Here is a 63,026-nt window from a genome sequence, read left to right as displayed (position 1 = left end):
GGGGAGAAGCTGAGGTTCCCCCTGAGGAGCAAAGGGAGTCCCACAACCCACCGCATGTGCTCCAGCCTGCTGGCTGCTCCTCCCAGGGGCTCTAGAGTCCCTCATGCAGGCCCACTCTCAATTTTTGTGGGTCCCAGCCCCCCTTCTCGATTTTCCCTTTCCGTGGGAACAGTGCAGCTCACACACCCAAGTGCTGTCCATGGCCCTGCTGTGAACCTTGGGGAGAGGTGGGTGCCTCCCTAGAAGCCATCTCAGGGCCCCAACAAAGACAAGGTCTAGAGAAAGGGCTTCAAGCTGCAGGTCAGTGTGTCTCCTCAGCCCCATGCACCCCTCACCGAACAGGAGAACTACAGGGAGGGGAGGACAGGGTATCTTCCCTGAGAGAGGGGCCCAGAGGAGGGAGTCCTTTCCATGAACTATTCTGAGCGGCAATGGCCACTTGCCTTCTTACCTTCCTCCGGCCTCCCATCTCTTCTCCTTTCAGGAGACCAGAGCCAGCTCAGGCTGCTGGAACCCTGCATGAGCCTTAATCACAGCAAATGAGCAAACTACCCGCCTCCATCAACACCCACAGACTGCCATCTGCTGCCCTGGCGACTCCAGCTAACCAGACCTCTGGGGTCTGGCTCAGCCTCGAGGCAGACCACCCTTTGTCATTTTTCTCTTCTTTATTTTGGCTCTTCCCTCACCCGGACTCAGAATCATCAAAGGCAAGGCAACTGACTCATTCCTATTCTAATCATGTAACACGAGTAGGAACAGAGAACCTCCCGCTAGCCGGGTGCAGTGTTGGGCAGTGAGGATGCAAAGGTGAGTAAGTCACACCTGGTTCTGCCCTCAGAGAGCTTCCTGTCCAGGGGTAGACACATATTTACCAAGTAAACAAAGTGAAAGTGTTAGTCGCTCAGTCATGACCGACTCTTTGTGACCCCATGGACTGTAAACCCGCTAGGCTTCTCTGCCCATGGAATTCTCCAAGCAAGAATACTGGAGTGGGTTGCCATTCCCTTCTGCAGGGGATCTTACTGACCCAGGGATCAAACCCAGGTCTCCCACATTGCAGACAGATTCTTTGCCATCTGAGCCACCAGAGAGCCCAAGTAAACATATCAAGAGAGAAAATAATCACAGATAATGATACCAACAATTAAAGGGATGAAGTGATGGTTGGGTTTGAGGGACAGAGAAAGGAACCACTTTAAATGTAGCAGCTGGGACCTACTTCTCAGAGGAGAAAGGATTGAACATTAAGACATAAGTAATAACAAAGAATCACCTGTATTGATGTTTTTGATATCATGTGGTATTGGAGAAGACTCTTGAGAGTCCCTTGGACTGCAAGGAGATCAAACCAGTCAATCCTAAAGTAAATCAACCTTGAATATTCATTGGAAGGACTGATGCTGACTCTGAAGCTCCAATACTTTGGCCACCTGATGCAAAGAGCCGACTCATTAGAAAAGAAGACCCTGATACTGGGAAAGATTGAGGGCAGGAGGAGAAAGGAGTGACAGAGGATGAGATGGTTGGATGGCATCACTGACTCAACGGACATGAGTTTGAGCAAATTCCTGGAGATAGTGAAGGACAGGGAAGCCTGGTGTGCTGCAGTTCATGGGGTTGTAAAGAGTTGGACATGACTGAGCAACTGAACAACAACCCATATCTCAGGTGAAGGAGATTCAGCACCCAGGACAGATGAGGGCAACCTGAGACAACATGGGAAAGAGCAGGGGTGACCTGGAAAGCCTTGGCTGGCCAGTATGATTGGTGCTCTGTGAGTGAGGGCAGAGTGCGGGGTGGTCAGCAAGGCAGGAACAGGAACCCATAGGCCACGGTAAGGTGTCTGGGTCTGATTCCAAGTGTCTTTCTTGTGGGAGAGCCCCACATTCAAACTCTGAGGTTCCACCTCTTATCCACACTGGTTAAGAGGTGGAACCATCTGGGTTCCCAATATGACTGGGACCAGGTCAGGTTGGGGGGTGATAGCATCCAAGCACAGTCCCAGAACAGCCCGCCCTCCCTCTTCTCAGTGTTGAGTTTCTCTTAGAGGATTTGGTGTCCCTTCCCACAAAGTGACTTAGAACCATGTGACAAGTGTATCTATTACACTTGTTATCAATATAATTTTTGTTGTTGCTCAGCCACTAAGTGGTGTCTGACTCTTTGCAAGTCTATAGACTGTAGCCCTGTCAGGCTCCTCTGTCCATGGGATTTCCCAGGCAAGAATCCTGGAGTAGGTTGCCATTTCCTTCTCCAGGAGATCTTCCTGGATCAGGGATTGGACCCATGTCTCCTGCATTGGCAGGCAAATTCTTTACCACTGAGCCACCAGGGAAGCCCCAATTTAACTGTAGATTTACATGATATAATTTTTAACAGTGACTGTGATTAACAACCAGCTCATCAAATTTGTGAAAAATTAACAATTGGCTCCCGTGAACCAATAGGAGCCAACACTAGCACTCCATTTGTTGTGAGTTTCCATCCCATTTCTTCCAGAAGACTCCTGAGACAATTCATACCCTGTTCCCAGGTACCTGCATAAGAAGGGATTATCCTGAACAGTAATTATCCTCTTCCCTCATGGCAATGGGTTGCTGCCTACCATACATTTTAGGGACTCAGTGAATGGTTGTGTATGTTGTCTACTGCACAAGGCTGCCTGACAGAGGGAATGTTTGGGACCTGAAATCCAGCCCTAGGACTGCAGCTGCCTAGAGAGGGCACCTTCCACTAATATTCACTGAAGTGCCATATGGACCGGTCCTGGAACTGTAAGTTATCTATTTTACCTATGAAAGGCCATTTGTTGAGAGGCCTTGATGAGAGGCCAGCAAGAGACTCCTCCCTGGACAAAATGCTTCTACCAGCTTCTTATTCTTAAAAAGAAAATTTATGCTCTGCCCCTCTTGGCACACCACATAGTCATATAATCAATTCCTATAAATCTAAGGAAGGTGTTTAAAAGTAAAGATTAAGAAGAAAAAGATGAGAATAATGATCCAGAAGATGAGACAGAGCTTTTATCACATACACGGAGAGAGATGCTAAAGCAGAAAGGGATACCCAGGCTGCCCTCAGGAGGGCATCAGCCCAATCAGGACACTGTGTTCCTGTGTCAGTGGTGCAGAGTCTGGCTCCTTCAGCAGCAAAAGAGCGATGCCCAGGACTCCTCCAGGCAGCGAACTATTTCTCAGATCACACTACAGCCAATAAAAATGCCTCAGATAAGCCCCCAGAAGCTAGATAAGCCAAGAAACGACAGTGCTGGGAAATGGTATTCACCTCTCCATACCAATGGTAAGAACTGCCTCACTGAGCTCAGACAGAGTCAAGGCTGCCTGTCTGTGTCACTACAATTTCTTACATGACCAGGACTCACGGTGATGACCAGGATGTTTAAAGAGAGAGAGGGTCAAGAGAGAGGAAAGTGGCTGGGGGATAGGAGGGTTTCAGAGCAAACTTTTTCTTTTGTAAGTTTTAGGTTTACAGAAACGTAAAATTATATTAGTTCCCATATATCATCCTCCCAGTTTTCAAAATATATCATTTATATGGTACATTTGTCACAACTTGTGAACTAAGATGGGCTTCCCTGGTGGCTTGGATGGTAAAGAATCTGCCTGCAGTGTGGGAGACCAGGGTTTGATCCCTGGGTCAGGAAGATGCCCTGGAGAAGAGAATGACAACCCACTCCAGTATTCTTGCCTGGAGAATTCCAGGGACAGAGGAGACTGGTGGGATACAGTCCATGGGGTGGCAGAGTCGGACACAATGTAGTGACTGAACAACAACAACTTTGGGTTATAATTCGAGACTACACTATTCATTTTGTTGCTCAAATTGTTCCAGCTTTGTCTATTGGGAGCTCTTGCAGTTTGCTCCTATGTCCCTTGAACATACCCTCTTGCTTTGCCTCTTGAATATTTCTTTTATCTCTGGCACTATATGATGCCCCATGTTCATTTTGCATATTCCCTTCCCAGCCCTACAACCTGCCATTTCTCCAAGAAATCCTGTTCCTTTTATGGGAGAATGATATTAGAAACCAAAGTCTGGGCACAGGCTGTGCTCATTGCTTCCAGGCCCACTCAGTAGACAGAGTTTGGAAATATAAGTGCATATACTAACCCAGGTATGCACCATATCTCTATATATACATGCATGTAGATAGATAATATAGCTGCATAGGTGTAGATGTAGATATAGACATAGACGTAAATCCACCTGCAACCACATTAAGCTAAACATGAGTTCATACCATATCTTCAGCTTTCATTCAGTACCACATTGCTCATGCTAGGAGGACATTTGACATTTTCTAAAAATAATAAACAGTATTGTGTTTTTAACATTTTTGCTTTCCACAAGTATGTTGTTAACATATAGAAATGGCATTGAGTTTTTTTCTATTTTTGGCCATACCACGCTGCATGCAGAACTTCCCCCACCAGGGGTCAAACCTGTTCCCCCCACAGTGGAACGGCAGAGTCTTAACCACTGGACCACCAGGGACGTCTGATTTTTGACATCTTGAGAACATTGTCAGACAATGACACATAATTAGCATTTTTCCGAATCACTGGTTGCACACCCAGGAAGCCAGCGCTGGACTCACTCTTCTTTTATCAAACTTTCCTTTCTTTGGGAGGGAAGTTCCTAGAAAAAGAAGCCATGGAAGAAGCAAAGAAAACCACACGGTAGCCTGCGTGTGCCACTGTTTGAGTGGATCTCCATTTTGAATGGCAGACTTTGTGCCCAGATCTCAGGAGAAAGGGTAGGCCATGGCAGAGTGGTCCTTGGACCTCCCCTACCAGGTACCCAAGGAATTGTCCTTAGGTTCTGAAGACAATGCTCCAAGGCTCCTTTGTGACTAAACCAGAAGCACTAAACCAGAAGTCTTCTGTTCCTAAGGTAACCAGCTTTCAATGAATTCAAACTGTGTTCAGCTGGGACTTCCCCAATGGTCCAGTGGTTAAGACTCCATGCTTCAAATGCAGGGGACCTGGGTTCAATCCCTGGTTGAGGAACTAAGATCCCACAGACCATGTAGTGTAGCCAAAAAAAAAAAAAATGTGTTCAGCCAATACTGATACAACTCAAAGGAAAGAGAAACAAAGACCAACTTTAGCGTCGGAATCATAAGACAGTGGGTTTTCATGCCAGTCTCTTCCTGTAAATGACTTTTGTTCCCTGATAAATGTAACTTCAGGATTCCTTAGAACAAGGATGTCTCAGGACAAAAGAGGCCTGAAGCATTTTTAGACTCTGGGCTAGAAGGAAAAAAGCACTGGTTTTGAATCATTCCTCACTGTGAGTAATGTGGACCAAGATAATCTGACTCACAAACCAAAATGGACACACTAATTGGCTGAACTCTGAGCCCAACCCACATATTAATTTTTTTTTAACTGCACTGAAAACAAAATCTAAGTTGTTGTTTTTAAAATCCTACTGAACCAGTTCAAATTAGAACCAGTCTTTGGAAATGGTAGACCCAGAAGAAACAGAAAGCAAAATCATTTCCATACAAGTACTTCATTCACTTCAAGTGTCTGGTGCATACAAATATGTACTGTACATGTATTTCTATCAGTAGGAGATCTTTTAATTGAATCTCACTTAACCAATTTGCCACATTAAGTAACATGCCCCATCCTCTCTATAGAGTCTATTGGTGGAGGTCCTGGATGCTCTGAAGGCTGGTAGGGCACTGGGTAGGAAGCCCTCCTTTCCGGTGGATCATGCCTTTTGCAAGAGTGCTCTGTATTTGCTCCCTAACCTGTCTTTACCTCTTGTACTCCCTACTATAACTACATAATGTAATTCATTATCAAAGAAGTCAATTAACCATAAGTTCAAAAAAATTTTTTCTTGTTTCTGTGAAAGTTAAATCAAATACTTTGGAAAGATCAAGGTGCGTTGCATTTAAAATAAAAAGACTGAGCAGCACTGATGCCCACCAGTGGCTCATCTGTGAAGAAAAAGTTCTCAATAAATCAATGTATATTTGAATGCTTTTTATGAACAATAAAATTATGTATGTTTCATTGTAATGATTCTTTGCTTTCTGCTTAAATAAAATGGCCTATTCCCCTTATCCCGTGTGTCAGACAAGAGGGTTTCCACACAGTACGTACTTTTTCTTCCTTCTGAAGCACTGATCTGTCCATGATGATCACACAGGCTTTCCTTTTGGTCAGAGACTTTCAAGGCATCAACACTGCCTTCTCTTTCTCTGGATACCTAACCCCGTGTGCAGTGATTAAGAGCAAGGAGGGGCTGAGGAGAGAGAAAGACCATGGAGGCTCCATTCTCAGGCTGTGCTGCTTTGGGAAGCCACTTGCCCTCCTGAGACTCGGTTTCCTCTTCTATGAAATGGGGGTGATAACAGTTCAGAAGCTTCCCTATTTAAGGACCAGAAGTAGAAGAGCCTCCATAGGCGAGAACAATCCACCTCCAGGACAAACAAGGACAAACAAGACATGTCTTCAGAGGTCACTGATTCAGTGTCATTTTGAGTCTACCAAAAACATCAGCAACAAATTCATTCATGCATATGAGGAGGAGCTAAACCTACCCGGTAGGATCTCGGTGAGGGTTAAATGAGATAAAGTATCAGAAAGCCTTAGCAGAGAGATGGACCCAGCACACGAGCTCCCTATATGCTTGCTGAGTTTTTGTCTAGCCAAGTCACGCCATCCTCTACACTAAATGGCCATGATTTCTGAAATGGAATCACAAAGGAGTCTATTGCATGAGGAAATGAACCTAGGTTACTAATACCAGATGGATTCAGGACTCCCACCTTTCCCCACCTGGACTAACAAGACAGACGGTGGTGGTCTCTCCACCTCCAGTCACGTCCCTCTTCCCGGCTGTCTCATCCCACAGCCAGCACTGCAGTGCTCCTAACCACAGCTCTCCCCCACAATGATCCCAGGTTCCCAGAAGGGTCTGCTACTCTTATACCTCAAGCCTTTATGCTTCCTCTCCAGGGGTGGATGTCCAACTAACATCTCATACTAAAGGCATCCAAAGAAAAATCTTGATTTCTCCCACAAAACCAGTTCCCTTCCTGGTCTTTCCTATCTTGGTAACCACGCCCAACTACCCAGTTGTTCAAGCCAATGTCATCTTTGATTCAATCCATCTCTCAGTCCTCAAGGGCCAGGAATCAGAAGTCCTATTGTGATAGTTCTATTACTCAAAATATCGTCGCTTTTCCATGTTTCCCCACCTCCAAAGCTCTCACTCCAGGTCAGGCCTCCACCCTCTCTAATCTGAATCACTACAATGGCTTCATATCTGTGTTTTCTGCTTCCCTTGTTGCTTCATCTCTGACTCCTTATAGAACTGACCCACTCTCCCCTTCTTCACCAGGCACACTGGCCTTTTTTCTGTTCCTCAAACTTGCCAGGCTTGCTCCTGCCTCAAGACTTCTGTACTTGTAGTTGCCTCCACCTAGAACTCCCCTTCTCCCAGACCATCCTGTGATCCAATCTCAGCATACGTCTCCTCCTCCAGAGGCCTACACCAGCTACCCTGTCAAGTCTCCTTCCCATCACTGCTCTCCAAACACACCCAAATTCTTCCTTCAACCTTATCGCATTTTGTCTTCATAACAGTTGTCACCATCCAAAGTTATCTTATTTGTTTATATATTCATGCCTACCCTCCCCCATTAGAATATAAGTTCCGGGGGGCTGGGACTTTTTCTCTGTTGTTCACCCCTGTGACCCCAGCACCTAGAACAATGCCTGGGACTTGATTGTTGTTGCTCAGTTGCTAAGTCATGTCCAACTCAGCAGCCCCATGGACTGCAGCCCATCAGGCTTCTCTGTCCCTCACCATCTCCTGGAGTTTGCTCTAACTATGTCCACTGAGTCAGTAATGCCATCCAACCATCTCATCCTCTGTTGGCCCCTTCTCCTCCTGCCTTCAATCTTTCCCAGCATCAGGGTTTTTTCCAAGGAGTCAGTTCTTCACATCAGGTGGCCACACTATTGGAGTTTCAGCTTTACCATCAGTCCTTCCAATGAATATTCAGGGTTGATTTCCTTTAGGATTGACCAGTTTGATCTCCTCACAGTCCAAGGAACTCTCAAGAGTCTTCTCCAGCACCACAGTTCAAAAGCATCAATTCTTCAGTGCTCAGCCTTCTTTATGGTCCAACTCTCACATCCATACATGACTACCAGAAAGAAATGAACACCTAGCACAATTTCCTTCTTCCCCTTTTCCAGCCAACTTTATCCTTTGTGTGTATGTGTGTGTTTTAAGAATTTTTTTTATGTGGACCATTTTTTAAGTCTTTATTAAATCTGTTACAATATTGTTTCTGTTGTGTTTTTTTATGTCCTGGTTTTTTGGCTGTGAGGCATGTGGGATCTTCGCTCCCCAACCAGGTACTGAACTTGCATCCCCTGCCTTGGAAGGTTAAATCTTAACCACTGGATCGCCAGGAAAAACCCCCAACTTTATCCTTTGACTTCCACTTTTCCTTTCTGTTGTAGCATCACACTCTTGCCTTGCCTGCCCCACCTTCATGTAGCCAGTCCCCCCCTTCTAAGCTCTCCCTTTTACACAATTCCATCAGAGCCCTCAAAGTATTATTCTTCATCATTCTCTTTGTCCACACCCCCAACTAGACCAGGAGATCCATAAGATGAAGGACCACATCTTCCTCAGCCTTCCAAGCCCAACCCACACAGCAGTTCTCTACATCTCTCACCACCCTGCCGGCCCTGATGACACGGGCTTGCGCGCTAAGCCACTTCAGTCGTGTCTGACTCTTTGGGACCCTGTGGTCTGTAGCTTACCATGCTTCTCTGTCCATGGGATTCTTTAGGCAAGAATAATGGAGTGGGTTGCCATGCCCTCCTCCAGGGGATCTTTCCAACTCAGGGATCAAACCCATGTCTCCTATGGCTCCTGCTCTGCAAGCAAATTCTTTACCACTGAGCCACTTCGGAAGCCCTGATCAGATTATTTCATATCTAGTCATTTCCTCCACCTTCTTCTCTATGCAGTGACACCTCTGTAGAACTTATCATCATCCCAAATCATCTCATCTCTAGTTACTGAGTTATTTGTTCTGCTTATCTATTAACATTATGTGCCTCCCACACAGGATCTCTGGTGACTAGAACAGTGACTTACACATCAGTTCAGTTCAGTTCAGTTCAGTCGCTCAGTCGTGTCCGACTCTTTGTGACCCCATGAATCGCAGCACACCAGGCCTCCCTGTCCATCACCAACTCCCGGAGTTCACTCAGACTCACGTCCATCGAATCAGTGATGCCATCCAGCCATCTCATCCTCTGTCGTCCCCTTCTCCTCTGCCCCCAATCCCTCCCAGCATCAGAGTCTTTTCCAATGAGTTAACTCTTCGCATGAGGTGACCAAAGTACTGGAGTCTCAGCTTCAGCATCATTCCTTCCAAAGAAATGCCAGGGCTGATCTCCTTCAGAATGGACTGGTTGGATCTCCTTGCAGTCCAAGGGACTCTCAAGAGTCTTCTCCAACACCACAGTTCAAAAGCATCAATTCTTTGGCTCTCAGCCTTCTTCACAGTCCAACTCTCACATCCATATATGACCACAGGAAAAACCATAGCCTTGACTAGATGAACATTTGTTGGCAAAGTAATGTCTCTGCTTTTGAATATGCTATCTAGGTTGGTCATAACTTTCCTTCCAAGGAGTAAGCGTCTTTTAATTTCATGGCTGCAGTCACCATCTGCAGTGATTTTGGAGCCCCCAAAAATAAAGTCTGCCACTGTTTCCACTGTTTCCCCATCTATTTGCCATGAAGTGATGGGACTGGATGCCATGATCTTCATTTTCTGAATGTTGAGCTTTAAGCCAACTTTTTCACTCTCCACTTTCACTTTCATCAAGAGGCTTTTGAGTTCCTCTTCACTTTCTGCCATAAGGGTGGTGTCATCTGCATATCTGAGATTATTGATATTTCTCCCAGCAATCTTAATTCAGCTTGTGCTTCTTCCAGTCCAGTGTTTCTCATGATGTACTCTGCATATAAGTTAAATAAGCAGGGTGACAATATACAGCCTTGGTGTACTCCTTTTCCTATTTGGAACCAGCCTGTTGTTCCATGTCCAGTTCTAACTGTTACTTCCTGACCTGCGTACAAATTTCTCAAGAGGCAGATCAGGTGGTCTGGTATTCCCATCTCTTTCAGAATTTTCCACAGTTTATTGTGATCCACACAGTCAAAGGCTTTAGAATAGTCAATAAAGCAGAAATAGATGTTTTTCTGGAACTCTCTTGCTTTTTCCATGATCCAGGGGTGTTGGCAATTTGATCTCTGGTTCCTCTGCCTTTTCTAAAACCAGCTTGAACATCTGGAAGTTCACGGTTCACATATTGCTGAAGCCTGGCTTGGAGATTTTGAGCATTACTTTACTAGCATGTGAGATGAGTGCAATTGTGTGGTAGTTTGAGCATTCTTTGGCATTGCCTTTCTTTGGGATTGGAATGAAAACTGACCTTTTCAAATCCTGAGGCCGCTGCTGAGTTTTCCAAATTTGCTGGCATATTGAGTGCAGCACTTACACAGCATCGTCTTTCAGGATTTGGAATAGCTAAACTGGAATTCCATCACCTCCACCGGCTTTGTTCTTAGTGATGCTTTCTAAGGCCCACTTGACTTCACATTCCAGGATGTCTGGCTCTAGGTGAGTGATCACACCATCATGATTATCTGGGTCGTGAAGATCTTTTTTGTACAGTTCTTCTGTGTATTCTTGCCAGCTCTTCTTAATATCTTCTGCTTCTGTTAGGTCCATACCATTTCTGTCCTTTATTGAGCCCATCTTTGCATGAAATGTTCCCTTGGTATCTCTAATTTTCTTGAAAAGATCTCTAGTCTTTCCCATTCTGTTGTTTTCCTCTATTTCTTTGCATTGATCACTGAAGAAGGCTTTCTTATCTCTTCTTGCTATTCTTTGGAACTCTGCACTCAGATGCTTATATCTTTCCTTTTCTCCTTTGCTTTTTGCTTCTCTTCTTTTCACAGCTATTTGTAAGGCCTCCCCAGACAGCCATTTTGCTTTTTTGCATTTCTTTTCCATGGGGATGGTCTTGATCCCTATCTCCTGTACAATGTCACGAACCTCATTCCATAGTTCATCAGGCACGCTATGTATCAGATCTAGGCCCTTAAATCTATTTCTCACTTCCACTGTATAATCATAAGGGATTTGATTTAGGTCATACCTGAATGGTCTAGTGATTTTCCCTACTTTCTTCATTTTCAGTCTTAATTTGGCAATAAGGAGTTCATGATCAGAGCCACAGTCAGCTCCTGGTCTTGTTTTTGCTGACTGTATAGAGCTTCTCCATCTTTGGCTGCAAAGAATATAATCAATCTGATTTCGGTGTTGACCATCTGGTGAGGTCCATGTATAGAGTCTTCTCTTGTGTTGTTGGAGGAGGGTGTTTGTTATGACCAGTGCATTTTCTTGGCAAAACTCTATTAGTCTTTGCCCTGCTTCATTCCGTATTCCAAGGCCAAATTTGCCTGTTACTCCAGGTGTTTCTTGGCTTCCTACTTTTGCATTCCAGTCCCCTATAATGAAAAGGACATCTTTTTTGGTTGTTAGTTCTAAAAGGTCTTGTAGGTCTTCATAGAACCGTTCAACTTCAGCTTCTTCAGCATTACTGGTTGGGGCATAGACTTGGATTACTGTGATATTGAATGGTTTGCCTTGGAAATGAACAGAGATCATTCTGTCGTTTTTGAGATTGCATCCGAGTACTGCATTTCGGACTCTTTTGTTGACCATGATGGCTACTCCATTTCTTCTGAGGGATTCCTGCCCACAGTAGTAGATATAATGGTCATCTGAGTTAAATTCACCCATTCCAGTCCATTTTAGTTCGCTGATTCCTATAATGTTGACATTCACTCTTGCCATCTCTTGTTTGACCACTTCCAATTTGCCTTGATTCATGGACCTGACATTCCAGATTCTATGCAATATTGCTCTTTACAGCATCGGACCTTGCTTCTATCACCAGTCACATCCACAGCTGGGTATTGTTTTTGCTTTGGCTCCATCCCTTCATTCTTTCTGGAGTTATTTCTCCACTGATCTCCAGTAGCATATTGGGCACCTACTGACCTGGGGAGTTTCTCTTTCATTATCCTATCATTTTGCCTTTTCATACTGTTCGTGGGGTTCTCAAGGCAAGAATACTGAAGTGGTTTGCCATTCCCTTCTCCAGTGGACCACATTCTGTCAGATCTCTCCACCATGACCCACCCATCTTGGGTTGCCCCACGGGCATGGCTTAGTTTCATTGAGTTAGACAAGGCTGTGGTCCTAGTGTGATTAGATTGACTAGTTTTTTGTGAGTATGGTTTCAGTGTGTCTGCCCTGTGATGCCCTCTAACACAGAGTAGGTGCTCAATAAAGATCTGTTCACAACGGGCTTATTCAATACATTTGATAAATGAAGGACTGTCCATCAATTAGCCACTGTGGCCACTATATATCTCAGGATACCCAAAGAGCAGGGGCATTTGATGTTATGTTTACAGCAGTCACTGATGGTTTCCAAAACAAGATACAGGGACATGATTCATGAAAATCACATTCTGAAGCACATGTTGGTGCAGAGAGGGGGAAGGGGAGGGGAAAAGAGGCAAGTAGATAGTTGTCTATTGAGCAAACTGGGTCTTCAACTGTTCCAGGGCATCCACAGCCTGAAGGACTGACCAGTTGCTTTTTTGTTTGGCACTGAGAGCCCAGAGAGGAACAGCAGGTCTCTCTCCAGCTCTACCAATTCCATGCCAATTAGTCCAATTAGAAGCAGGTCTGTAGATTAACTGCCCAGATGTTTGATTTCATCAGAGGTCACATGGCCTATGCGGCCCAGGAAGATTAACATAGATCTTGGCACACAGAGGATGGTGGAAGGGACGACAGTCAGCCAAACAGGTCTCAAAGGCCAAGATGGTTTAAAGGCGTTTCAACACTCCCTTTCCCAGAGGGAGACCTCAGGTCACCTGGCCTTCTCCAGGACCTTCAACCTGGGCCAGCTGGAGAGGGTAGGGACATGAGATTTGCTGCGATGTCGGCTTGGCATCTTCCAAGTGACATGAAATGAATATTAACCCTGTTAAGTCACCCCAGGCCCCCAGCATTGCTGAAGACGTGACAAGGAGAAGTTGGACCATGTGGCCACCACAAGGGCAGAGAAAGCGGAGGCTGGAACTGAGCCAGCCAATGGGGCCAGCAGAACAGAAGCCAGGTCAGGGGTTGCCAGCCACCAGTCCCCAAAATAATGTTTCATCGGAGGACATATGAGTCCTGGCTAGGACTGGCCTGCCCCAGCGGACGGAAATGTATGGCTAATTCCAAACAGGTTATCAAATACACAAATGTACCCAAGAAGCTAGCTGGCCACACTTCACCTCTGGGCAGGGTGTCTGTAAGGAAGATCAAAAGAAGAGTTATGGTTTCTACTTGACATCTTAATATGAGTAAGACAGGCTAGTTGATCCTGCCTGAGTTTGTAAGTGACGTGAGTGGGATCTACAGTGTTTTCCACCTTTGGCTGCACAGTGCAATTGCCAGGGAAGCTCACAGAATGCAGAGCCTGGGCTCCACTCCGAGAGATCTGGATTTTAGGGGTGCAGCCTGGGAACTGGGAATTTTTTAATTTCCCCAGGGCTTTAATGGGAAACTCGAGGGAGAACCACTGCCCTAACACAGCTGCAGATTGATGGCTCCACAATTCACCCTGTGTTCACCCATGAACACTCCCAGAAACTCACATCATTCTCCAGACTCATTTTAAGCAAAGAGGAAAGGGAAGGACTACTCACTGATTCCTGTTACAAAAGGGCCTTCTGGGGACATAGAATATACCTCGATACAGGTTTTATTTGAAGTCCTCATAACTTCCTATAAAATCCCAATTCCTTAAGCTAGAATTCTGAGCCATCTTTCTACCTGCTTATACATTCGTCCAACAAATATTCATTGAGCATCACTACGGGTTCTATATTCTTACTCTCATGAGGCTTTCATGCTGCTAGGGGAGGCAGAATAAACAATCAAATGTAATAAATAGAATAATTCCATAAAACATAAAGTATGACAAAAAATGAAACAGGGTGATATGACATCAACAGGTGAGGGACTGCAAGCCACTTCAGGTGGCCAGGGAAGATACATGTGATGGGATAATATGAGCCAAGCCCTGAACACTGAGAAGCCAGCCGTGTGACTCCCTGAGGGTGATGTACATGCCAGGGCCCAGCCTCAGTCTCCTGTAGGTCCACTTCAACGCCTCTGCTGTCCACTGGGGGCCACCAGCTTCCCCACCTTCACATTTTGGATTCGTCCTATCAGAAATGCCATCTTCCGATCCAAATCTATGACTACTGAAAGAACTACCTCCTCTAAGTAGCTTCCCAGGGCCAGACCCTCCCCATTCTGACCGCCCGTTACTTCGCCTGATACGTCTACAAATGGCCTGGGTGAACTGCAATGAGGGTAGAAGCATAAGACATGATTATCACTACTCACACCTCCTGAGCCTTCTGCCTGAATTTGCATTGAATCATCACACCCTTGATTTTGTTGTCTTGTTTCACCTAGGTACAACTGGTCTCCTCTCATGGGATTGTTGGTATCTCCGGGCGTAAACCAGGTTTTCTGTTCCCCTGTATCCCTAGTCGTTCCTCGCACAGAGCTAAGCATTCATTCATACCCTGTGACCAATGCTCTTAATGGAGGATTGGATTAGTTTGTTAGCAATTCAGTGCTTGTTCGAATGCAAGAGTTCACTAGTAAACCTTGTCTCCAGACCTCACAGTCTTCAGTCTGTTTTGCACTCCGTTATCTCCAGTTTACAGGTGAGAAAGCCAAGGCACAGAGAGATTTAGTAACTTGCCCCAGATCACACAGCTGGTAAGTGGCAGGGCTGAGATTTGAACCCAGGTCCTTCCAGTACCAGCTGCTGAATTACACTGCATCACTGGGTCCTGCGAAGAATGCAAGTCAATAGTCCCATTCTCAACTTTTCAACAAAGAAAACAAAACTCATGAAAGAATTAACAGAGGTAGCCTGGTTCATAGATTCAGTAGGTGCCAAAGGGCAATTATTCACGGCTGTGGATGCCAAGGTCTCTGGGCTTCTGCTTTGCCACGTCCCTTTCAGAAAGGTCAAAACTCCGGTTCGGGATTCAGCCAAAGTACAGATCATCACTGCGCCCTCCAGTGAGTTTCCATGCTGCTGGGTTGCTGTTGTTAATAGATGAAAGTGTTTCATGAAATGGTCCATGGGCAAAGGGCTGGAGAATATTCATTCATTTTGCATAACATTTCTTTTCTTTTTTTCTCTCTTTGGACTGCTCGAATAGTGGAGATGGGGAAGAACAGGAGTAAGAAGCTAACATGATCAAGCACCCGAGCAAGTCACATTACCTGCTCTGCAATTTGGACTTAATGAACTGTTGCCAGAGTTAGCAAATGAAAAGACAGGACGCGCACTTAAATTTAAATACTTTAAATTTAAAGTATTTTAGCATAAGTATGTCTTGTGCAATATTTGGGACATACTTATGCTGAAAACCCTAGCTTAAGAAGACCTGCCTGCCAGGTTTATCACAAGAAGTAAAGGACACACAGGGTGTAAAGTTCTCAAAGATACCTGACTCTGTTCGAAGACGGCCTTTTGTCCTTTATATAACAGAGTTGGCAGACAAACTCTGCCCTGGACCCTCATGCAAAACAGAAAAATGGCCACCATGGATTACTGACTCACAGTTTAATAAGCAAATTCACCAGGAGAAAACACTGCTCCTTTCGGTAGGTGAGGTTCTCTTGCTCTCTCTTTGCCCCCAAGGAAAGCAGGGGCAAAGGGTAGAATCCAGTGGCCAAACCAGTCAACTCCAGAAAAGTGCCTCATGAGAAATGATAATAGAAGAGATAACAGGAGAGAAGTCTTGCAGATAGAAATAACTTGGCTGAGCAAGAGGAGAAAATGAGATGGGGAGATAGTGAAGAGTAGGGGGAAAGGAGAGAAACAGGACCTGGGAAGACCCATGAAGAAAACGGATGGGAAAATGTCAATGGGGAAGGCCCATTGTGCCTAAATCAGAACATCTGGGCACCTTGCATGAAGCCCAGGGAATGATTCTCAAAGATTCACAGACAACCTCAGGCACAGCTGGGAAGAACAAATCTGTCTTCACCACTCTTTCCTCTGCCTTTTCAGCAGTAATGCCAAGTCTGGCCACCCCTCTACCCAGCAATCCCCTAGTAGTTCTAAGAAAAGCACCCCTTCACCCCCAACCCCTCCTCCCTGGTTTGGCATTGCTCTGTTTACTTGTCCAAAGGGCTCCTTCTCAGACCCTCAATCCTATGTGACAAACTAGCCATGGGGCTGGGACATACTTTCTAGGGATCATTCACACAAACTAGTCAGTCCTAAAGGAAATCAACCCTGAAGATTCACTGAAAGGACTGATGCTGAAGCTGAAGCTCCAATACTTTGACCAACTTATGTGATGAGCCGGATCATTGGAAAAGACCCTGATGTTGGGAAAGATTGAGGGCAGGAGGAGAAGGAGGTGGCAGAGGATGAGATGGTTGGATGGCATCACCAACTTAATGTAGACATGAGTTTGAGCAAACTCCAGGAGATAGGGAAGGACAAAGGAGCCTGGTGGGCTGCAGCCCATAAGGTCACAAAGAGTCAGAGGCAACTAAACAACAGCAACAAACATCTTCTGGAACAATCTTTTCCCCTTCTCCCCTGCACTGTTCTCCCCATTGTTGTCTAATTCATGACCTGCTCTAACTGGGGTAAGTAATGCTTTTCAGGGAGAAGATTGGGTTACCGTGCGGCCTGGTGAAAATGAGATCTTCGCGTGTCTTCAGTGAAGACAGTAGCTGTGCAGTAGGCGTTCCGTCATTTTGTGTTGGGACGATTTAATCAGCTAGCGTGCCCTGGTGTCTCTCCTAATTTCAGAAGAGAGCCCCTCATTACTGTTCTTACACAATCTTTTCTGGAGGAACACCCACTAACAACTGGGAATCTCGGTCATGTCATTGGTTGCCCACCTCCACCCTCACCTCCACTGTCTAATGTTCTTCTCCAGGAGCCACTGAGAAAGTATTCTTTCGGGTACTTGTGCTGAAGAAAATTCTGGAGATGACAAGAGGAAAATGCACATGTCTCCCAGGCAGAATGGCAGGTTTCTGACTGCTATGATTACTACCAATATTGTGTAATGCCTTTGGGAAACCGACAACACACCAGATGTTATGAAAAGTTTAAATAGCAGACTCCCTGACCTCTAGCTCATGTCTGAAACTCCACAGCCTGTACTGGCCTGCCCATGGGAATGGAAAACACAAGAAGATACTTCCTTCTTCCTTACCCAAAGCCCTGGAAACTTGGACAAGCATTCCTAGCAATCCTGTGTAACCCTGTGCTCAGTCACTCAGTCGTGTCTGACACCGTGTGACCCTACGGACTGTAGCCCGCCAGGTTCCTCTGTCCATGGGACTCTCCAGGCAAGAATTCTGGAGCACATAGCCATTCCCTTCTCCAGGGGATCTTCCTGATCCAGGGATTGAACCCGGGTCTCCTGTGCTGCAGGTGGATGCTTTACTGTATGAGCCACCAAATCAACTGCCGCTGTCTTTGCTCACTTTCTCACCCCCCCCCAACCTTCTGATTATTCACGTGTAGGATAAAGTAAAGAGCTGATAAGGAAAGACTTTACCCAGAGGGCTCCTGAATGCCTCATAGGTTCTGAGAACTGAATCTCAAAAACATTGTGTAAAGCTAATATACAAGTGTCCCTCTGGTAGTATCTATTTCCCACCAAAAATTATTTACAAGGAATGGGGAACACCCACCACAACCTCAGAAAGGTGGGAGTGATTACAACCCAGTATCAGAATCAACTCAATATCAGAAGCAGATACGGTTGACTTGTGAGAAAGAGTGAGTGACCTATTTATGCTTTACCTCATGAAAGAGAGGAGATTCAATTATTTGAAAGTCAATAAAGAGAGAGTTCATTTCTGTGACACTCCTGCTCCTTGACTCAGAGACCCAGAGACCAGACTTATCTTAAAACTGACCAGCTAGGGACTTCCCTAGCGGTCCAGTGGTGAAGAATCCACTGCCAGTGCAGGTGACACAGGTTCAAACCCTGGTCTGGGAGGATTCCACGGGCAGTGGGGCCACTAAGCCGCGACTACTGAGTCCTAGCGCCCTAGAGCCCTTGCTCCTCAATAAGAGAAACGGCAGCAATGCGAAGCCCATGCACCGCAGCTAGAGAAAGCCCACATGCAGCAACAAGGACTCCATGTGGCCAAAAATAAAATGAATAAATAAATAAATAAAACTGACCAGTTATCCACTATTACACAAGTGGTATCTTTTGAGGCAGCCAGACTTCAATTTTATTCACAACACACGCATCCCACAAAAGCTTTCCTTATCCTTTTACAGACTGCACTCTCGAGCAACCAATAGGACAGGATGTGGAAGGTGGAGGGGAAAGTCCCTGCCAGGGACCCTTTGTATCCCAAAAGTGGAGTGCAGTTGGCATAAAGTTTTAAAGACATGGAGGGAGACCAGAAAAGCCTGTTGGAGGCATTTGTCAGAGAGTTGGGGTTATAGACTCACAAATACATTGCAGATAAAAGAAAATCACTCCTCAGCCCAGCAGGGCCAAACTTCATGGATGTCACTAAACTCTGGGAATGGAGCTAGGAAGTGGGAAGAATAATCAGCCATCCTTCCAACTGTGGAAGTAAGAAGGATATTCGAGTAGCACCCAAGGGGATAGTTAACATTTCCAAAGGCAAGCTATGTAGTCTGTTAGTTGCCCCATCACTGGGTCTGGATAAATCTTCTCATTCAAAGACAAATACATAAAGAAAAGAGACAGACTGAAAATATACTGCAGGACAAGAAAAGAGAACACCACTCTGAAGACTCAAGAGTATGTCCAGAAGAAACCTTTCCAAAACCTTCAGCATCAATAGAAAGAAAAATGCCTTTCCTTCTGTAAAATAGGCAGAAGTCCACAATGATCAGATTGAGACAGAAGGAGAGCTAGAAGAGCTATGGGATTATTTTTGGAGGAATAAAAATGCAGGAACATATTTCAGTTCTGCACTAGAAGCATCAAACAGGAAAACTAATCATATGGAATAATACACCAATGGTATAAAAGGTAAATTCGTGTTGGTATTCTAGAATGCAAGGACAAGCAAGTAAATATTTTACAAGAGATAACAATGTAAATGAGGAGGCCAAGTTAAAAAAATATATCAATGTTGTTCATGAAGAAACAAGACTTCAGGAGAAGCAGTAATCAAACATAGAATCAAAAGGAACTTCCCTGGTGGTCCAGGGATGAATGGAGGACGGATGAATGGATGGATGATAGGATAGACAGCTGGATGGACCCTTAGTTAATTAGACCCTTTGCTGTTGTTCAGTCACTCAGTCTTGTCCGACTCTTTGCAACCCCATGGGCTGCAGCACACCAGGCTTCCCTGTCCTTCACCATCTTCTGGAGCTTGCTCACACTCACGTCCATTGAGTCAGTGATGCCCTCCAAGCACCTTGTCCTCTGTTGTCGCCTTCTCCTACTTTGTTCAATTCACATTTCCCCTGGGCATTCTAATTACTCCTACATTTAAAGGATTAAAATTTACCCTCCCAACAGACCTTCCTCTGTAGGTCATCCACCTTCTATACCACAGCTGCAAATTGCCAAACTTTAGGAGTCTTGGATTCCAATCCAGCCTCTGTGTTTTAGAACAGTCACCTAACTTCTCTGTGCTTTGTCACTTGGCCAAGAAGGTTTGGGTGGGCAAACTAAGCCTCAGTGGCCTAGAGAGAGTGATGCTCCTGCCTAAATTCCTATTTCCCGATCAGGGAGCACCCGCCCTAGAAAACAGAAACACCAAGGCAGTGTATTATTTTTTGTGACTCACAGTGCTAAAATGGGAGAGTAAGAATGTATCCTTGATCATACTGTTTCTTTATTCCTGATTTGATTTAGAGCCCAGAAAGCTGACCCATGGCATAAATGATATATGAGGTCAGACTTGAGTTTGTGGGGAGAAGTGGGACCAGACAGCCGGGTTATATACCAACAATCCCCTAGCAGTCTTGACGTCATCTCTGTCGGCCCTTTCTCCCCCTTGCCCTCCCCAGGGGAAAGAAAGTATAAAATATTTCCTGGCAGTGGGACAGGATGGAGGAAGAGTTGGGAATGCAGTCATTTGCACTACTGGCCTAGTAAAAGTAGCTGGGCTTGTAGCTCTCAGAGGATGGTTGTCATGGCAACTGCAGAATCAAGAAGCAGGGTGTCTTTTGGCCACTGTCTGTGGCACAAAGTCCTGGTTCAGCTTTCCACAAGCTGGTCAAAAAAACATACTCAGTCAGATAGGTACAGAGGCTGACAGCCAGGCACTCACAGACACAGAAAAGTTTAAAAACCACATCGCAAGAGGCAAGTTCCTTCTTACAGTTTTGGATGATCCAGATCACTGAAACCTCATTTGTCTGCTCCTCACTTTTCTCCAGCACCTACAGAGTGAGGAAGCTGGAGATACTCTGATGTCAACAGGGAACAGTCTTCCAGGTATCAAGGAGCTGTCCCTAGGCCTTCAAGTGTACATATGTCCCTTCTTGAAACACAGGTCCTGGAAACTGCCCCAGCCACGGTTCCCTGGTTAGTGTCAGGGTAACACCTTCCTTGTCTCGAAGGGTGTTAGGAGGACTGGCCACGTGTGGCAGAGAATATTTTGTGACTTCCTTGCCTGTAGTTGTCAGACCTGAGCCAGCAGCACTGCCCTTCCATGAGAATCCAGGCCCAGCTCTGGACAGGAAACAAACAGAGACCTCCTGAGTCCAAGTGATAGCGATGCAAAACTCCATGGGGAAGCTGAAAGCTTTCTGAACTTACTTCAATGGGCACAATAATAGAGAGTACCAGCTGGCAGCTTGATCAGTGTGGAGGCCAGAGCCTCGGCTTCAGGCCAGAGATGTGCAGAAGCTCTGACAAGCCCCCTTTGCTGAGGCTCAGGTCCTGGCAGTCCCTTCACTGGTCTTTTCAGGGCACAAACCACAGGGTGAGCTGAGAGAGCAGGATTCCAAAGTTACCCACCCATACCTTCTTGGTCAAGAGACAAAGCCAAAGAGGCTACGTGACTGGTCTAAAAACATACAGTCTGATCCTGGCAGAGCCTGGATCGGAATCCAGGACTCCTGAAAGCTGACTAGATAATAGGGAATGTGGCACTTGCTCTGGGCAAAGGAAACAGCCACAATGAGCAGGAGACTAAATTAGATGCTGAAAACTGAGTACAGGAAATATTGGGATCTCATGAGATTATTTTCAAAGTAATAGAATAATACTAACCACAACTTCCTGTGAACCCACACTGTGTCAGGCACTTTACTAGATGCTTCCTGTACATTATTTCTCTGTGATCAAGTTATCCCCATTTAATAGATGGAGAAATTGAGGCTGGAAGTGCAGTTACCAAAGAAGAAGGGGAGGGGCAAATTAGGAGTATGGGATAAAGAGATCCAAACTGCTCTGTATCAGATAGGTGAGCAACAAGGACATACTGTACCACACACAGAATTATAGCAATCATCTTACAGTAACTTTAAATGGAGCACAATCTGTAAAAATACTGAACCACTATGCAGTAAATTAATATGATATCATAAACTAATTATACTTCAGTTAAGAATAAGCTACCTGCCCAAGACCACATAGATGCCGAGAGGAGATGTGAAGATTCTCCTGAGTCTTCATGCCTTTGAAGCCTGACTCTTGACTCCTTATGACACCGATTTTCATCACAAGGAGAGGCAAGAAGCTGAATGTGCTCATTTATCTTAAGTTCCCATAAGTTCAGACCCTAAACTAAGACATCTCCCAGAAAAGGTCAGGAAATAAAGTTAAGACAAAGAGCATAAGACTATTGGACACAAATAGATTCGTGAATTGAAATTAGCCACTTGGGGTTACATGGGGGTGAGGGTAGTGGATACACATTTGGGGTTGGGTTTAGTGTTATACGCGTGTGCCTGTTAGGAGGTAAACACCAAGACTGTGTCTTTTCCGAATGTTTAATGTAGAATTCTCCTAGTAGGCTTCCCCAGCCTACTAGGGGCTCAGCAGTAAAAGCAGTAAAAGAATCCACCTCCAATGCAGGAAACGTGGGTTTGATACCTGGGTGGGGAAGGTCCCCTGGAGGAGGGCATGGCAACCTACTCCAGTATTCTTGCCTAGAGAATTCCATGGCCAGAGGAGCCTGGTGGGCTATACATTCCAATGGGTCCCAAAGAGTTGGACATAACTAAAGTGACTAAGCAAAAACAATTTTCCTCATAGGCAGGCCAACAGAAGGGGTCTTGTTTTTTCTAAAACTTTAGAATCCAAAAGATTTATTAAAGTTGGTCAGACATTGGCGCTGCACACCAGGGCTTGTCTGAACATGTGACAGGGCTGGATCCCAGAAGGTCTAATTAGTTAGAGAACGTAGGGGACACTCCAGGATTCCTACCAATGGGTGGCGCCATGTTAGTTCACGCCCAGAAATCCCTACCTATTGCCCTCACACCAAATCTTAGCTTGCCCACTGTCTGGAAGAGAAATAATACAGGAACCTCAGAGCAATAAGGAGATTATTGTTCTCCTTGTGCTGACTGCAAGGCCAACGAAGAAAGTACTAGGTTTGGAGTTGGGAAGACTTGACAGTTCAGGTCCCAAACTTGAACTTAACTCTTGCTCTGCAGTATAAAGCATTCATTTTCCTTTTCACTTCACCATGTTATTGGATTTGATTAAGACGAAGGACATCCAGGACTGCTCCAGAGCATGGTTTACACTGTGTTCTAATGGACATGTACCAAGCTGTGCATGCATGTGTTCAGTTGCTCAGTCGATTCTGAGACCCTTTGGACTAAAGCCCACCAGGCTCCTCAGTCCATGGGATTTTTCAGGCAAGAATACTAGAACTAGTTGCCATTTCCTCTTCCAGGGGATCTTACTGACCCAGGGATCGAACCCGTGTCTGTTGCATCTCCTGCATTGGCAAGCAGTTTCTTCATTGGCAGAAGTGCAAAACAGCCACCAGCTCTAACAGCTGCTCTCTCCAGCCCCCTGCTTCTACCTCCCAGGGTCTCTGACCACCCTTGGCTCAGATCTTCTGCTCCAAATTCCGACCTCTAAGCACCTGGCCCCAGTGACCTGTGATGGATATGCTTTCCTGATCTTGATTTTCTAGACTCTTCTGGGCATTCTCTACTCTGTGATGTGCAGCTATGTGAGACAACCCCCGCCACCATGCTCTGTGTTGCCCTTAAAGGCAGCCCAGCCCAGCTTCCCCAACAGGGACCAGACACCTACAAGGATCTGCAAGTTGTCTGAGGGAACCAGAGTGGAAAACTTAAGTGGGACAGGGAAGTGGCAGGAGATGGTCCTGGAGGAGGGCAGGAGGCCAATCTGATTCCTTCTAAAGAGTCTGGACTTCATCCTGCAGACGGGGCGGTGGGGGCCATTGAAGGGCATGATGCTGAGGGATGGGCAGATTCTGATTTGGCTTCTTGGGGGTGACTGCGGTGGTGACAGGGTGGATGTACTGGAGGGAGAGACAAGGAGCGAGGGTTGGGAGCGACTGTTGCAATAATCCTGGCAAGACTTGAGAAGGAGAGAAAGCCAGGCTTCCCTGCCATCATTCAGTGCTGGTACCCTCAATCAGGACCTCCCTGGACGCAGAGGCAAGACAGATTCAGGGTCCCTTTAACTCACCCTGGCAGCTCTACAGCCCTCCAGCATGGCTCTAATTCTTATATTTGGAGATTGCATCCTACTCCATCACCATCAGCATTCTCCTTCTCTTCTTCCTCCCCCTCCTCTTTCTTCTCCCTCCTTTTGTCCTCTCTCTCTCTCTCCTGCCCACACTCTGCTCCTGGAGCAACACAGTTTGCCTATTTCCTCTAGCTCAAGCCTCTCTGATGGGAAAAATTGGAAAAATAAAACAGAAAAGCAAGCCTAAACTATTAAAAAAAAATAATGAACTGAAGAACAGTCATCAGGGCTCTGGTGAGAAGCAGGTGTGACCCACAAGAGTACTGCCCTGGCCACTTTAAAACAGAAGCCCCTGCGATAAGGAGGATCCATGATGCTTTGGTCTTCCCCAAGTCTGAAAACCCTGGGGGTGCTCCACAAATATCTAAAGCAATTTTCATCACAGAGACCATAACCTTGGAGCCTGGAGGAGGAACTCACAGCCCTCCTCCAGCAATCCTGCCCGCAGATGGTAGGAAAGAGAGACCAACTGAACAATGTCCTTGGGCCCCCATGTTCTGGCTTCCCTGTGACCATCTGCCACCTTAAACTCACCCAGAACTATCTTCAGTGACTTTTCCCAGGTCACAGCAATCTGTTTACAGACATCTAGAATTCCCAGGCACTTTTAGGACAAGGGACTCGGGATGTGTCCAAGTGGGCAGCAAAGTCTTGTCTAAGAGAAGCTGTTCCTCCAAATCTATTTCTGCCCATGTAAACATTTGCCAAGGAAACAAGGCATGTGGGCATGCGCCGGCCCCACAGGCCCTCGGGTTGCTGCAAAAGGCAAATGGAAAGTCACATGTCATAACAGTGGAAAGTACATACGCAACTATTCTTAGCCCTGGAATGTATACACGGTCTCTCTGCCCAGCAGTTCTTTCACAAAGCTCTAGAAAACTGTGAAAGTGCCTTCAGCATAAACAAATCCAGAATTCTCCCAGGACAAATTATTTGCCAGCTTAAGGAAAGGCCTGGGTTTATGGTTTCACTTGGAGCCAGAGGTGGAAAGTCTCCGGAGGGACCAGCTGCGGCAGGTATCGGTGGTTATCACTGCAGGAAAACGAGGTAAATAGCTCTAATGTTTAATTCTTCTGCAGGTGGACGGGTGGCCAGATGTCATCCAATAAACCCTGCCCAGGGTATCGTCTGGTCTCTGCTTTCTATTTATCTCATTTTAAAAACAAAACCCACAACGCTCTGTGAGGTCATGTTTAAAAATAAGAACAAAACATTGCAAAGATCCATTTCCATCCCTCATTTCTGTCTTGATACCAGAGGCCACGCCCCCAGCATGACATCCGTGGCTAATGACTAACACCCAGAAAGATGTTTGGATGAGTTTACTAAGTAAGAGATATGCTAAGAATCTGGAGAAAGGTCCACAAACTTCTGCTTCAAATGCACAGACTGTCATCTTGCTTTAAGCTAACGTTTCAGCCCCTGTGACCTCTTGCCACCTTCAACTCTCCCAACTTACCCAACCATCTTCTCTCTCTTTTTTAAATTGTTTTTCTTTTCTTTTCTTTTTTCAGATTGTCTGCAGATGCTATTTCTCTGTTACCTTTGAGAATAATCATAACCGAATACAGAGATTTTCACTGTGAGGCCCATACATTAGGTGATCCCATTTTTCAGTCTTCACTAAGCAGTATTCTTGGCAGTACCCACAAACAACTTAGTGAATGGACAAATAGATGTGCTCTAAGTCTCGGAGCTGCCACAGCTTAACCCTCCAGGACGACCTCCCTCTTGGGACTTCTCCCCGTCTTTGCAGGATGGACACGGAGTCATCAGAGGGGCTCCTCTTCAAAGACCATGACTTTTCCTCTGACCTGCTGAGGCAGCTCAATGACTTGAGGCAAAATCGGATCCTGACTGATGTGAGCATCTGCGCCGGGTCCTGGGAGGTCCCCTGCCACCGCAACGTGCTGGCCTCCAGCAGTCCCTACTTCAGGGCCATGTTCTGCAGCAACTTCCGGGAGAGCCGAGAGGCCAAGGTCCAGCTGAAAGGCGTCGATGCCTCGACTCTGGAGCGAATCGTCCTGTATGTGTACACGGGCGAGGTGCACATCACTGTGGAAAGTGTCCTGCCCCTGATGGAGGCCGCGTCCATGCTGCAGTACCCCAAGCTGCTCGAGGCCTGCTCCTCCTTCCTCCAGAGCCAGCTGACCCCCAGCAACTGCCTGGGCATGACCAGACTCTCCGAAATCTTTAGCTGTGAGACCCTCCGGAAGAAAGCCAGGGAGGTGGCCCTGACATATTTTCCAGAGGTGGCCGCGTCGGCTGACCTGAAGGAGCTCTGTGCCCTGGAACTGAGAGACTACCTGGGGGACGATGGGCTGTGTGGGGAGGAGGAGAAGGTGTTCGAGGCCCTCATGGTTTGGATCAAGCATGACCTCCAGACCCGGAAGCGATACATGCAGGACCTGTTCAAGCAGGTCAGGCTGCAGTACGTCCACCCGGCCTTCTTCCACCACTTCATCGCCAACGACGCCCTCCTCCAGTCCTCGCCCCCCTGCCAGACCATCCTGGAGACCGCCAAGAGGCAGGTGTTTTCTCTGTACAGCACCGCTAGTTCCGCAGGCCTCCAACCTCTGTGGCATGTCCCACCAAGAAACTCTTACCAAGACTTCCTCATCCTCTTGGGTGGAAGGAAAGACAACCAGCAGACCACCAGGGATGTCCTGCTGTACGACGGACAGACCGGCCGGTGGCAGAGCCTTGCCAAACTCCCAGCCCGCCTGTACAAGGCCTCAGCCGTCTCCTTGCACCGCAGCATCTACATGCTGGGGGGCATGGCTGTGGGAAAGAGTGTGCCCAGTGCCAAGGTCTATGTCTTCTCCCTGAAACTCAATCAGTGGAGGCCAGGGCAGCCCATGCTGGCGGCCCGCTACTCCCACAGAAGCGCTGCCCACAAGAACTTCATCTTCTCCATCGGGGGGATTGGCGAGGGGCATGAGGTCATGGGCTCCATGGAGAGATATGACAGCGTCGGCAACGTCTGGGAGAGGATGGCCAGCATGCCAGTGGGGGTCCTCCACCCTGCGGTTGCTGTGAAAGACCAGAGACTCTACCTTTTTGGAGGAGAAGACATCATGCAGAACCCTGTGCGCCTTATCCAGGTAAACAGTACTTCCTACCATACATGTGCACACACACACACACACACACACATGTATGCATACATGTATCCAGGTAAATGGTCCTTCCCACCATGCCTGCACACACCTACACACACACACACACGTACACATGTACGCATGTATGTATCCAGGTAAATGGTCCTTCCCACCATACCTGGACGCATGCGCACACGCACACACACACGTATACATGTATGTATGCATGCATGTATCCAGGTAAATGGTTCTTCCCACTATGTCTACACACAAGCACATGCACACACATGTACAAATGCATACATGACACATATACTCATACACACGTGTGTGCACTGCATGCACACACATGTATACATATCAGATCAGATCAGTCGCTCAGTCTGTCCGACTCTTTGCGACCCCATGAATCGCAGCACGCCAGGCCTCCCTGTCCATCAACAACTCCTGGAGTTCACTGAGACTCACGTCCATCAAGTCAGTGATGCCATCCAGCCATCTCATCCTCTGTTGTCCCCTTCTCCTCCTGCCCCCAATCCCTCCCAGCATATGGATGTGTGCAAACACATGTATACACACACAAATACATGGATACACATATAAACACATACATATGCACATACATACATATAATACATGCTTGTTAGTTTCAGGGGAAGGAAAAAGGAGGAAGAGAGGGAGGAAGGAATGAAGAAAGTTTAATTTAAGCAAGATTTTATCCATTTATGAATTCTTTTGTGTAAGGTTAATACATACAAAGGTACATCAGATACATCTAAAGAATCTAGCCAGACTACATCAAATGTCAGATAGTGAAGTTCTACAGGTCTTCCCAGGTGGCTTAGTGATAAAGAATCTGCCTGCCAAGAAGGAGACATGAGTTCAATCCCTGGGTCAGAAAGATCCCCTGGAGTAGGAAATGGCAACCCACTCCAGTATTTTTGCCTGGAGAATTCCATGGACTGAGAAGCCTGGTGGGCTACAGTCCATGGGGTCAAAGAGTTGAACACGACTGAGCGACCGAACAACAGAATAGAAATATTGCAGATGCTCCTAACCCAAATCAGTAAGGCCTTAAAAGAAGATTCCCAAGCCCTGGTCCATAGTCTGTTACCAAAAGCCCAGGAGCCAGACCTCAGATATGCTGAATCAAAATCTGAATCTCCATGTGTGGGATCCTGACATTGACTGTTATTAAAGTTTACAGGAGATTCTAAGGCACAGCCAGGTTGTGGAACCCCTGCCTTAAATGATAGGCAGATGCTCATTTCACTTACAAGTTCCCTGAGAAGTGTGATTAATAAAGATCAAAATGTCATAATATTGGGTGTTTTCCAACTTTATGCACATTCTAATCTCTGTAATTCACCTTTAATAAAAAGCCTCTCTTTATTTTATTTTTTTTACTTTTTGGTCACGCATGTGGCATGTGGGACCTTGGTTCCCCAACTGGGAATCGAATCCAAGCCCCCTGCATTGGAAGCACAGAGTCCCAACCACTGGACCACCAGGGAAGTCCCTCTCCTAAAGATGATCGAGAAGGCCCCTGAGATCTGCTCTGTTCATTTAGAGGAGTTACACTGGGTGCCCTGGGGACACGGACAGGAGCTGTAAATCCCACTTACTCTCCAGGAGCTTAGGAGAGAACTGAGATTCAGATGCTGAATAGAGGGGTGCTCTAAGATCAGATCAGATCACATCAGTCGCTCAGTCGTGTCCAACTCTTTGCGACCCCATGAATCGCAGCACACCAGGCCTCCCTGTCCATCACCAACTCCCGGAGTTCACTCAGACTCATGTCCATCGAATCAGTGATGCCATCCAGCCATCTCATCCTCTGTCGTCCCCTTCTCCTCCTGCCCCCAATCCCTCCCAGCATCAGAGTCTTTTCCAATGAGTCAACTCTTCGCATGAGGTGGCCAAAGTACTGGAGTTTCAGCTTTAGCATCATTCTTTGCAAAGAAATCCCAGGGCTGATCTCCTTCAGAATGGACTGGTTGGATCTCCTTGCAGTCCAAGGGACTCTCAAGAGTCTTCTCCAACACCACAGTTCAAAAGCATCAATTCTTTGGCACTCAGCCTTCTTCACAGTCCAACCCTCACATCCATACATGACCACAGGAAAAACCATAGCCTTGACTAGACAAACCTTTGTTGGCAAAGTAATGTCTCTGCTTTTGAATATGCTATCTAGGTTGGTCATAACTATCCTTCCAAGGAGTAAGCGTCTTTTAATTTCATGGCTGCAGTCACCATCTGCAGTGATTTTGGAGCCCAGAAAAATAAAGTCTGACACTGTTCCCACTGTTTCCCCATCTATATCCCATGAAGTGGTGGGACCAGATGCCATGATCTTCATTTTCTGAATGTTGAGCTTTAAGCCAACTTTTTCACTCTCCACTTTCACTTTCATCAAGAGGCTTTTGAGGGGTCCCCTAAACCAGTCTGGAGGGAATCTAGGAGGGTGTGAGGATGCAGAGGCCTTCGGCAAGAACTCTGTGAGGTTGGTGTAAGTGGACTTTACCAGAGAGGCAAAAGAAGAGAGAAGGAGGTGAGGATGGAGGGTAAAAGAGGAAGAGGACACATGGTGGACACAGGACTCTGACATGGACCGAGATGGGCAGGCAGCTTCTCTGAGCAGATAAGTGCCATCAGGAGGAGGAGTCAGACTCTTCTACTGAGGAGGGGTGGTGTTCCTGGGTAAGGGGATAGCTGGCAGAAGACCCTAAGCAGAAAGGGGATGAAGCCCATCCCTAGAGGAACCAAAAGCTTGACAAGATGGTTGTAACACAGAGGAAGGGGCAGAAAGTTTGTGCACCAAGGTGGAGCTGGGGGTGGTCAGTCCCCCTGTAATCTCCATCAGCCCCCTTCCCAGGTCATACTGAGCAACTCCCTCTACCCAGATTGCTGCCCCTGAGCCCTTTCTACAGAAATTCTAGAACATTCTTAGGGGATGAGTATTTGTGTTGATGAGGCTGGTCTGGCTTTTCAGGCCTTGTCAAGGAATTGGGGTTCAATCCTGAGAGTAGCAGGGTAGGTGAAGTAATCGAATTCACATTTTTAGAACTTCCTTTGGACGCTTCATGGGCTTCCCTGGTGCCTCACCTGGTAAAGAATCCACCTGCAATGTGGGAGATCTGGGTTTGATCCCTGGGTTGGGAAGATCCCCTAGAGAAGGGAAAGGCTACCAACTCCAGTATTCTGGCCTGGAGAATTCCATGGACTGTATAGTCCATGGGGTTGCAAAGAGTTGGGCATGACTGAGAGACTTTCACTTCACTTGGATGCTTCATGGAGAAGGAACTGGAGGAGGCCTGAGAAGACAAAGGAAGGAGAACTGGCAGATCTTTCTAGAGGTCCAGGCAAGGTCCAGGATGATGGCAGCTTGGACTAAGTTGGTGCCAGGGATGACACAGAAAAGTGATCATTTCTATTCAATCCTTTCCTTGTTTTTCTCTTCCCATCACTTCTCCAGCGCATATTTCCCACTCCTCCCTGACCATCTAGGCAGACTCTAAGCCTGTTCCAGATTTCACTCGTGTACTTGAGCCAAGAGAGACACATTCTGTGCCCCTCCAAACTCTGGCCACACCACTCAGATTTATAATAAAGTGCTTCTATGAAAAGCTGGAGCCCCTCCTGTTTAAAAAAAAAAAACAAAACTTTTTCAAAATTAAGTCAACAAATACATTGATGATGTTCACATTACAAAATTGTTATGAATTATTAAGAATAAATGCAAAGCTCAAAAGAGTTTATAAGCTACTTCATTCAGAAATGCACAAGACAATCTAACAAGAATCTTAAAAAACTGAAAACCAAAACCCAAAACACTAACATGTGAGTGATCCTTTCACCCTGCAGTCCGGAGAAGGGGAAAATGGGAAAAGTATCAGTTTGGAAGTTCCTCTTATCTGCTTAGCATTTAGCTTTGTCATGGAAGTTGTACTCATTCAGATACATAGTTCGGGATGAATGCTTGGGTTACTTGAAGGGGAAGGTTGGGTTTTCAGATATAGGGACAAAGATTTCTTCATCAGATGGTTTACCTGCACGCAAGCATTCTTTTAAAGGACTAAACTGCTGTGGAGGGGCCGGGGCGGGGGGTTGGAGGGGGAATGGGGGGGGTTACTGTGCAAACTGTGTATGTAGATGTACCTTTCTACCTGGCCTTCTTTCCGCTTCTATGGCTGGAGGGCATTAGTCAAACCCTCTACCGTAACAAAGTATCACTTCCTCCAGGGTGACAAACCATCCTTTGTTGTCCTTGCCTCAGCCTCTCTGAGGGTATCGTGAGAATTATGAGCAAATGTTTAATCTATTTTTGAAACCATCCTCAAAACTGCTAAAGAAGAGCGAGCCAGGAGGCAGTTACTCAAGTAAAATGCAATCAGTGTTTGCTTTCCTCCAAGGATCTCATTTTTCAGAGTGTCACCTGCATATCTGCAGGTGGTTTAAAACACAAGGCTTGCCAGCCATTGTAGTTGAACCTCTCTAGCTGTGGCCTCTTCTATGCTTCACCAACTTTGAGAACTGACAGAGACTTCAAGAGAGCTTCAGTCTCGAAAGCCTCCATCAAGAAGAGCCACACAGGAGAAAAAGGAACCCTCCTGCACTGTTGGCACAGTATGGCGGTGGTGGCGGCGGGAGTTCCGTTGCCAAGTCAAGTCCGACTCTTGTGACCCCGTGGACTGTAGCCTGCCAGGCTTTTCTGTCCTTCAGGTTTCTTAGGCAAGAATGGGTTGCCATTTCCTTCTCCATGGGATTTTTCTGACCCAGAGATCAAACGCATATCTCCTGCACTGCAGGCAGATTCTTTACCGATGCGCCACCAAGGATACCCATGGAGAACAGTATGGAAGTTCCTTAAAAAACAGAAATAGTGTTATCATACGATCCTGCAATCCCACTTGTGGACATATATCTGGAGAAAACCATAATTCAGAAAGATACATGACTCCAGTATTCATTGCAGCAGTATTTGCAACAGTTAAGACATGGAAGCAACCTAAATGTTCATCAACAAATGAATAAACATGTGGTACATATATACAATGGAATATTACTCAGCCATAAAAAAGAATGAAATAATGCCATTTGTGCAACATGGATGGACCTAGAAGTTATCATATTAAGTGAAGTAAGTCAGACAGAGAAAGACAATCATATAATATCACTTACATGGGGAATCTTTAAAAAAAAAAGAGAGAGAGAGATACAAATGAACATATTTACAATACAAAAACATAGAAAACAAACTTACGGTTACCAAAGGAGAAAGCTGGGGTGGCAGGCAAATAAATTAGGAAATTGGGATTAACATATATACACTACTATATATAAAATAGATAACCAACAATACCTGAAACTAACACAATATTGTAAATCAACTATACTTCGATTTTTAAAAACCTACAAAAAGGACTTCTCTGGTGGTCCAGTGACTCTGAGCTTCCATTGCAGGGGGTATGGGTTCAAGCCATGGTTGAGGAACTAAGATCCAGTATGCTTTGCATGGTGTGGCCAAAAATACAAACAGTTACCAAATATCTTTAAACACTATGGATTCTTTACCAGCTGAGCTACCAGGGAAGCTCGACTAAGCACCAGATATCTTTAAACACTACTAATACTGTAATAAATGCCAATTAGAGTAGTACACAATTTTTAAAAATCTTTTAAAAAGAAAAGAAAAGCCATACCTCCATGGCCCCAAGCAGAGCCATGAGTGTGGTGAACAAAAGCATGGACTCTGGGCTCTTCCACTCAGTCTAGCTGTGTGACCCTGGGCATGTTACTTAACCTCTCTCAGCCTCAATGGTCTAATCTGAAAAATGGAGGGAAGTAGTGGTATCCACGTCATAGGATGGTTGTGAAGATCAAATTTGATAAAATTAGAAAATATAAGGCCTTTAATATTAAAAAGCAGAGACATTACTTTGCCAACAAAGGTCCATCTAGTCAAGGCTATGGTTTTTCCAGTAGTCATATGGATGTGAGAGTTGGACTATAAAGAAAGTTGAGCACTGAAGAATTGATGCTTTTGAACTGTGGTGTTGGAGAAGACTCTTGAGAGTCCCTTGGACTGCAAGGAGATCCAACCAGTCCATTCTAAAGGAAATCAGTCATGAATATTCATTGGAAGGACTAATGTTGAAGCTGAAGCTCCAATATTTTGGCCACCTGATGCAAAGAACAGACTCATGTGAACAGACCCTGATGCTGGAAAACATTGAAGGTGGGAGGAGAAGGGGACAACAGAAGATGAGATGGTTGGATGGCATCACTGACTCGACGGATATGAGTTTGAGTAAACTCCAGGTGTAGGTGATGGACAGGGAGGCCTGGCATGCTGCAGTCCAGGGGATCGCCAAGAGTCGGATAAGACTGAGCAACTGAACTGAACTGAATATGGCAGCAATTATAATTCAAACAAAGAATTTTCCATGAAGAATATTGGAAAGTTTTTGTTCCTGCTTTTCTTATGTGAAGTCCATCCCACATCTCTCATGAACTAACTTACATTTGATATTTAAACTTTAAACTGAGGGATTTAATAGGAGCACATGTCTGGGAAGGCTTCCCCAGTGGCTCAGCAGCAAAGAGTCCACCTGTGATGCAGAAGACCGAGGAGATGCGGGCTTGATCCCTGGGTCAGGAAGATCCCCTGGAGGAGGAAATGGCAACCCGTTCCAGTATTCTTGCCTAGATAATCCCACGGACAGAGGAGCCTGGCGAGCTACAGTCCACCGGGTCGCAAAGAATTGGACACGACTGAAGTGACTGAGCATGCACACACACGTCTGAGAATCATGATTTGCTGCTCTATTTCAGACCAAGGCCAAGAAATCCTGCCCCCATCTCTTTACTCTTTCTTCCTTTTCTCATGCTTCCTTTTTTTTTTCTCTTTCTATAATTCTAATGACTTTCAGGCATGACCTGTTCAAAAGCCTTCCTCGTTTAGACCCAAATTTATTCTTGGCCCTAAGACCCTCTCAGATAGACTGGAACATGTTGAAATCTAAACATGAGCCAGAAATAAAAATGATTCAAAGATCATTGGTTTTATGCAAGTCCAAGTTGCTCCATTTCTCATTGAAAAGAAAGAAATGTTCCAAGCAAGGTAAGCAAACACATACTATCAACTCAAATGCATAACTCTCAGTCCTTTCCACAGAAGCACAGCCACTGATCTCATGGGCCACATAAAGACCAATTTCTGATAACAGTTTCTTCATTCTGTTATATAATTATATTTTGTTTATTGATGGTAAGATACCTGTATTTTCAGAACCAGAGAAAAAATGCAAAGAAAGAGAAATCACTGCTCTTCTACGCTTTTAACTACTTCTACTTCTTAAAAACATATATCACTTTAAAATGCAGTGCTGTGATTTTATTTCTCCCTCAGGTTTATCACATTTCCAGAAACACATGGTTCAAAATGGAGACGAGAATGATCAAGAATGTGTGTGCCCCTGCCGTGGTGCTTGGGGAGAGGATTGTCATCGTGGGAGGTAAGTTAGAATGGAGGATCACGAGGCCAGACATGAACCTGGCATCTTTCCTGGGTAAAAGGGTAACTGATAGACAGGTATTGTCCTATAAGACAGCCTTTTTAAAAGCACATAACTGAACCACTTTGCTGTATACCTGGAAGTAACACAACATTGTAAGTCAACTCTACCCCCGAATATAAAATAAAAATTAGATTAAAAAAATAAGGAAATAAAATAAAAGCAGATCCATCCAGCTAGGGGAGTGTGGATGACTTGACAAAGCTATTTTCTCATCCAGAAGTCTCTCCATCTTTATCTGTAAAAAAGGAATGAAATCATGTAATATCTATTTCACAGAATTGTGATCATAAAATGTGCTCACCTATCTAAACCACTTAGCACTATCCCAGACCCAGGGCAAAAACCAAAAAAAAAAAAATGCTATTGTAAATAAGACTAGCTGCTAAGGGATAATTTCTCTGCAATTGCAGGATGTTACAGTTAAGAGGGCTGGTTGGGGTGGGGTGGGGGGCAGATAGACCTGAGTTCAAACCCTGACTCTGCCTGTCACTAATTGTCTGTATGCTCTTAGGCACATTTTTAATCTCTTTGTGCTTGTGTTTGCTGATCTGTAAAATGGGGGTCCTAAAAGTACCCACTAGATAAGGCTGTTGTGGGGACCCATTTCTGAGTTCCCAAAGCTCCTTCTTGGAATTGTTAAGGCTCTTGAATGAGCATATGTGAAAGATGAAAAGCTAATGAAGCTGAGAGGCCCCTGGAATCTCTGTTCTCAATTTAAGGATGACATGTGCACTGCCTTCACTTTGAGTTAAGATGCAGAGACTTGGGACTCTCCTGGCATCCAGTGGTTAAGACCCCACACTTCTACTGCAGAGGGCACAAGCTCAATCCCTGGTTGGGGAACTAAGATCTCACATACCACGCAGCATGACTAAAAACAAAATTAAAAAAAAAAGATGCAGAGACTCAAGTCAGATAGATCCAGGTCCAGACCCCAGCTTAATGAAACATTCCATGCTTTAGTTCAAAGTATAGCCTCAGGGTTAGGCGATGGCGGAGATCAGACAGGTCCCCGGACCACCCGCCTCCAGTCCCAACTAAGCATCGCTGACCTTCTCGATATGCCATTTGGTTTTCAGGTTACACGAGGAGGATCCTTGCTTATGACCCTCAATCCAACAAATTTGTCAAATGCGCGGACATGAAAGACCGGAGGATGCATCACGGAGCCACGGTGATGGGAAACAAGCTCTACGTGACGGGCGGGCGGCGGCTGACCACGGACTGTAGCATCGAGGACTCGGCCTCCTTCGACTGCTACGACCCCGAGACGGACACCTGGACGTCCCAGGGGCAGCTGCCCCACAAGCTCTTTGACCACACCTGCCTCACCCTCCAGTGCATCCCCCACCACTCCACCGTCCCCTGGGTTCCATGAGAAACTGAGAAGTCATCTGTCCTAGTCAAGATGCTCTGGTTGCAAGAGACAGAGCCCAGCTCCAAAAAGCTTAACCCTAGAGGGGTGCAGGGGGAGCTAACAGGAGGGAAAGTTGCAGAGCCTGGAGACCTGGGACCACGCACACTGCTGACAGAACTCTGTCTCTCGCTCGATCTCTGTCTCTCTGTGTCTTTTCTCGCTCTCTCTCTCTCTGCCTCCCTCCTTCTCTACCTCATTTGTAGGCTTCTTTATCCACACAGTGTGGGAACAATGGCAACTGATGAATCCTGACCCACACTCTCTAGCTTCAGAAGAGAACTTTACCACTATCCATATAATAACTGCTCCCCCAGAATGATGGTGATTGGCCCTTTTTGAATTCCAAGCCTCCCTCTTGAGGAAATCACCATTTCCAGTGACTGTGTTACTCTAGTTGGCTTGTCCTGGATTGTGTCTCTACAGGCCAAGGTGGGGTTAACAGTTGCTGCTGACAACCTATCTAAACTACACATAATGGATAGAAGTAGTTTCCAAGTGCAAGAAAGAAATGCTGAGCCCACAAAACCACATCTTTCCAGAACATCCTGGAAATTCAGAATGAGAGGGCAAAGACACCCAGCAGGGCCCCTGGAAGTCCTTCTTCCGGGGGCATCAGGAACAACAGGCCCTGACTGTTTCTCTGTGGGCTTCCCAGGTGGTTCAAAGGTAGAGCATCCACCTGCCAATGCCGGACACGTGGGTTCGATCCCTGGGCGGGGGCGGGGGGGGAGATCCCCTGGAGGAGAAAATGGCAACCCACTCCAGTATTCTTGCCTGGAGAATCCCATGGACGATGGAGCCTGGTGGGCTACAGTCCACGGGGTCGCAAAGAGTCAGACACAACTGAAGTGACTAAGCACATCCACACACTATTTCTCTGCATTCTAGGATGTAGTGCATTGGAATGCCAGAAACTGGTATCTAGTATTTGCTAAGTTATCTGCACCACCACACAAAAAAAATAAAGTGTGTTTCTGCTGCCAAGTGATGTTTTTCTCCAGCCTCTGGGGAGCTATAAACCTGCAGAATTTATCAAGATTTTCATTTTGATAAATGTTATAAGAATTGCTGTCCTAAGGAAAGCCAACAAATTCCTTCAGAGTTTACCGCAATCATGGCCCTTCCAATGCCAGGGCTGGCCATTTCTGTATGGCCCTCTTTATCTCAAAGTGTCTCCACGCTGGCTCAGTCCCACACATGGGAATTAGCTGAAGCTGCTGGCACATTACAATCACCTGGGAAGAAGTCTGAAAATGGGGCTGAGCCTTACTGAGGATGCACAGATGGGGATTCTCAGAGGCAGGGTCAGAGCTTGGGGTTTTTGTTTTTTTTTTGGTTGTTGTTTTCTTTGGCCACACTATGTGGCTTGCAGGATCTTAGTTCCCCAACTAAGGGGAACTTGCCCACTTGGGGCAACTTGCTTCACTTGCCCACCTTGGCAGTGAAAGTGTGGAGTCCTAACCACTAGACCACCAGGGAAGTCCCCAGAACTCTGTACTTTTGAAAAGTGTCCAGGATGACCGTAACGTACATGCACTGAGGTCCAGAACCACCACCCTGCTCAGTCGTGGGCGCTGAAGACCTTCATGTGCTGGTCCCAGTCCCATCCTGTCCTGCCAGCCCCGTCCCAGCCCAGCGGCAGAGGCCAAGTCCTCTCTCCACCAAGGGAAGTGTCCAGAATGGGTCTTGATGCCCTGAGCTTGCATCCCGGTGCCCCCAAGCTGAAGCCTTCCTCCCCACCCAGCTCTCCAGGTCCATGGTCCAGACTTTTCTTTTCCTCCCAGTTTGTAGTTTTTGCACTCCTTCTCCTGCTCTGCCCTGCTCCCCAGACCACTTTGCTGTTGTCCAGACACCCTCCCCAGATGGTCAGCACCTGAGCTGTTGGCTGGCCTTACTCCAGCTTTTTCTCTTTGACCCTCTCTGAGTAGGCTCTCAGTCTCACCTCTCCTCTGACCCTGTACTCATGAAGGTGACCAATGACTCCATAAGCCCACACAGGGAGCCCACTGTCCCTTCATGCCTGACTTGACTGGTCAGCAGCATATGACACAGCGGACCCTCCCTCCATCTCGAAATACCTTCCTCGCTCAGCCTCTGGAACAACCATTCTCTTCCTTCTCCCTGCAGTTCATCCTTGTCTCCTTGTTTTCCTGGAGACTATGTGGTGCTTTACTAACCTCAGTGCTTAGCCCTGAGAACTTTTTCAGATCTACTGTCACTCCCTGGATAAAGAGCCTACCTGCCAATGCAGGAGATATAAGAGATGTGGGCTTGATTCCTGGGTCGGGAAGATCCACTGGAGGAGGAAATGGCAACTCACTCCAGTATTCTTGCCTGGAGAATCCCATGGACAGAGGAGCCTGGCGGGCTACAGTCCATGGGATTACAAAGAGTCAGACACGACTGAAGCAACTTAGCACATCACTCCCTGGGTGCAAAGCTCACCCAGGGCCTGGCCATCCACACTGTCCCACTACTGCTGACTGGCAGCTTTCTCTGTCTCTACACAGAAGGGAAAGTGGGTTCCACTGCCTACCCTGCATCTCCACACTGATGTTAAAGAGACAGTTCAAACTGAACATGTTCAAGATCAATCTTTTCTCTCCAAGATGACCCCTCCATGGGCTTCTCCATTCTGGGAGAGAACAATACCCTCTCCCAGTTTCTCGGGCCCAAAGCCTCAGACACTCGTCTTGGCTCTTTCTCTCACACCTCCTTCTGTTTGTTCCAAGACTATCCAGAGCCACATGGCGCCTCACCCCCACAGCTCTGCCTCTGGTCCTGGCCGTCACCTTGATTCCAGCTAAACCATCACCATCATTTCCTCACCAGCCTCTCTGCTTCCACTTTGCCCCTGAACCCCTTCTCCACACAGCAGCCTGAGTGCCCTTCAATTCAGTTCAGTTCAGTTCAGCCGCTCAGTTGTGTCCGACTCTTTGCGGCCTCATGGACTGCAACACACCAGGCTTCCCTCTCCGTCGCCAACTCCTGGAGTTTACTCAAACTCATGTCCATTGAGTCGGTGATGCCATCGACCCATCTCATCCTCTGTTGTCCCCTTCTCCTGCCTGCCATGTACCTGGAGTGACCTTCGTTACACACAAAAGTGAGACAGAATCGATCATTCCCCTGTTCCCTCCAGAGCCTTCCCAGCTGTCTCAGGCCACCTGCAGGGATCCGCAAGCTTGCTTCTCCACCAGCTCCGGCCACCTCTCTGCTCTCATCTCCTGATCTCGCCTCCCAATACGTCCTCCATTTCTTGTTCGGCCTCAGCCTCCAGCTCACACATTTCCAGCAATTCTCCACTTTCTGTTTCCAAGCTTGCTGTGCCCTCCTCCAGAAAATGCTTGCCCAATTCATAACCATGTGGTTTGCTCCCTGGAGTCTCTGCTGATGCCTCCGTCTGATCCATCCACATCTGGTCCTGTCACCAGATGACAACCCTGAAATAGACCCCCAATACCTCCGGCCCCTCTGTCTCCATCACTCCTTCTCTGAGTGCAGCCATCCCCCACCTCCTACCAGTCTCCTAAGAGACTCACTGCTTCCATTCCTGTCCCTCTGATCGTTCCTCAAATAACAGGCAGAGTATTCTTTTAAAAATTCAGTTCTGATTGTTAGGTAGGAGTCCAAAATGGTGGTGGCTAAAAGACAAGGAAGGGAAAAGCCCGCGAAAATAGAACAAAAGAAGGTCTGAGGACTGGAGTGAGGACCTCAGGTAAAACAAACAACACTCCTGGCTAGCCCAATTTACACAGGACAGGCCCAGGGAGAGAGAAACATAAATAGAGGAGCCAAAGCTAGCTCGCTCGCTCGCTCTCTCCCGCGTGCTGGGTCGCTCTTCTCCTCGGGTCTTTGGATTGATGTGCCCTCACGCCTCGAAAATGGATTTTCCTTCTATCTTCTAAATAAAATAGAGCTGTAACACTGATTTGTCTAAGAGCTATAACATGGTCCATTCAAGACCTGAGAGCTATAACACGGTCTATCCAAGACCTGAGGGCTGTGACATGCCGAGGGGGCTTTAATGTCCTTCACTCCAAATCTTTGTTGTGACGAGACAAAGAACCAAGGAACATACACTCGCGTGACATGATCATGTTACTTTCCTGTTCAAAATGATGTTAAGTCTTCCAGAGACCTTTGCAAGAATCTAGCCTTTATCTACCCTCCAGGGCTTCTCTGACCCAGCCCCTGCCTTTCTCTCTGACTTCATCTTTTGCTTCCCCTGCTCCCTACAGTCATCTCTGCTTTAGCCATCCTTTCTTAGTCCCCCTCCTTTCTCTTGCCACAGGGGCTTTACACTTGTTCTTGGCCCTGCTTAATACACACCACCTCCCTCACCTCTTCACCTAATGTAATTTCAATTTATACTTGACACTCCAGATTTAAAAGTCATTGCATCGAGGAAGTCTTCCATGCCCCCCACCACCCCAGCCTGGGTCAACTCTCCTATTAAATGACCCCCTTGTCTCTGATATGACCCCTTTGAAGCCCTCACCCCATCTGTGATAATTTGATCATCATCTTCCCCTCTATAGTCTTACACTTGTTCCATTTTCCTCTGCATTCCCAGAGCCAGGGCTGGCTGGGCTCAGCGTCAGCCACAGGGATTGCAGATCCTCGATAAACATGTGATGAGTGGATGAAAGAATTGGTAAGTGGACACAGAGGCTGAATCAACACCACCTCGGGGATCTCCATCTCAAACTCAGAGCTAAGTATGCATAGGCACTACTTTAAGCTCTCCCAGGCCCTCTGCTAAGGGAACACTCTGTCCTTCCCGCTTTCCCTCTCCTTTCCCCTCCTAAATCAAGTTTGGTGACTCTGGGTGGCACAGCCTACCTCAGTCAAGCCTGCAGGCTTTGTCCAGAGGGCCCTATTTGCCTGGAATTAGAAGGAGGCGTCTTGCCATCTATAACTCCTTTTGCGGCCTCCAACAATCCTTCTGTCAGAGACTTGCTAATGCTTTGACTTTCTTTTCCCTTCGTCTCCATCCAATATTTAATAAGCTGCCAGAGTCTGTGGCTACTCAGAGCTCGTCTAAGTCTCCCTGGGGCACAAAACTATGTAAATTGCCTGCTGGGATTTATAAAGAAAGATGTCCCAGAGCCAAACCCATTAGGGCACACATCACAGGCCAGCTCCGTGGGTCAGATCAGATGCCTTTGTGACAGGTGCATGCCACACACCTGGGCCTCCCGAGGTCAAGCCCCACATCTGAACTGGGCTGCAAAATGACCCTCCACATCCGAGGAATCCTTTCCAATCTGCTGACCATAAACTCAGACCAACACGAAAGAGAGAGAAGGTTTTGGCACAAAGTGTCCTCAGTCTTGCTGCTTGAGGAGAGAGTCACGGTCCAGAGCTGAGGTCAAAATATATTTAGCCAGGAGCAGTGAAACATTTTAAGTGGAAAAATGTCAACTAGGCTGACTAATCATCTCAACAGGCAACAAGGGAAGAGGGGGAAATGAAGCAGAGTGAGGGCTAAGCAAGAAAACATCCACAAAAACATCAAACACCCTGTCCCAACACACCAGGGAGCAGGAGGGGGACTAGCAGAGAAAACGGCACGGAAGGAAAGAAACGGCAGCAGGGGAGCGGTAAGTGGGGTGCAGGAGGGGCTGCCAGCTTCCGCACTGAGACACGTCCCCCGCAGCCCTGACTCCCAGCAGGCATCTTGTAAGAAGGTCTGCTGTGCTGAGACCACCATCAGGCCCCACGCTGACCAGGAAATGACCAGCAGATACTACAGCAGCGGTCCCCTGGCAAAGCTACATGGCCCCAGTGAGAGACAGTTGCTGGCATCCTGGCCCCACCCCATGCAGACCCTTCCTGACTCTCATCCCCATGAGCAGTGGTGACTCAGAAGGTGAACCCCCTCCTGGAGGGTCCAGTCTCCCCTCCATATGGTCTCCCCCTTATAATCCTGCTTCATCCTCTTTTATATCCTGTCTGATGAGGGTTTCCCAGACGGCTCAGTAGTAAAGAATCTGCTTGCCTGTGCAGGAGACGCAAGAGACGTGGGTTTGATCCCTGGGTGAGGGGGATCCTTGGAGGAGGAAATGGTAATCCACCCCAGTATTCTTGTCTGGAAAATTCCATGGACAGAGGAGCCTGGTGGGCTACAGTCCACGGGCTCACAAAGAGTCAGACACAACTGTGTGACTGAGCATGAGCACATGCTCTGTCTGATGAACAAGAGCAAGCCCCAGATATCCACGTTTTGAAAACCAAGTGCCCCTTGCCGCCTATAATAAAACTCTGTAACACCCTGACAAGGACGATAACTGGCTTTACTCAAACGTGTTCTCGGTACGTCTGACACTACCCTCTCCACACAGCTCCAACACACCCCCGTGCCTTTCCACAGGCTACTTCTTCTGCTCCAGTGCCTCCCCCAGCCCTACCTACTGAACCCTTACTTGGCCTTCACCTCCTCCATGGAACTCTTTCCAACTTTTCTACCCACCTTCCCCTCTCCCTCCCTCCCTTTATTCCTGCTCTTTTCATATTATAGCACCACAGAGACCTGGAATGAAACCAGAAGGGGTGCTCTTCGTGGAGGCGAAGACAGAGTCTCAGTGCCCCATAAACCCCTGGGCCAAGTTCAATCTCTGCTTGGCACTCAGACGACGCTGAAGTGCTTGTGGAATGAACGAGTGCCTGCACAAACGAACAGACCCTAAACACCACCAGGGTGTTCATGCTGCTGTGGGTGAGAACTTATGCACTGGTGCTTTTAAGTCAGGAGTGAACCCCGATGGTGCTTAAGTTTTAAAAATTATTATTGCAGACCGACCTGACAACAATGAAAAACACAGATTAGAACAGTATGAAATATGATGGGGAAGAAAATGACATTGATTTTTAACCCTGGGAATGTTATTCAAAATGGCACAGCTGATGGCCATCAGGCCATCCAGGTCCCCAGAACTCCACATGCCCACCTGGATCATTTTTCAGAGAATCTTCCCCTTCCCCTCACCCAATCCAGTCATCTGGACTTGGATGGCATTGAGTCCTTCCCCAGCCTCAGGGACCCCAATGACCTTCCCTTGCCAACAAGTGTTTATTTGTGGAAGCAGGCACAGAAATGTGGGAGCAGAAGAAACCTGGGCCGGGATTCAGGGTCTGTCACTCCCTGGCAGTGCAACGTCTAAAAAGTTACTTTACTTCTCTGAGCCTCAGTTTCCACATCTGGAAAATGGGTGGACTTTTACCTACCTGAGGGATTGTTTGGAGAATGACAGGACAGATGATGGCCATTAACAGACACAGTACAGTGTCTGACATTGAGTGGACAATGGACACAGTCAAGTTCCCTTCTCTTCCTCTGTATTAGGTATTTCTCTCTGTCTTCTTCACTGGCCAGTCTGCACGTCCCCCATGAAAAACTTCACTCAGTACCCACTTGGACCAAGGAGAAGCAGTTGACACAGATAACCCTTGGCAGCCCCTCCCCTCTGGCTGCCACAGTTTCTCACACCTGAGAACCCATTTCCTGCCTCTGCTCACTGATCCTCCTTTGAAAGCACTGCTCTCTTCTTCCTTCATTCACTTATAAGCTATTATGCATTCAACAAGTACTGAGCAGAAACCCCTACTTGCAGGCACAGTGGTAAGGAGGTGAATGAGGCTCCTGCTGTCATTGACCAATGGAGTTTCCCCAACTGCATGTGCTCCAACCTGGGAAAAGAGTGTGGGAATGAGGGCAAGGCTCTGATACCTCCTTTAGGACTCAGCTCAGACACTGTGTTGGCTCCCAGGGGTTCCCAAGGCTGCCATAACAAACTCTACCAACTCAGCAGGTTCTAACAACAGAAATTTGTTCTCCCACGTTCTGGAGGCTAGAAATCCAAAATCAAGGTATCGGCAGGGCTGGGTTCCCTCTGAAGGCTCTAAAGAAGAATCTTGCCTCATCTCTTCCAGCTTCTAGGGGCTCCTGGAAAACACTGCCATTCCTTGGCCGGTAGCTGCATTGCTCCAATCTCTGCCTCCATCATCACACAACCTTCTCTGCATGTCCTCCTCTGTCTCTTATTGGACTTGGGGCTTACCCTAACTCGTATGATCGCATCTTGATCCTTACCTTATTACGTCTGCAAAGACCCTACTTCCAACCAAGGTCACATTCTGAGGTTCTGAGTTGTCATGAATTTGGGGAGGAGGCATTATCTATCCCATGTAGACAACATCTCTCCCCAGAAGGCATCTTGCTGACCTGTACCATCCTTGGTCCCAGGCTGGGCCACCACGACAGACACCTCCTCATCTTCCCTTTTCATCAGGGGCATCTCATGGGTGGGGACCATGTCTGAGAAGGTACTCAGTAAATGTGTATTGAACTGAACTAAACCATTTCACTGGAGAAGGAAATGGCAACACACTCCAGTATTCTTGCCTGGAGAATCCCATGGACAGAGGAGCCTGGTGGACCGCAGTCCATGGGGTCAAAGAGTTGGACACGACTGAGCGACTAAACCACCACCAAACCACTTCATAGGGACTGCTGCTGCTAAGTCACTTCAGTCGTGTGCGACTCTTTTCAACCCCATAGACAGCAGCCCACCAGGCTCCCCTGTCCCTGGGATTCTCCAGGCAAGAACATTGGAGTGGGTTGCCATCATAGGGACTAGCAACTCTTTAATGAACTCCACGGTCAATGTATACAAGATATAGCTTTCGAGCAGCTTCCCAAAATCCCAAGGTGAGCAACGTTTGCCAAATGCCTATCAAGGAGGAGTTAGAGTCCTTGAAGAGAAGCCCAGGATCAGGCACGAGAAATGATCTAAGAGAACTCATCTGTTAGCACAATGTCACCACCATGTCCTCTTCTCCGTCTAGCCAACATAAGCCTTTGGGATGACGTCGTGAGAGGCTGCACGTTAACACAGAAGCCAATGCCGAGGGGGCTGGAGGGAGGGGTCTGGTTTCTGAAATGTCAGCTCTCATGCAATCTTATAGGAATTCTAGTCTTTCATTCAAACACCATATCATTCTCTTCTTGCAGGGAGTTTGGGTTTTGTTTTCCCTAAAGATACCCATGAGTCTCTTTTGTTCTTCATTTTACTTATTTGATTTAATTAGGATTCCAGGGCCTGTGGTCCAGAAATCCCCAGTGATGCTCCCAGAACAAGTTGATGGTCCAGAAAATGGTGATTTGAGGACAGAGATTCAAGAATCCCAAGTGTTTGTAAGTTAGGAGGATGCAAGCACAAGAGCCTAGTCCTATTCAAAATTGGAGGCTGTTTCTGCATTTCCCCCAAAAGACCCTCTGGCTCTCCTTACGTTCAGAGACCAGAGGCCACTCCAGGGCAACTGCAAAATCAAAACCCTCGGAGACAGCCTGGAAGTGAGGCAATGTGGAGACATCTATACTCAAGATAAGACTGAGGAGAAAATAGTAGAATTCACTAGCAGAGCCTCTGAGACACTTATCTTTGGTGAAGTGTTGGAGAAGAAAACAGAATTAATCCCCACTTTGGCTATAGATGTGTTTGACTTAACTTATCTGCAGGGCAAAACTAAGAATGCTCGTGGTTTGAGAGGGCCCAGATAATTCTCCACTTGAGACTGAGACCACCAGGGTCTGTGCACACAGGTGTAACAATTGCTTTTTACTTGATAAGCTGTGTCCAACTCTTTTGAGATCCCATGACTGTAGCCTGCCAGGCTCCTCTATCCATGGGATTATCCAGGGAAGAATACTGGAGTGGGTTACCATTTCCTTCTCCAGGGTATCTTCCCAGACCAGGGATCGAACCAACATCTCCTGCATTAGCAGGCAGATTCTTTACCTGTTGAGCCATCAGGAAGCTGGTATAACAATTAGCCTTCAGAAAATGTTTGCTGAGTGAAGTAATCCACGAATGACAATGACTAACATTTCCTGCCCCCTTACTAAGCACTGTACCCACATTACCTGGCTCAGGTATCACAAGACTCTTCCAGATTCTCCTCAGCACCTTCCTGAAACCCTTTATCAAATACCTTCTGGAATTTCCCTGGCAGTCCAGTGGTTAAGACTCTGTACTTCCAATGCAGGGGATAAGGGTTCGATCCCTGGGCAGGGAACTAAGATCTTGCATGCTGCAAAGTCAAAAAAAGAAAAAAAATCAACTGTCTAAAATAAAATACAGCCTCCACCCCACCCACTGCATTATTCTTTCTCACCCCTTTTGTCTTTATTTCATACCTTTAATCATAACTATTTATTGTTTAATTTGCTTTCCTGACTTTATTTAGCTGATGCCCTCACCCAAATGGAAGTCCCATGAGGACGGAGAACAGGGTTGCCTTGGCCACATCTGCCTCCTTGGTTCCTGACACAGAGAAGGTAACCAACACAGGTTTGCTCAACAAATGAATACTCAACCCCTCCAGAGGAGGGCTGCAGGAAGACCACTCTGCGGGCAGCCAGGGGAAGGATGGAGGAATCCAGAGAGTTTAGATGCGCTGCTATTACCCATCCCACGATGAGCTACAGCTGTTAATAGAACAGCAAGGACTTAGGAAACAAGGAAACAGAATCCACAGGGAGCTGGACACTAACTGATGCACAAAGGGGAGGAGGTGGGGAGCAAAGAAGAGAGAGAGCACGCAGTTGCTAGCTTGACTGACTCTCAGGATGACTGTGCCATCAGCAGAGAAGTGCAGGACAAAGGCAAAGGGAGGTTCGCCTTGGGGCTGCTAGCCAGGAGGTGAGAACCCAGAGACAGGAACTGAGGTCTCCCATGTCCAGAGCAGTGTCCCCTGCACCCCGGAGTTGGCACAGCCCTGTGGATCTGTAATCTTGCCTACAGTCTGTCTGGGGCTTCCCAGGTGGTGCAGTAGTGAAGAATCTGCCTGCCAATACAGGAGATGAAAGAGAGGCAGGCTCGGTCCCAGGTTGTGAAGATCCCCTGTAGAAGGAATTGGCAACCCACTCCAGTATTCTTGCCTGGAGAATCCCATGGACAGAGGAGCCTGGTGGGTTACTGTCCAAGGGGAATTACAAAAAGTCGGACACTATTGAAGTGACTGAGCACATAGCCTATCTCCCCCACTAGGTCTTAGGGACCCATCTCAGAACCCCCTTTTGAGACTTTCCAGTCCCCACTCCAGTACTCTTGCCTGGAAAATCCCATGGATGGAGGAGCCTGGTAGGCTGCAGCCCACGGGGTCACTAGAGTCGGACACGACTGAGTGGCTTCACTTTCATGCATTGGAGAAGGAAATGGCAACCCACTCCAGTGTTCTTGCCTGGAGAATCCCAGGGACGGGAAGCCTCATTGGCTGCCATCTATGGGGTCGTACAGAGTCGGACACGACTAAAGTGACGCAGCAGCAGCAGTCGCCACTGAAAACACCTCTAACAGTGGTTTGAGTGGTGACCTTTCGAGTCTGCAGAAGAGGCTATATGGCAGTTTCTGAATGGACAACAGCACAGAGGGAGCCAAAGTGCCTGGCTGTGTGACCCCGAGAAAATTAACCAACCTCTCTGTTTCTCAGTTTCCTCCTCTCTAAATTAGGGATTATGATAACACGTGCCTCCTCATAGAGTTTTTGCGAGGATTAACTGAATTAATATACATAAGTGCTATCTGTGGGTTGGCCGTTAATACCATTTCTGCTATTAAACATAATGCATTACAAAGAGCCATCTGTAGCTATATGGCTTTGGGGACATCTCTTAACCTCTCTGAGCATCAGGATCCCCTGTGGTAAAGTGGAGATGAGGATGCTATCTCACTGTAGTGGTTTGAATCATGGCCCCAAAACATAAAACCTTATTTGGAAAAAAAAGAGATCTTTGCAAATGCGGTTATATAAAGGATCTCAGGATGAGATAATCCCGGATTAACTAGGCAGATCATAAATCAAATGGCAAATGTCCTTTAAGAGAAAGGGTGAGGGAGATTTGAGGCACAGAGGCAAAGATGAAGGCAGAGACTGGAGTTACGCAGCCCACAAGCCATGAAACGCCTGAAGCCATCAGAAACCCAAAGAGGCAAGGAAGAGTCCTTCCTCATCTAAAGCCTCTAGGAGGGGAGCAACCCTGCCAATACCTTGATTTGGGGCTTCTGGACTCCAGAACTTGAGATAATGCATTTCTATTGTTTCAGACCATGGGATTGTTATAGCACCCACAGAAAAGCAGTAACTCCTTCATAGGATTCCTGCAAGAATTAGAAGAGATAACATCCATAAGGGCTGCCCTGGTGGTGCTAGGGGTAAAGAATCTGCCTGCCAATGCAGGAAATGGGTAGGGAAGATCCCCTGGAGAAGGAAATGGTAACCCATTGCAGTATTCTTGCCTGGAGAATCAGACAGAGGAGCCTGGCGGGCTACAGTCCATGGGGTTGCAAAAGAGTCGAACAGGACTTAGCGACTAAACAGCAACAACATTGTTATAATTTACCTCCCTTCCCTGGACCTTTGTCTCCCCACCTGTAAAATCAGAATTTACATGCAATAAAGGTGTCCAAGTTTTTGCTACCTTCTGCCAGCTCCTTCACCCTTCAGCTCCCTCACATGGCAAGTTGGGACCATGTTATAATAATTCCTTTTCTCTCTCTTTCTACCTCTGTCCATCATCTCAAAGATCCGTGATGGACAATGTCCCCAGTGAACAGTCTTCATATCTCTATATCCATCATGGAGGATGGTGAGCACTTGCCTTTATCCCCATCTTCAAACTGGAGGTGATGATGAGATCACAGAATCCTGAGCAGTCACCCTCCAGATCTTCAAGTCTGAAAGAAGACCCTGGGCAAGCTACTCAACCCCACTAGGACATGACTGCCCAAATTATATTTTCGGAATGATAATATCCTCCTCCTTCTCAGGGCTTGATGAGGAGGAAGCACTTAAGGCGACCATATAAATGTTGAAGGCAAAAATAATATGGTGGAGGTAATAACACATAGAGAAGTAAAAATGTGCAGTGACATTAAGAATGTCAATGCCACTTGAAATATAAATATACAGTGACTCTGTAAATGACGATGATAGCAGAAAGGACGAGAAGAAGGAGATGGTGATGCTTCATGGGTGTACTGGATGGGAATCTGTCGCCAGACTATGCAAAGGGGCTCCCCCTAACGACTCTCCCTGGCTCCATTCTCTCCTCTCGTCACTCTTGCCCTGCCACCAGGAGTCAGGATTGGAACGACACTCCTAGCAGAAGTGGGGAAACAATGGATTCATTTATTTTTCAAAAAAATAAAGCTGGCCTGCGAGCTACGGAGTCGCGACGGACCATGGAGAACAGCGACAAGGAAGGCATCGCCAAGCGCTGCGTCCACCTGCGCCCTGATGCCCTGGCCGACCCCGCCCTCGTCTCACTGCACCTTCTGCCCTGCGGGGTCTGGGTTACCACCCCACCCCCACCCCCCACCCCCGCTCCGTGGGGCGCTTCTTCGGCCCAGCCATCCATCCGCCAGGGTCTTGATGCACTGGAAGTGTCGTTTCGGGGCCGTAGTCTACGTGCCGAGGAGGTGGTGGTGCTGCCCGGCTTCGTGGGATATGCGATGACAGAAGAGAAGGCAGAGGTGTTGGGGAGGCAGGATGACCACAGCGAGAGGAGCAGGAACTGGTGGAAACCCCGGAGGCACTGGAGCGGGACTTTGATGGCTTGATTGGGACCTCGACCACTTGCTTGGAGCCACAGCCAATTTCAGCAGCTTCACCCTGTGGGGCCTGGAATCTATCCCTGGTCCGGAAGCCAAAGTGCGTGGGCGCCTAACCTGGTGCACCCTAGCTGCAGCGATTCATGTACAGGTACCCGAAGACTGAGAACCAGAGCTTGAAATTGAAAGCCACCGATGCCTTCACCCCAATAAACCCCTTCTTCAGTGTGGAGCCAGAGTCCCTCAGGCAATAAAGGAGCTCTTCACAGAAAAATCAATCAATCAATCTGACCTGATCACTCCCTTTCTTAAATCTCTTGCATGGTTAGGAAGAAAGTCAAACTCCACTTCCATACCCAGACTCTGATGCTGGGAGGGATTGGGGGCAGGAGGAGAAGGGAACGACAGAGGATGAGATGGCTGGATGGCACCACTGACTCGATGGACGTGAGTTTGAGTGAACTCTGGGAGTTGGTGATGGACAGGGAGGCCTGGCATGCTGCAATTCATGGGGCCGCAAAGAGTCGGACACGACTGAGCGACTGAACTGAACTGAACTGAACTGAAAGGTCCTTTGTATGTGGAAGAATAAACAGCCTCTACTTGTTTAGGTAACAAATAACATGATAGCAGAGGGCCCACCCAAGAGGCACTCAGCCAATACTAATTTCCTTGATGCCCCCACACTTCCTATTCTCTTCAACAGGGCAGAAAGAGAACTCTCTTATTTGCCTATTAACAAACAGTGTTTAGCTATTAGCTGCAGTTGACTAAATCTCAGATTGTTGGACACTGGTTCCCCATCCTATGGCCTGTGGGGACACAGTGACCTGCTTTTTCACTCTAAGGCCTCAGTCCCAGCGAATGTGGTCAAAGTCTTAGATTCTCAAGAAATTTTTAAGGAACTATTTTTACCCTCAAAATTGCTTCCATCTTTTCACCTAGAATGTTGATTTATTTTATTATTCACTGACTGAAAATTCATGAAATTTTGTGGTTAGAGTAAAAATGTCACACACAGTTCCATATGTCCATGCAGTGGGGCTGAGAAAATCTGACAATGAAAAAAACCACCATTTCTTCCTCTAGAGTTTAAGGGCCTCCAGTCTCTCTCTTTCTTTTTTTTTTTTTTTTGCTTATAATATTTATTGCCTTAATCAGCAACATTGCTTTAAAAACTATAAATAGATACAAGACTCTATAAATAAGGATAATGGTCAAAGCACTGTATTTTCTTAAATTAGTTTCAAAATTCAAATTCTCAAATGCAAATGTAATATTTTGGAGTCATGGAGCTAAAAGGGGGCCTGAGAAACCAATTGTTCCAAATCAGACAGGCAACATGGAGAAATGGAAACAATGCTGGGTTCCATGAGGCACAGGACTTTGGGCAGATCACTTAACAACAAAGTCCTGGCCTGTAAAATGGGTGAATCTCATCTGCTCAACACTCCTGAGAAAACTGTGATAGTAAGTAGAAAAGTTGACCATGCTCTAGTGGCCAGGGATAAATACTCTCCACCTTCTTCATCTCTCTGGGCTCAAGGCCCATTTGGCTTGGGGAAGCAAGAGTAAAGAGATAATTAGAGAAAGTCATTGAACACATGTATGTAAGCAGTATTCAGATTTAGAAACAGGATACGATAGTACCCCAGAAGGCCCCTACATACCTCTTTCCAGGCATTAGACTCTCTGGGGGCAGCCACTATCTTCATTTCCAACACCTCATTTTATTTGGACCTGTTTATGATGTTCGTGTACATGGAACTAGACAGTTGAACCTTTGGTATGGCTTCTGCTCAACACTGTTTGTGAAATTCATTCTCATTGTTATGTGTTGTTATAATTTGCTTACACTTGTTCCCTGTAGTTCAATTACATAACAATATCACATTCATGTATCTGTTTTACTCTCGATGAGCATTTGGGGCTATTATGGACATTCGTGTGCGTATCCTTTGGCAAATATATGTGTGCCTATCTGTTGAGTGTATATCTAGGAATGAAATCACTGGGTCATGGGGTATATATATAAGTTCAGCTTTAGAGATACAGCCAATTAGTTTCCCAATTATTGTATTCATACCAATCTCTTCCCTCATAACCAGTGTGTGAGAGTTCCAGTTGCTCCATATCTCAACAGTTGATATTGTCTGTCTTTTTAATTTTAGCCATTTTGGTGGGTTGGAAGTGGCATCATATTGCAGAATGATATTTTTAAGGTGTAAACTGGGTTATGTTACTCCACTAATAGTTTCGCTTTGCATGCAGAATAAAACCTAACTCTTCAGCTTGACCTATAAGGCCTTGGTTACCTCTGACTTTCTCATTGACCTCTCCCTCTACTCACTATTCCTCCACTCCACCAGGTTCTTTCTAGTCTTTGGATATGCCATGGGCATTCCCAGCTCAGGTCCTTTATATATTCTGTTTCTTCTGTCTAGAATGTTTTCTTTCAAATCAAACCATGAATGACTCTGCCTGGCTCATTCATACATTCAACAAATATTATGGAGTGATTATCAGATTTCTTATCAAATGTCACCTCCCTCCAAATATCCTTCCCTGATCACCATCAAGTGAGTCAAGATTACTCCACACCACAACCACCACCCCACGTTCACTCTCTAGACCCTTATAGCTAAGTCACTTCAGTCGTGTCCGACTCTTTGTGACCCTATAGACCATAGCCTTCCAGGCTCCTCTGTCCATGCGATTTTCCAGGTGAGAATAATGGTATGGGTTGCCATGCCCTCCTCCAGGGTATCTTCCCTACCCAGGGATTGAACCTGCGATTCTTATGTCTCCTGCATCGGGAGGCAAGTTCTTTACTACTAGCGCCACCTGGACCTTATCTTGCTTCATTTTCCTCGCAGCACTTATCACTACCTCCCATTTCCTCTTTTAAGATTTTGGCCTTATCACACAAGAATATAAACTAAGGGCAGATACAATCAGCGTATCTTCAACTAGAACAATGTACACAGTAGGTATACAATAAATAGTTATTGGATGAATAGAGAATAAAAGGGAAGGAATTCAGATAGCCTTCTCAAGGATAACAGAATACTAAAGCTAATGGAGTCTCTCCTATGTTTTTCTGTCTTGCTTCACACCATCATCCCACTTGACTGACAAAAATGAAGCTCAGAAAGATAAAGTGAATTGGCCAAGTCAGCAGCAAAAATGGGGTTTGAATCCAAACTCATGATTTCAAGTTCTAGTACACTATTCTGCCTATAAAAACAGGGGACAAAATCTGATCGCATTTGAATGAGTCTCTAATTATTGAATGCTGGACATGAGGAACTGCTTCAACCTGGAGAAGTCCTCTCTCGTACCATAAAGGTTGACAACACATCAAGAGACTATGACACAGGAATCACCTCTGGTTTTTCCCCAGATCATCTCTGTCCTTGGTTCAGAGGAAGAGGATAATATTGGGAGGATAAATATAGATGAGGGTAGCTCTGAGTCTCCCATTCTCTCAAGAAAGGTACATAAACCATCTTGGCAGGAGCAATTTTACTGGGCTCCAAGGGCCTGAGATCTACCAGGAGATCATGCCCTACCGGGTGAGGGCCCTGTCTCATATGCTTAGTTTGGGTGAGAATCAGTGTGTACCACAATGTGATCCTCCGTGGCCAGTTGCATAATTGGATATGTAATCAGTACCTTCAAGAACTTAAGCCAAAAACACTCCTGACACCACTTCGATCTTGCTGAATCACCTCCAAACCCCATGACTGGGTGATTCATTGGTCTCCTCTGGGATCATGACTATCAGGTGCTGACCCAGAAATGAGAACTAAAGTCATAAGGAGAAAGATCCACTAGCTGGAACTCTGGTTTTTCCAGTGCTTCAACCTACTACTCCCTGAATCTCCAAGCAGTGATGAAGACCATGTTGGTCCATCCTTATAATCTAAATAAATAGAAAAAGATAACCAGAGACCAAGTAGATAGGATAGGGAGCCAACAATTGAGGAAAAGTCAACTTGGGATGACAAAAAACATACAAATCAACAACCTTCTATCACAATTCCAAAATCCAAAAATCTCTGAAAACCTAAACTGTTTTGTTTTGTTGCTTCTTTGTTTTGTACATTTGCAGCAAATTCATTTGGCAGCAAATCATGACAACAAAAACTGACATGAGACTATTTTTAGGGGCTGAATCTATACTGTGTTCCAATGCCTGTGTTCATGATTAATTGATCCAGGGGTTGACAACTGACCCAAGTGGAGTACAGCAGAAAGTCTTCAAAGATGGCCACCATCTATTCCTTTCCTCCTCCTGTGAATTTGCTACTCCTTACATCCAGATAAGTCTATTTTCACCTATGCTTGAATCTGGGTTAATCTTAGTGAATTTTTCAACCAAAGATTATGGCAGAAGTGATGCTATCTGACATCAAAGTCTAGGTCAGAAGAAGCTTTGCAGCTTCAATCTTAGTCCTTTGGAACATTTGCTCTTGAAACTCCACTGCTACACTGTAGGGATATCAAGCAGCCCCCATAAAGAGGCTCACATGGGGAGAAAGTGAGGTCTCCCCATTGATGGGCTGACTGAGCTCCCAGCTGACAACCAGGAACCACCTGCCAGCCATGTGAATGCACCATGTTGGGAGTAGATCTTTCAGCAGCACCAGCTGTTGCTGCATGAGCTACACATCTGAGCCCTGCCCAAATTCCTGACCTGTAAATCATGAGATGAAACAAAATTATTGTTTGAAGTCACTACGTTTTGGGATAATTTGTTGTTCAGCAACAGATCACTCAAACGTGAAGCTAACCATAGTCTCTCTCTCTCTCTCCCAGGAATTTGAAATTTCAATTGGGGTTAAACAGATATTGGAAGTTTTAGGAGCTGAGTCTCATTAAAAGCAACCCTTGGTGTGCATTAGAATCACATGGAAAAGCTGTGTGAAATGTATAAAGTTCTAGGCTACCACCCTTCTCCCAAATTTCTAACCTAGTCAGATTGGGTAGAACTTAGGAATATTTTCAGCAAACATTTTAAGCAAGCATCCCAGCTGATTCTGACATTATGGATTAAGAGTATGATTTGGATAAACAACTTAGAGAACCAGCACACACACATTCCCACTTAGACTTTCCCTCCCCCTGGGTCCCCAGATTAGCCTTGACTCAAGCCCCTGACAATCAGTGCTAGTTATTTGTGGCCTAAAAACAGGTTGGATCTCAAGGTCATGTGTATTGACAAAAGCCTATGTCAATTAAAAAAAAAAAAACTCAGTAGAGGAGATGGTGGTGCTTGAATGCTCATTAACCCACAGTTCCCTCTAAATTGAATTTGAAGACTTAATCATCTTCCTAATTTTAGAATCCTAAAATATCTAGGATTGTGAGATTAAAGGCCTCTTTAAACTGCAATGTGAAATGCTATATATATTTTTTTTCTCCAAAAGGCAGAGCTCAGCAGCCACCTTGGGGATTCTTCTGGGTTATATCACAGACAACAGGATCCTCTCAGTAAGACAGGCCGGCTGTGACAGCCATTATCTGCAGACAGAATTTTCAAAGGGCTGGTCAGTGTGCGTGAACTCTGGCTGAGGCAATTGCTTTGGGGAAAGATTTTCTTTGAGGAGTTCAGATAGGAGAGATGATTTACAGGCACTGGACTCCCACAGCCCTGCTCTAGTCAGACATGAATCGGGTCAAGGGCTGTGCGTTCTTTCCTATTTGAAGGTTTATTTGAGAACAAGAAAAAGAGAGAAAAAAAATCTCTGCAAGTTAAATTCGTGGACTATTCTTTTCCCACAGCCAGTCCAAAGAGGCAAATACTGTGTAAATGGACATTCGATAAGTCTCAAAGTGACAAGCCTGGAGTTTTCAAATATGGGGTCAATGTTAGCAAACTTGGCAAGCAGGTGACATTTACTTCAGCAACCTTCTCCCAACTCTGTGTTTGGTATTACCTCTCCTTGCTTCATCCTCTGTCTTCAAATTGCCCTTCTGTTCCTCCACTGTCCCCCACACTTAGTTTCCCCACCTAGAGGTGACTTCTTTAGGAAATAACTGAAGCTCCAGCAGTGTCTTCCTCTCCGTTCTTCCATCAGCCCACGTCCTCCATCAAAACATAACTTTCTCATATCCATGCCCTCTGGACCCTCCCCATGCCTCACCAATCTGATGATTCATCCTTTTGGCAGCTCTAATAGAAGAGAATTTTTATTACTATCCTTCACATTTTGGTTTTGCAATTTATAGGGACCTCACAGAAGCAATCCCTTGGGAGTAAACTAGTAGTTAAAGCTTCAGGCTCACTGCAGTGAGGTGATAGGGAGACACTGTACACTGTTGATTCTATACATAAAACAGATAACTAATGAGAACCTACTATATAGCAGAGGGAACTCCACTCAATGCTCTGTGGTGACCTAAATGGGAAGTAAATCCAAAAAAAAGAGGGAATGTATGTAAACATATAGCTGATTCACTTTGCTGTCAGCAGAAACCAGCACAACATTGTAAAGCAACCATACTCCAATAAAAACTAATCAAAAAGAAGATATGGTGCAATATAGAAGATATAAAGAAAATATATACACACACACAGTGGAATACCACTCAGCAGTTAAAAAGGACGGAATTTTGCCATGTGCAGCGCCATGGATGGACTTGGAGGGTATTATGCTGAGTGAAATAAGTCAGACAGAGAAGGACAGATACTTCTCTTTGTATGACATCACTTATCTGTGAAATCTAGGAAATACAACAAACTAGTGAATCTAACAAAAAAGAAGCAGACTCACAGATACAGAGAACAAAGTAGTGGTTACCAGTAGGGAGAGGGAGGGAGAAGGGGAAAGATAGGAGTAGGGGAATAAGAGCTACAAATTATTAGGTATCAAATAAGCTACAAGGGTACATTGTATAACATGGGGACTATAGCCAGTATTTTATAATAACTATGAATGGAGTATAACCTTTAAAATTTTGAATTATATTATATGCCTATAACATATAATATTTACAACAACTATATATGTGTCAATTAAAAAAAAAAAGACTTTGAAGGGAAAAAAAGGGCAATGTATGATTGCTTCTCTGTACTAAGCCAGCTCAGAGGCTCAGGGAGTTGCAGGGTCCTGGGTACTGAAGAAAGGAGAGTTCATTCTTAATGAGGGTGTAATTGAGTATGTCCAGATTTTTGGAGTAAAAATGACCTTTCCTGTAACTTAGAATCTATTTATTCTTCCCTATGCAAATTTTAAAAACTTCTTTTTTAAATCTGGAAAATAAAACCCACTCAAAAAATTAAATTTCAAGAAATGGAAACCTGAGACTCACCCTCCCAAGGTTCTACTGGCTGATTCCATGGCATGTTTTTGTGCGTGGTTTACACTCAAGACACATCACCACCCTCAGCCCTGCATGGAAGAAAGGGGACACTGATCAGTTCCTCTGACCAAAGCTAATTTTCTAACTTGTCTACCTTAGACCCCAAGACTTCCTCCATGACTCTCTTTTCACATTTAAAAAAAAAAATCCGGACAAGAAATCAGAGCTGACTTCTAACCCAGGTTCTGCTGCTCACTATGGGGTTTTGAACTTAACAGAAAAATGAAGACTCCAAAACTTGGAAATTCTCTTCACCTTAAAATATCTAGGATTCCAAGATTGAAGGTCTCTGTTTAAAATACGAATTAATTCTCTGAAAAGACAGACACATTCATTGTCTATTACCTACTCCCCCTTACAGGCTTCCCTGGTGGCTCAGACGGTAAAGAATCCACCCACAGTGCAGGAGACCCAGTTCAATCCCTGGGTCAGGAAGATCCCATGAAGAAGGGATTAGCTACCCACTCCAGTATTCTGGCTTGGAGAATTCCACAGGCAGAGGAGCCTATAGAACAGCTAATATTTGCCCGTTTCACTGCTGTGGAACCCAAGGTTAAGTAATGTGCCCAAGGACATATGGTTAGATAGCAAAGATTGAAGCCAGACAATCAGACACCAAAGACCAAGATCTTAACCAGTGTACAAAGCAAACTTATCTTAGTCCAGTCTCCCATAAATAAAAGTGTGTTACTGCTCAGTGTATTAAGATGGATAAAGCTAAAGGGGATTTGAGCTATGATCCAGGCTGTTGACAGATCCCGAGATCATTCTGACAGCAGCTCGGAGTGACAGAGGGGTGAATGTTTTTGGAGTGACAGTCCTGTCCCCAGAGCTTTTCAGGCCCCCAAAGAAAACCTTCTCTGTGTCCCTGATGTTCTTAAAAAGCACAGCAGACCAATTTCAACCATCCTGGACAAATGGTGGCCACCATCCCCCAGCATGTGGAACAGCACCCTGACCCTCCCCTGGAAAATGCTTCTGGCCCTTTTCTGAGATGGGAAACTGGAATGAAAAGGAGGCAGGGAGGAGAGGTGAGGAGTGGAAAAAAACAAACAAAAACTAGTGTCCACATCTGTAAAACGCAGAGAGAAGCTGGACGAATGAGAGAACGTATTTCCGCAAATGGAACCCAAACACGTTTCACACACTCTCTCGGCCTGACGAAGGATTAGCTGCTAAAGGCCACAACTGCGGGTACCACACTCTGTTTACAAAGCTCCTCCGCCCTGCATGGAGACGTGACTTTCCGTGTCCTCACTGAAGGGCTGGTTGTCTGGTTACCTGAGCTGCTTCAACCCAAACAATTCTCAGAGTCTCTAGGACAGGAGTCAAGGAACAAGGCCTGGAGCCAGGTTGTTCACACAGGTTCACCGTCAGCTGAGCTACGTGTGTCTTCAAGAGTTTTCTGTATGCTTCAGAAAAGTCAGTGTCATGAAAGGTGAAAAAAGGTTGAGGAACTGCTCTTGATTAGAGGAGATAAAAGAAGCATGACGACTATGATCCTCCATTGCATTTTGGACCAGAGCAGGGGGAGGGATGGATATTACCATAAAGGATAAAATTGGACCAACTGACAATATTTGAATATGAAGTGTGTGTTAGCTAACAGTGTTTTACCCTAAAGCTAAATCTGATTAGGCCAGATACTGTTAAAAAAATTTTTTTTGACCCACAACTTGTAGCCACTTGCCCAGGAAACCAACCTTTTATCTACAATAAACAGCCCAGGTAGCAGCCTGTTATAAGTCAGACTTGTAGAAAGCCAGATTGCTCTCTCTAGTAACAATGCAGGATGCCAAACAATAATTCAGTAACAATTGATCCCAAATGGCCAGGACTTGATTAATAAGGGACACCTTCCTAATGCTTGTTCCTGCTCCCAACTTAGGATCAACTAGAGAAATTCAATCATGCACCCCTAACCAATCATGTGGATCCCCCACTTCTAGTTAGCCCACCTCCAGCATCCCCTTGTCAACAGCCTCCAATCAGGGTATACTTGAAGCCTTCCTTTTTCCCCACTATAAAGCTTTCCCACTCCTCTGCCTGCCTTTGCACCTCTGCCAAAATTCAAGTGATGTTAACCAACTCTCTTGCTATAGTAAGCTCAGCATAAATAGCCTTTGATATTTTTCATTTGGTGGGTCTTGGTTTATTTCCACAGTTCTGCAATTACATGAGAGAATGTCCTTACTCATGGGAAATATCAATGAAGAGTTTAGGAGTAAAAGGTTTTCTGAATGATTCAGAAAAATTCATATACATATATAGAGAGAGAGAGTGATAAAGCAAATGTGGTTGCAAATTAACGATTAGTAAATCTGGATGAATGGCAAGAAACTTCTTTGTATCTCCTTGCAACTCTTTTCTAAGTTTGTAATTATCTCCAAATAAAAGAATTTTTTTTGAAGTGTCCCCAGCTAATTGCTTATACTGAGCAGACAGACCACACCTGTTCAATAGATGATGGACTTATGTCTTGTCTGTGGTTCTCCCCTTACACAACCTTCTGCCTTACAAAGGCAGAAGCCAGAGGCTCTCTCGACCCCACCCCTGAAGAGCAATCCCATTGTCCCCACACCCACACTTTCCTAACCCTCTCTGGCATTTATCTGTTTGGATCACTGGCTGCATGGAGAACCAGAGTGATCTTGGAGTCCCTTCTTCCCTGGGCCATGGGGCACAGAAGCAGCAAGATACTCTTCTCATTGTCAGCCCTCACAGACCCTGGGGCTCGTGATGCAAATGGCTCGTGAACTAAGGATTGCAAGGATGTTTGGAGATTGGCCATCAATTTCTTAAACTGAGTTCTTGGAACTGGATGAACTTAACTATTATCTTCCAAAGCTGCTGTAGATGACTGTTTCCTCATCTTACCTTCTTCTTCTTCTCTCATGCAACATATTGTGGCCCCCTCTTCTTTATTAGGGTTTCCCTGGTAGCTCAGATGGTAAAAAGGATCTGCCTGCAATGCAGGAGACCTGGGTTCCATCCCTGGATCCGGAAGATCCCCTGTAGGAGGGCATGGCAACCCACTCCAGTATTCTTGCCTAGAGAATCCCATGGACAGGGGAGCCTGGTGGGCTACAGTCCAGAGGGCCGCACTCTTATCCCTTCACCCACTGGTTCCTAAACTTTGCTACCAGTGGAATCATCTGAGGAGCTTTAAAACATACCGATGCGGGATACTGTGTCCCAGAAATTCTTATTCAATTGTTCCAAGATGAGGTCTGAGGTTTGGGGCTTTTGTTGTGTTTCTTTTGATTTTTTAAGTTCCCTAGAAGATTCTAAGGTCTCAGCCAAGATTGAGAACCACTACCTTAATGCACTGTCAAAGCTCTTCTCTCCCAGACTTCCCACCCTTCTGATTACTCTGGGGTGATTTCTGATCATTTCCTCAGGCCTCACTGAAGCTCCCACATAGGGGGAACTTCCCTGAAGTGGTTAGAATTCACTTGGCCTTTCTTTGAAAATCTTTCCACAACAATGAATTAAAGAAAGATGAGACACATGAAAACCTGCTCTGGTCAATAACAATCAAAAGGAACCATCATCATTTCCTATAAATAAACTCACCCTAGCATATATTTACAGGACAAAACCCCCAGCGGTGGAACAGCACACAGCACACGTCCCCTTGTGACTGCACAAACTGCCACAAGGCAGAAAACAACAGACAGTCCGTCCAGATGTAGATACAAGATACTGACGGTACGTGGGGCAGAGCGATGATGCAAGTGCATCAGATTTACAGCAGCAGGTGGTGGCCCTGCCTAGCAGGCGTCTACATGGTCATCCGACCTCTCAGTCACAGGAAAGAGAGAACAAGAAGGTCCAGCACCAGGGAGTCTGTTGAAAGATCTGCAGTTTGGATTCAAAACAGAGGGGTCTGGAAGATGCTGGGAAAGTATGTACTTGTACAGTTTTCAGTCCAGATATTTGCAGAATTATGAAGAGGGCTTCTAAAAATGACTTGTCTCTCTCCTGTCCCTGGCTTGGTCCAATTAAATGAGTCCCTGTAGGTAGGCTATCCCAGGTGGCGCTAGTGGTAAAGAATCTCCCTGCCAATGCAGGAGACACAAGAGACATGGGTTCGATCCCTGGGTCGGGAAGATTCCCTTGGAGAAGGAAATGGCAACCCACTCCAGTATTCTTGCCTGGACAATCCCATTGGCAGAGGAGCCTGGGAGGTTCATAGGGTTTGCAAAGAGTTGGACATGACTGAAGTGACTTAGCATGTGGGTAGGGCTCAGACACTGGTATTTGGGGAATTTCAGGGGTTTTTTTTTTTTTTTTGGTTGTACTATGCAACTTGCAGGCAGTTTGTGGGATTTTAGTTCCCCAATTAGGGATCGAACCCAAGCCCTCAGCAGTGAGAGCGAGGAGTCCCAACTGCTGGACCACTAGGGAATTCTCAGCACTGATATTTTTTAAAGCTCCCCAGATAGTCTAGGGTGCTGCCACTTGACTTTGAGTGTCACCTCCACAAGGAATCCTCTTGCCTCACCATCCAGGCAGGACCCTGGGCTCCCAGCCCCCTCAATGGCTCTGCAGTCTCATCATTTCTCCTACAGCCATCCCCTTAGCACTGCCATCTCTTCTCACACTCCTGCTCCTGTTACACACATGTACGCATATACGCACACTCATAAACACTCACACTAACACAGACTCTCACACACAGGGACCCAGAGAACAAACCTCTCAGCAAGTCCATGTGAGTCATAAGAGGCTCTTGCATGTGAGTTGTTCTCTTAACTACACTGTGAGCTTCCGGAAGTAACTGTGTCTTCTCACCCTGTGAGGGTCCCCACAGCATCTAGCAGAGTCCCAGGCTCCAGGAACTTTAAGTGCTAAATGTCCAAAGGGTCCACTGATCCCTTTAGCCAAAACTCAGTGGACAATGCACCTCCTTGAGCCCCAGACTTGGTATCCTGAAGTAGACTCACACGGCTACTGAATATTCCATACCCTAGCCTGGGTTTGTGTTTTGGCTCCAATGCTTATGAACTCTGTGGCCTTCAGCTCAACCTGTTCTCTAGGCCTCAGCTTCTGTAGCAGCCAAATGACAACAAGAATGGTAATCCACTCTTGGCTGGGAAATCCCATGGATAGAGGAGCCTGGTAGGCTACAGTCCATGGGGTCACAAAGAGTTGGACATGACTTAGCAACTAAATGACAATAATTTTTTAGAGTAGCTTTGGACTCACAGCAAAATTGATTAGAAAACATGGACAGTTCCCAAAAACATAGATAGTTCTCTCCTCCCTACAAACTCCCCAATTATGAATGTTTCCCAACAAAGTAGTACATTCATAATAATTAATTAATTTTGACACATGATTATCACGCAAAGTTCATAAATTGTGTTACAGTCTGATTTTGCTGTTACGTATTACTACCCACATCATAGCATTGTTAGATAATACTACAATAAAGTACTTTGCAATTACATGCATGCTAAGTTGCTTCAGTCGTGTCTGACTCTTTGCAACCCCATGACCATAATCCACCAGGCTCCTCTGTCCATGGGATTCTCCAGGCAAGAATACTGGAGTGGGTTGCCGTTTCTTTCTCCAGGGGACCTTCCTGATCCAGGGATCAAACCCACATCTCTTGCATCAGCAGGCAGGTTCTTTACCACTAGCGCCACCAAAGTGTCTGGCAGATAGAAAACACTCAATGAATGTTTCGATGAATGATTTCAGTAGGCACATCTACAGACCAAAGTTTGCTCTGAAATGATCCTTAAAGCCCAACTTGAGTGTGTGTATCGTCTTCTCTAAACAAGGACAACCGCAAAAACAGTCTCCAGATGGTACGGTGCCTAGCGCCGGTGTCCTCTCTGGGTGACTCTGCAGCTTGGGCTCTGACAATTTTCAGTTTAAAACAGCTACCCAGGAAGTGCCAATCCATGGCTCATCTCTTTCATTCTTCCCCTGTAAGGGAGTACAGAGCAAGTGGCAAAAATGTTTGAGATTAATCCTAGAAATTGGACCAGTCTCATAGATGGCTGGGTTTCCCTGATGGCTC

The 63,026-nt window shown here is 46.1% G+C and overlaps 1 protein-coding gene, 1 long non-coding RNA gene and 1 pseudogene across 2 annotated transcripts; 2 read left to right on the top strand and 1 right to left on the bottom strand.

Annotated features, from left to right (window-relative positions):
• The first annotated feature begins 24,682 nt into the window (after positions 1-24,682).
• On the top strand, positions 24,683-36,992 carry KLHL38 (kelch like family member 38). Its single transcript, XM_086337104.1, has 4 exons — positions 24,683-24,957; positions 25,425-27,014; positions 34,423-34,528; positions 35,671-36,992. The coding sequence occupies exons 2-4, from the start codon at positions 25,587-25,589 to the stop codon at positions 35,967-35,969; spliced, it is 1,833 nt and encodes a 610-aa protein (XP_086193230.1). The 5' UTR covers positions 24,683-24,957; positions 25,425-25,586; the 3' UTR covers positions 35,970-36,992.
• Positions 34,060-46,103, bottom strand: LOC147359584 (uncharacterized). Its single transcript, XR_015140926.1, has 2 exons — positions 45,937-46,103; positions 34,060-34,826 (listed from the first exon to the last, which is right to left on the bottom strand). It is a non-coding gene; the product is annotated as an uncharacterized LOC147359584 (long non-coding RNA).
• A 2,977-nt stretch (positions 46,104-49,080) lies between these two features.
• LOC147359583 (ribonuclease H2 subunit C pseudogene) lies at positions 49,081-50,588 on the top strand (annotated as a pseudogene).
• The last annotated feature ends 12,438 nt before the right edge of the window (positions 50,589-63,026 follow it).

This window comes from Bos grunniens, chromosome 14 (assembly GCF_055505025.1).
Source record: "Bos grunniens cultivar Pamir isolate PY7600 chromosome 14, Bosgru_T2T1.0, whole genome shotgun sequence".
Taxonomy (NCBI): domain Eukaryota; kingdom Metazoa; phylum Chordata; class Mammalia; order Artiodactyla; family Bovidae; genus Bos; species Bos grunniens.
This window is presented reverse-complemented; position numbering and strand designations above follow the sequence as displayed.

Coding starts and splice junctions, on each gene's coding strand:
- KLHL38 (XM_086337104.1), top strand. CDS start 25,587: ATGTGCTCTAAGTCTCGGAGCTGCCACAGCTTAACCCTCCAGGACGAC. Junction 27,015..34,422: donor ACCCTGTGCGCCTTATCCAG/GTAAACAGTACT, acceptor TTTCTCCCTCAG/GTTTATCACATTTCCAGAAA. Junction 34,529..35,670: donor GAGGATTGTCATCGTGGGAG/GTAAGTTAGAAT, acceptor TTTGGTTTTCAG/GTTACACGAGGAGGATCCTT.